The following is a 67969-nucleotide window of genomic DNA, read 5'->3' on the forward strand; positions in this document are numbered from 1 at the left end:
GAATTTTAAAGTCAGTTATGAAGGACTATTCAATTAGGGAGAAGTTTCAAACGCGCAGTAAAAGGTCAAGTAAGAAAACGTACGTACATTCTATACCTCTCATATCTTGTTTAATATTAGTTTGGATATGTATTTTGAATGTAATAAATTATGTTGCGTGAAGGTATACATTATTTTGCAAATCAAGAAACTGCGAGTTTTTAATGCGTGCATCAGGAATGTTTAGAATAAGAGAATTCAGACCTCAACATACATGCTCGGTGAAGGACAAGATCTATCCAAAGGTGCATGCAACTAGTATGTTGATAGCAGGTATGGTTAAACAGAAATTCAAAAATCACAAACGAAAATACAGTGCGACGGAAATAAAAAATGACATGAAGGAAGATTTTGTATGGATTTGACATACACTTTATGTTTGAGAGCTAAGGAAAGAGCGTTAGAAGAGTTCAGGAGTAAGCCATCAACATCTTATGGTAAACTGCCATCATACTTATATGTGCTGAATACTACCTATCTGGAGTCACATATAAGAATGAAGAAGACAGATGATAATGCGTTCTTGTATGTATTTATTGCTCTACATTCATTCATTAAAGGATTCGATCATTGTAGACTAGTCGTAGTTGTTGATGTTAGTTATCTGAGAGGAATGTATACTGGGGCATTTGTAACAGCATGTACAGGACGGAGCAAGTTAGTATCATTTACTTAGTATAACTGATTGTATTTTTTTTCTTTCTGCTGTTGACTTGAAAAATACATACATCCAGTTCATATATACATATGTGTATATAATTAGATATATGTTTAAAGTTTTCTGAATGAAACATGTAAAATTGATTATGTTTGATAGTGAGGTTCATTTAAATTTTATTATATGTAATTGATACCATTTCTGGTAGATAAAATATATATTTTAATTGGCCTATATTGTAATAAATTCATATCCAGTTCCTAACTGTATTTAAATCGGCCTGCGCAGATTTTTTTTATATGTGCAGGTTATATATTTTGTTTGACATATGGTGTGTTTGATTCTGAAAATGATGAATTATGTATATAGGTCATATATTTCCTTTGGCATATGGTGTGCTTGATTCTGAAAATGATGCATCCTGGACGTGGTTCTTCGAGAATCTAAAGGAAACGTACGGAGTAAGAGAAAACATGTGTGTTGTGTCTGATAGGAATCCAACATGTGTGTTGTGTCTGATAGGAATCCAAGCATCATAAAGGCTGTTGGTGATGTGTACGAAGATGTTCCACATTATGCATGTATGTGGCATCTATGGGAAAATGTAAAAAAACTTTACAGAAAGTCACACGATGCATTGTTGGAGATCTTTTATACAATGGCCAAATCATATTCAAAGTCAAAATTCCACATATTAATGGAAAAAGTTGAGGCAACTGATATTAGGGTGAAGATATATTTGGAATTGGCGGGTTACGAAAAATGGGCTAGGTCGTATGCAACAGTTCACCAAGGATGGACTTTGACTTCAAACATTGCGGAGTCAATAAATGGAGTGCTTGTATCAGCTAGAGAACTGCCAATTTATGACTTTCTTGAGGAAGTTCGATTATTGTTTGCAAAATGGAATTGTGCAAATAGGCAGGAGGCTTCATTTACCTTCACAACACTCATTAGAAAGTTTAATAACATACTCAGTGAGAATGAGGCTTTGTGTACCCATATGACGGTATGACCATTTAGATTTGTGGAAGTTATAATTATGAAAACATAAATATGAAAATACTTTCCATGCAGTTGTAAATAAATGAAAAGATATAAAACATAAAAAATATGAACATTTAAAATACATAATATGTATTTTGCAGATGTATTTTGTTGTATTGAAAGTTATTAACAACTGTATATGTATTTGGCTACTCTGTAAAACTGTACTCTGCATATGTATTTTTATTGCATAAGTATTTTTTTTAAAATGCTGGTGTGCTTACAACATATAATGGAATATTGAATTCATATTTTTGTATCACTGCATTTAATTTTTTTATTTTTATGTCAGGTTGTACCAGCCATAGAATATGTGTATACGGTACACGATAAACAAAAGCACTTCATTGTTTGCATCAAAGAAAAGAAGTGCTCATGTAATGCTTTTCAAATAGATGAGATACCATGTGCACATGCTTGTGCGGTGTTGGAGAAAAAGAATTTTGAGAAGAGGCCATACTGTTCTGATTTGTTTAAACCAAAAACTATTTTGAAGACATATGATGTTCCAATCTACCCGTTGCTGCACAACGATGACTGGATAATTTTAGAGAGCACACTTGGTGAAATAGTACTGCCTCCAAAATACAAAAGACCTCCAGGAGGACCTGCAAAGAAGGATCGTGAAAAATCAGGTCAGGATATATTTGGAAAGAAGAATATCAACTCATGCGGTGGTTGTGGGGTTAAGGGTCACAATAGGCGCTCTTGTAGGAAATATCGCAAATGATACATTTCTTCTTCTGTATTATTTCTTAATTTTTTTTTTTCATTTTTTATAATGATGAACTAATTCAGTTTAGTTAAGGAATTTATGAATCATTTGACAAATGAAGACAATAATATCTGAATAATGGAATTATATATGTTTCAAAATCTGTACATTACATATGTATTTTTAAGCAGCAGTTCATAAGTATTTTTGACATTGTAAATATATATTAGTTTAAAGGTGATAACTTTGATTAACCAAACAAGTATATGATTCGTAATTGTTCAAAGGTTTAAATAATATATATGACATATAAATATATGTTTAAATTGCATAATGTTATTACTGCATATGTATTTATACTGTAAAAAATACATTTGATGTATAATTCATATGTATTTTTTTAAAAAAATATAATCACTGCATATGTATTTTGTAACTATAATCAAACCTATAACTGCATAAAAAAAGTCAAATTTATCTTTAATTCAAATTCTCTTGTATAATGATTTTAAATGAACACATATCAAAATTAAATATTAGGTTTGATCAATATGTATTTTCCAAAAGCTTTATATTAACATGAAATATGTATTTTTTTGGAAAATATTTATAATGTATAATCCATATGTATTTTATAGCAAAATATCACCACTGCATATATATTTTGTAAATAACTGCATTAAAATGTCAAATTACATTTTAATTTAAATCCTAATTTATAAATATAGTTAATGAAAATATAGTAAAAATGCATATTAGTTATGTTGCAGTTGTATTTTTGAAATATTTGATTCTAACATTTCATATGTATTTTTTTTGCTGAAAAATAATTGATTTATATTACATATGTATTTTTAAGCAGAATATGAAAACTACATATGTATTTTTTAACTAAATATCTTTAAAGAACAACAATAACATACTAAAATACATATTAGGAATGGTCCATATGTATTTTTGCAATATTTAGTTTTAACACTGTATATGTATTTTTAGTCTAAATAAAATTGGTTTATACGATATATGAATTTTTAAAGATAATATAAAAACTATGCAAGTATTTTTTTAACAAAATCTCACAGTAAAAGGTAGAACTCCATGAAATATGAACAAATTCAAAACATAAAAATTAGTCCGTACAATCAAAACCTATATCCATACACTAGTTTCTAAAGTACAAAAAGTCTAAAATCAATCAACCATCATACATCAACAACTTCAGTGACACTAGTTATTCTACTTTGCCTTGCAAGGCTCACGGGTGCTTCAACATCACTAATGGCATTTGCTTCTTATTTTTGGATCCCATAATCCCACAAAAGTGCAGCATATCTTGTACGGAGTGCATTGGGGTCGAACTCAGTTGCAATAACTTTGTGACCATAAGAAAGGCATTCTGCATACATAACCATAAAGACACCACAATCCCTACAAAAAAAAAAAGAAAACAAATTTGATTAAATAGTGAAATATATTTTGTACAAAGATACAGTTTTGGTATATGTAATTTCAAAACTTACAAGTTTCTACTGTTGTTGAGGCAAGTCATCTTCAAATAAAATATCAAACATATCTGAGGATTCTTTGTCTTTGTATCTTGGATGGTTTTGAAGATCAATTCCTTTCTTAACATAGAAATCACAAGCTTGGAGACACAATGGAATAATTTTGCTATTTTCTCGATCTCAGCAAGAATAGCCACATAATGACCATTGGATTCATATGAATCATATAAGAATATACACCTCTTTAAAAATGATAAAACCACAAGAACCTAGTGATGTTTTTCCTTTATATTGACAGGAATAAAAATGTCTTTCACTGTATGCCATGGCACTGCAGCATGCATACGGAACCTATTGATGTATTCAATAAGATGGTGCTCCTGTACTCCATCTTTAAGATTTTGATGATCCATAGAATATACATCATTCAAAGATCTAATTACGTTCATTAAGTTGCAGTCTGTATAATTTGTTTGGCTTATTTTTGTACGAACTGTGCGGCCCATACTTCAACTTCTTCCTCAAGTAGTATAAGCAGACATCAATATGCTGCATTAGTGAATACGACAAACTTTAGAGCATTCAAAAAAATTGTATTCTAAATGTTGCAGTGTATGCAAGTAAAAAATACATATGCATTTTTTTATATTAATGTAGATGACTTGTGTATCAAAAATTGCATTCTTAAAGTTCAGTTATATGCAGACAATGTTATCTAACAGTATATGCAACAGTATTTGATGTATTATACTATATCATACTTTGAATTCTTAAAAATACATACATGTTAAACCATATGCATTTCAATGTAACCTAATATGTATTTTTAATTATTGTTACAGACGAAATGAAAAAAAATTCAAAATAATATACTAACCGAGTCTGTCCATGTCTGATCTGCAAATCCCATCGTATAGAACCAGTTTTTGTCTTCAACAGTCTTAACACCAAAATGCATCTTTGGAATTTCTGATTTTCCCCTCTTGTAATGATCCACTTTTTCTTTCCTATGTATTTTAAGGAATTGGTAAAACATTAAAATATTTATTGATATAAAAAAATAATTTGTCGCAATTTAAAAGAACTACCTCTTAGCAGTAGCTTTTAATAGGTCGGTAGAAATCCAGTCCTTGAAGTTCTTGACAATTTTTGTATCTATTATCTCATCAATCGGGTGATATAAAAATGGATGTTTCTAGGGGAATATGCGTATTAGCCCTGCTGATCTACCTATATAATTATAGAATATAAAAACTTAATAAAAACAAATGTATTTGCAAGACATATTACATAAAAAATAATATATATCTTATTGTAATTACCAGCAGATGAACCAAATTTTTTGGTGTATGGCGATTTCTTGAATTTTGATGGTAGCCTGATCCTTAATTTTGATCTGGGAGTGTTTACTTCACGATTAGCGGATGGATGAATGGTGATGCTTTTTTGATTGTACACATTCAAGCTAGGTAGAAACTCATCCAGGATTGTGTTTTGTGAATCAGGCCACAATTGTTCATCCCTCTGTTCATCATTGGTTACTTCATATGTATTACGAGGTGTGCTAACTTGCTCCTCGGTAGCAAGTTCTATGTCTGAATCAGTGATTCCTATGTTCATCTAACAAAAAGATTGAAAAAAGAATATTACATTTTTTCCATCAAATTGAACCTAAATAAACTCAAAATATATAATAGTTAATACATACTTGATCATGATCTTCAATAACAGTCTCAGAAGTTTTTGCATCCAAAATTTCATGATGAGATTCTTCTTGATGGTTTGCCGATGGATGTATGATGATGCTCTGTATTTGATATACATTTAGGCTAGGTAACATCTCATCAGGGATTATGAATTACGAATCAGACAAAATTATTTCATCAATTTTCTCATCGCTGGTCTGCAAAAAAATAAAATAAAAAATTTAATTTTCCTCTGAATTATTACATGACATGAAAAAGTTAACATCACTATACATACTTGACAATCATGTTGAACAATCTTCTCCGAATATAAGTAATCCAAATTTATACTTCAGAGAAGCTCATCAGGGATTACTTGTTGAGAATCAATTTCAACATTCATTTTTTCAGAATGCAAATCCGTGCACCTCTTGAAAACAAGTATAAAAATCAAAACAACAAACAAACATGTACTTGTATCTGTTTATATATGTAAATTCAAATGAATATATATATGAAACTTAATTATTTACCTTTTTACCAAGCAAATTTGCCTCTAATTTTCAATCAACCTCCGAACTTAATCGTTGTGGTGATCTTTCGGTACCAACATAATCCATATTCTGGAGGTCAGGATATTTATCTGCATGTTGTTGCTACAAATACATATACAAATTAAAATAACATATTAAAACTTGGGTCAAATTTAATATTTTTTTTATGAAACTGAATATACATATTTATATATAACATCAAACTCAAAAATACATATTATAGAACATAACAAAATAATCACCCAGTGTTAAAATACATATGCAGTGTTAAGAAATACATATGAATAAAACTAAAAATACATATGCAGTGTTAAAAATACATATGAATAAAATTAAAAATACATATGCAGTGTTTAAAAATATATATGAATAAAACTAAAATACATATGCAGTGTTAAAAAATACATATGAATAAAACTAAAAACATACTGTGTCGCATGTTATAATATTTTTAATGAACCAAATAATATTTACTGTTATTTGAGCATCCTCAAAAATATATATATATATACACTACATGTGATGTAAAAAATAATTGTATTTATTGAACAATGCATATATATTTAAGGAAAAAATACATAAAGTATCAACAGCACATAAACAAATTCTATTTCAAATTTGATAATTCTATTAACCTCAACTATATTTTGAATATAAAATTTAAAAAGACAAGTAAATATGTATTTGGAACTTTAATATTTACCTTTGTACCGTCAGAAATATTATTCAAAGATTGAACAACATCAGGACTGAAATGTTGTCCAGATTGCTCTAAGCCTCCCTCATCAACATTTAGTTTATCAGCTTCTATATCTACAACCTGCTCCTGAAAAATTTATGTCCAATAACATAACGAGTTATTTTACAAAATATGTTGTATTTGTATAAGGCAGTCCAATAAGTATATATATTCAAATCAACTAAGATTTTCAAAAAAAAAAATTTACCTTGCTTTGAGCGAATGCTTTCTTCAACTTTTTGATTTTTTTCTCATTAGTCCGTGAATTCCTTTAAACTCGTGACGAACTTGTTTTGATAAAAAATCTATATACAATTTTTTTTCCATGTAAAATAAATTATTTGCCCAAAAAAATTACCTCATCGCGGAATGCATCAAAATCTTTCTTAGAAATAAAGGCTTCTTTCTCAACATGACTCTCAGGCTTTGACACGGCTACTTCCTCTACATGAATATCTGGCTTTGAGTGTACCTGAGGAAAAATAAACCGAGCTGTTTGCTTTTCTTTCTTCATTTTTGAAGAAGATGCTTGTCGTGTTGGAATTGGCTTGAAAACTGATGTCTTCATTCCATCAGCCTTTGCAGCACGAGGAGCTGGTGTCCTCGTTTGGGTATGCTCATCAAAACTATCTACTTGCTTTTTCCTTAAAGGTTTCTTCGCTACTGGTGTTGAGGAATCAACCTTCTATTTCTTCTTTGAAAGTTCGTTGATCTTTCTTGGTGGTGGATCCTGAAAGTCGTCATCAGAATCAACAGAACGTTCATGTTGTATTGCATCCTTCTGTGGTATTTGCAATTTTGATAGCTCATGTTTCGTTGGCTTTATGTTCTTAAAGACAACCTAAAATAATAGGCAAATAATATATGTTAAAGAATCAGTTAAAAAATTGTAAACGAAAATATATATATGTATACTGTAAAATACATATTAATACATATGTATTTAGTAACAACAAACCTTGCCATTGTCATTGAACATAGCATTCATAAAAGACTCAAAGTGTGGACTAGGTGCAATCGTCTTCCAATTTAATAATTGGAGAATCCGATTATCAACCTTCGATGCAATCTTTGGTGGGACATTTGAACAACGCTCATAAAGCCACATTTGAATAGCCAGTGACATTCTCTGAATCAAATAAAATTGATCACCAGCTTTCAACCGGTTGTTCAAACTTCTGGCCAGATCTTCAAAAGATAAAGACACCCATGGAAAATCCTTATATCTTCCACTATCGATCAAATTGAAATGAAGACGGGGTATTACCACAGTTTCAACATTAGATAAGACAAATGAATGCAGGAAGTATAGGATTGCAAATTTCTCAGCATCCGCATCATTGTTCTCCCCCCATATTCTCTCCGTGAATGCTAGAAATAGTTGTCTTTTCTATATAATTTCTACCCCATTGAAATACTTCTCAACCATCCTATTTGGTACACCCTCATTAAAAATAAAGTCATACCTATTTGACACACAATTCAATTCAGTTATGATAGCAAATTCCCTGGGAATAAAATTAAGAAAGGTCCCATTAGCAAAAATCAGAATCCCAAAAGAAGAACTACTATTCACCTTAAGCGTCATAACGCATCTGCACAGCTGTGCTTGCACTACACATTACTGCTTCTTCATAAAATAACCAAAAATATTTTTGTCGCAAAAGTTTTTAAACTGTTCCTTGTTTAAAATTGCGCGTATGCTTCCATAAATATCTTTGTCACTGTAAGAACACATGTGTGGTGTAAATCTTGAAAGTTTTCTGACAATGAATATTTCATCTCGCATCACCTATACAAAGAATCATATAACATGCAACCAAAAAATCAAGCAGCCAATAAGAATAAAAAATATATAACAGACATATGTATTTTTATCATATCAAAACTGTAACCAACACTGAAAAATACATATCAAATATACTAAAAATACATATAGTCAATAGACTATTCTGGTATTTAAGCTAAAATTAACATGCACATGTATTTTTATCATATCAAAACTGCAACCAACACTGAAAAATACATATCAAATATACTAAAAATACATATAGTCAATAGACTATTCTGGTATTTAAGCTAAAATTAACATGCACATGTATTTTTATCATATCAAAAATGCAACCAACACTGAAAAATACATATCATATGTACTAAAAATACATATATCCAACAGACTGATGTAGTATTTCAAGTAAAATTAACATGCATATGTATTTCTTACCATATCAAAACTGCAACCAATACTAAAAAATACAAATCATTTATTCTAAAAATATATATAGCCAATATACTCTTCATGAGTAGTTAATACAACAATATATTTTCACAATTATACTATCATCTTCACAAATCAACATTCAATCACAAAATATCATCATAACACCAAAATACATATTAACTACATCAAAAAAACACATATAACTTACAACTTTAACATCTTTACTTGGGGCAAAATACATTTTAATCAAAAAATACATTTAGAACCAAAAAATACCTCTTCCTCGCTAATATCTTCAGAATCATCATCAAAAGAGATCTGAACATCCTCATCAACCTTAGTCAAATCTTCAATTTCTTTTGCTTTTCTTTTCTTCTCATTTTTTTAAATTTTTTTTCCTTCTGAGAAGGCTATTTCTTCAAAGATTTTTTTTTCAAAATTCTTTTCATCTTCAGTGGATCGTTGCGAAATTTTGACCTAATCTCCTCCGGTTTCTCAGATTTCTTTGACTGTAAAAAATTTGAAACAATTTTAACTACATCTTCTTGAGTTAACCCAAGACTAAAAGATGGTCCACAATCATAGACCAAATTTGAATTACTTATACCACTATTTGTTCGTGATTTTAGTGTTTGTTCATCCATTAAAATCAAAAACCTTAAATTCTGATTTTGAGATATATTAGAGTTTGCTAATTCTGAAATTTACCAAAAAAAAAATGCTAACATGCAATAGGTAAATTAAGAGTTACCTGAAATAGATGAAGATAATCTTTACTGATGATGCTAAAATCGTGCAAAGTGAAAAAAATGAGAGCGGGAAGATATACTTTAGCTCGAAAAAATGATAAAAAATCTTTCAAAATAATGAAAGAGAAAGCTAATGGCGTGAAAAGAGAAAAAACTTACAGTTACTTCTCCAAGTGGGTAAAAAATAGGGACCACATAAAATAATGCTATGGATATTACAAAATGTAATTTAATAAAATTGTTATTATTTTTTATAATTTCATGCTTAAGTTTGATACTTTATGTATTTTTTCCTTTTTAAAACATTTAATAAAATAAAAAAAAGAGATAATTATTGATACCAACAATAATACTTGCCATAATTATCAAAAGATTTAATGAAGAGTGATAAATGTTGAAGGCTATAAATAAGAATATAATGTGAATATTAAATATGACAAAAAATGATTTTCTAATAGTTTTAAAAAATATTTTTCTTTAAAGTTGCTATAACTTACAATTATTTCTTTAGTCTAGTAATTATTAAAAAGTGTTGCTATAACTTGTAATAAACAATCTAATAAGTCTATTTAGGATAATTTTCACGTCAAAGTTGGGTATCATTGTGAACCCATTTAGATTGATAATTTATGATGGCTTTATTTGGGCTGACCCAAATCAGCTCATATTTAAAATCACTCTAAGCCAACCCATCAGAACATGAACGAATTGGGTGAATCAAATGGGTTTGAGCTAGTTTTACCACCTCAAGTGCTACATAAATTGGAATAAAAAAAGTGACATATATTATTAAAAATTGACATAAAAATTACTATATTATACATTAATTAACAAAATAAAATATTTAAAAGTCGCAAAAAAATATTTAACTCTTCAAAATTTTTAGTACCACATAAATTGAGATAAAGAAAATAATATATATTACTTAAAATACATATTAAAAGTATTATAAATTATAATATTAATAATTTAAAATTTTTAAAATTATATAACAAATTTGATGGTCTCTCCTATGAGTGACACAAAATTATAGAGCATCAACCACATACGTCATGGATAATTATAATATAATTTGAGTTTGAGATGGTGGCGTTATCTTAGAGGAAAGAAAAAAACGTGTACATGTGAATATATAAATCCTTCAACGATGAATCTAGACGGGTCATGAAATGTTAATTTGTGTGGCGTCTTCTACGGTACTACACTTATCTAGAAAAAAACATAGTACGTGGGAAGTGTTTTAATTTTACCCCTCTTATCTATGTTGCAATGAAACAAAGCCCTCAATAATCATTTCATCATAAATAAACTCCTTACCTATTAACTATCTATATAAATCCAATAATTGAAGAATAGAAGTTGGAAGATGATTAACGCAATAAGATTAGCAAATAGAGCATAACTAGCACCATCTGTGTTGTCAAATCCTTTTCCATATCACATTGCTCAAAATTCTGTTGCTGCTGAGATTAGATTCAGACAAGTAGTAACCTCTGCTAGACAACCCGACCACAACATGGATCAAACTAAGAAACCTGCCGAGGATCAGCAACACAAAGCTACGTAAGTTAATTTCCTCATCTTTTTGCCTTTTTTCTTAATTAAACTGAACCATATGTACTGTCCTTAAGATGGAAGGAGTTTTGGGGTGTTGTTTGTGATTTTGGGTAGTATTATTTAATGCTAATTTGTTTCTGCTATTGTGTGTTTGTTTTGTTGTTATCTGTTGTTTTATTTCTGATACTATCTGTGATTTCGTTGTTACCTTTTATTTCTTATTTTTATATTGTGTCTTTTCTTATATTTTTTCTTATATTACGTCTTCTTCTATGTTGTTTTGTTTGATCTTGAGCTGAAGCCATTAGAAACAACCTCTTTACCTTAGTGATGTAAGGTAATGTAAATTGTGAAATATGAGGTAGTGGTAGGTACTAGGTAGTGATGTGAAATGCATACATTCTACCACACTGCTCCTAGACCCCAGACCCCAGAAGCCTACTTGGTTGTATTTTCCCTGCGAGTTATTCGCTATCTATTGATATAACATCACTTCTATTTATTCAAAGTGTGTTAAAATGAGGGAAAAAGCAATTTGTAATCGGCATCATAAGTGAGATTAGCATCCTATAAGTAATTAGGTGGATAATTGGCAAGCAATAATCCTACGTAATTTTGTTTACTAAAATTTTTAATTTCTTCGTCTGTACTATTAAAATTCTTTTAGTAATACTAGTCTTTTATTATGATTATATATAATATATTAAATAAGTTTTGAAAAATTATTTTGACAAGCTTTTTAATAGATCAATTATGGCTACGTAGCGGTTCAAATTTGATAAATTGGAATGGGCTGGACTGAAAGGCTGAGCTAATAAATGGATTCTCAAAGTTGGGCATGTTGAACAGATTATGAGCTAATTTTGCCACCCGTGGTGATTTGATAATTGATCAGATAATTGTGCCATGGTTTATATCCAACTCTTTTAAAATTCTAGATTGCTATTGGTATAGTCGAGTATTCGTTCTAATTCTAAGAATGAATTTTATTTTTTTGCATAGTAGTAGTAGAAACTATAATAATAATAATAATAACAATAATAATAATAACAGTGATGCGCATATATAATTGGGTTGAAGGGACACGATGTCGAGCAGCTATGGAGATGGATATGCAACAAGATCAGATGAGGAAGGTTTTGGAGGCATCTATGGCGGAAACAAAGAGGACGAGTAAAATATTAAACATGGCAAAGCCCCTGGTATAATTTTTACTTTAAAATATATAGTATGCTATATGTTTTATTTATCTCAAGTGTGCGTATAATAAATTTTTGCTGAATTAATTATTATTTATTATTGACAAAAATAGAGTATGATACTAAACAAGGAAGTGAAGTCGGCGAGAAGGAGAAGGCTCGTAACCAGCATCAAGTAGCATGAAGTGAAAATTGTCCTGCCTTGTGTTAAATATTTACTTTTTCTTGGTGACTTGATAGATGTGTACTAATAAGGTTTAGTATGTAACTAGTGGACACGTTCGCACTGTGATAAAAAACATATTTAGAATTATGAAACTCTCTTTTATGAAAATAAAGATACTTATAAATATCATACATTTTCATTCAAACATGAGAATTATGAAGAGCTCTCTACTAGAAAATATCATACATTTGAATTCATTAAATATGTGAATGTTAATAAAAAATTAAGAAATATTAAAGTGTCCGAGCTTCGTGCTGTCATAAAAAGTAAATACGTGAAATTTATAAATATTTCTAAAATGTAGACATCATGAAATATCTTTTTTTAATTAATAAAATGAATAAATGCTAAAAATGAAAATACTTCAGCTATAATTCAAGTCTGTTACAGCTACTAAAAACAATTACAATGAAAATGAGAGATCACCTAAATCCACTATCTTTTTTATGTTAGTCTCGTCCAACTGGATATTTTTTGTTCAATGAGAGCATTATATAAATGAAGCTAAGGACATTTTAAATACTCTTCACGGATTGATTATAAACCCATTGAGCAGCCAAAACTAAACTGCGTGGGAGATGAGTTAGCTTGAGTTATAATCTAACTTGACCTAAAAATAAAACATAATTGACCCAACTCAATAAAGTTTGAACGGGTTCAATTTGAAACCTCTAATTTTACCCATAATCAAGTATTATTTGAAAAAGGAACAATGATATATAATGAGGTTTCTAAGAACCAACAAAGAAAAAAGAAAACTCAACTCTAAGAAAACAAATAAAATGAAAAAAAATATTGAACTAATAGTTCACAACTATATATTGTCTATGTTATTGCCTCCGATTTTTGCCTCTATGAACTATGCTATTTTGAAATCATTTGCCTGAATCTTCAATCTTGTGAAGATCTACACTTACAATGTACTCTTCTCTGGTCTTGGATGCCTCATCTCTAAAGTGATCATCACCGACTCCTCAAAGAGAAGATTAAATATGAAATTCTTTGCTAAAACGCTTTGTAAAAAGATTTTATCATCTAAAAATATTTTACAAAATATAAGATCAATTCCGGAAATTGAAGCGCCCGCTACGCGCGAATACAAGGAAGGACCGAACCATAAGTACCTATTGTATACAATCTTATTCCATATTTATGCAAAAGGTTGTTTCCACGAATACCACAAAAATAAGTATCCCAAAAATGTTGGTACTAATAAGCATTCAAGAACTACCATCAAAAGCTCACAAAAACATGTCAAGTTATGGGATGAAATCACTTTCGAGTTTCAACGTTTAAAAAAAAATATTCAAAAATATTTCATAGAAAACTTTCTACTCTCCATCTTATCCAAAAAAGCTACGGGCCTCACCTTTTACTTATAGTTTAACTCTTGCTCGTTGAAAACTTAAAGATACAACATTACATGAAATCGTTTTCAAAAGAATACAAAATAAGAGAGGAACACCAGTTTTTGGTTTATTTTCTTAATCATCCATGTGGAGAGAGCCAAAGTGTTTATCTTATTACATAGAATGTAGAATGAAACTGATTTTTATAGACATTTAGCCATTTAGAAGCTTAATAAAATAGAAACAAAGAAAAAAAAGCAGCAAATCATAACTGAAAAATTTATTAATATTGAAGATGAAGGAAAAACATGAAGGAGGAGAAAATTATGATACCTCAATCTTTTTTATTTTTATGATAAAGTCTGATGAAATCTCTTTATATTTCTCGGCGACGCCAACTTCACATGTATCTAATTAATCGTCACTGAAGGAAACTCTTTAATTTATATATTTAGGACAAAGAGATTAGTTACAACCTCTTTAAACTAGAAGAGATTAGGAGATGTATCCACCATGGCATAGCCACATACAATGGAGATCGTACAAAAAATTATTCGAAGTATATGAATCACATATTACTTTTTGTGCATATATTCTTATTCTTGGACGCCCTTACCAGAGTTTATGATTTCGCCATATAGCGAATTTTATTACAATATAATTAAATAGAAATCAAAACAAATCTCTTTACGATTTATAGCCTACTATAATGATCTAGAGGAATAAGATAACAAACATGAAAATAAAGTGTAAACCATTTAAAGCTACAATAGAAGAAAATCTCACATGAGAAAAAATTAAATTTATCTAATTTTTTTTTTGAGAATTTACTATTACGATAACTTAATCAAGCTTCAATTGACATCCAGAAAATGTAAATAAATATGAGAAGCGTGGAAGAAAACTTGTAGAATAAAATTGACTGTAATAAAATAAAGTTTGGTGGTGTAGATATTTCGCTGCGAACCGTGAGGCAACGATCATTTAATATTATCTTCGTTCACTTCACTAACTTTCAAATTATTTTCAAATCCCCCTCTATCGTGATCATTTACCAACTCTAAAAGAAAAGAATTTGCATAGTAAAAATTCAATTATTAAAAGCTACACAAACAAAGTAAAAATTCAATTATTAAAAGCTACACAGACAAAATAAATTACAGTATGTAGAAGATTCACTATCAATCAATGTATAGTTGTAGAAAATGGTATGAGAGGGGAAAATAATAATTTAGCAGGACACGAGAATAAATTAGCAGTGCATTATTCAAAAAATAATTTTATACAATTGAAGATATTGTATTTACAATTGAGGAAGATGAAGAATTGATTAATGGCGGTGAAAGGTGAAATAAATGTAAAAAACTATCCTCTGAACTTGGAATGAAGAAGCTTAAGAATACGAACGACTGGAATTTGGAAAATTAAGATCATGTACGTGGACTAGACTGACTTTAATGAAAAGGTTTAAGACCTCAATATGAGTTTTAGGTGAACATTTATTTTGTATGACCTTTTAAAGTCATTTATAGATCACTATTAATTTTGATATTTTTAATTTTAATTCTAAGAAGATTTCAAAAAAAATGAAAAAATATGATTAAAATTTCTAGTCAAAGAGACATGCTACATCAGCTTTTTTCATATTCTCCTTTATATACATGTATTCATTACGTCGAAGTTGCTGTGTTTTTAGCTTGTAGTACATTATTATTTAGGAGCGAAGAAAATTGTCATGCCTGCTGACATCGACTTGGTGACTCGATATAAATATATATGTGATGTTCCGGCATTCGACGGAATACTTTATATTTTTGTCTTGAGAAAGTCGTATGTTTTCAAGTAACTAAGGTTGTGTTTAATGCTGAATTTTAATGTTTCAGGGCAAGGAGTGAGCTGAAGAGAAAGTCTCAGAAAAGTAGCAAGAAAACAATTCTGACGAGCAAAATGGTGGACCGTCAGTCGTACGACGGATCACCAACCTGACCGTTAAGCCTAAACAGAACCCAAGACTTCAGGTCCTACAGCGACAAACCAAATGATGGACTGTCAGTCTTACGATGGACCACCAAGTTGGCCATCGGCGTTATCCCGAACCAGGCTCCACGAAGGACTCAGCGACGGACCAAATGGTAGATCGTCATTCTTACGATGGACCACCAAATTAGCCGTCAAGTTCATCCAGAACCTGGATCCCTGAAGGGCTCAGAGATGGACCAAATGGTGGACCGTTAGACTATGATAGACCACCAAGTTGGCTATCAGTTTTATCTAGAAAGTGATCTTCCCAAATCAGCAGCGACAGGCCTAATAGTGGACCGTCAACCTTGCGACGGACCACCAATTCGGCCGTAACTTTGGATGTAAATTTTAGGATTTCGAATTTTAAATCCTTTTAGCGGGGAACATATCAATACCAAGTATTAGGGTTTAGTAGGGACTTTTGTTTTCAGTTTTATACTTTTGTCTTTAGTTTCATACTTTTGTCTTTAGTTTCATACTTATGTCTTCAGTTTCATACTTTAGTTTAGAAGGACTCAGCGATGGACCAAATAGTAGACCGTCATTCTTACGATGGACAACCAAGTTGGCCGTCAAGTTTATCCAGAACCTGGATCCCTGAAGGACTCAGAGACGGACCAAATGGTGGGCCGTCAGACTTACGACGAACCACCAAGTTGTCCGTCAGTCTTATCTAGAAAGTGACCTTTCCAAATCAGCAGCGACGAGCCTAATGGTGGATCGTTAACCTTGCGATGGACCACTAATTTGGCCGTCACTTTGGACACAAATTTTATGATTTTGAATTTTAAATCCTTTTAGTAGGGAACATATAAATACCAAGTATTAGGGTTTAGTAGGGAACATATAATTCACAACATTAATTATTTGAACATCTTGGTGACCATAACTCTAGTTAATTCATTCTCATTGGAATTATATCTATATTTACTCTCAGTAGCTGGAATTTTGTGTAACACAATACAAAAGAACTCTGTTAACATTCCCAAAATCCCTTTGTATTTCAGAGCCTTAGATCAATAGTTGGGATTCGAAACCCAACCCAGTTAGGTTTTATATTTGACAGCAACCACTTACTCTCTCATAAGAGATTTATAATTTGGGCCTATCAAATTTTGCCACCATTGCCGAGGATTATGATTGTTAATTAAGTTTGTGTTTGTTAATTGACCTTGGGTCAAGTTTCCTAAAATTTTACTTTCGTTTGTTGTTTTTGTTTGTGCAGGGGAATTGTAGTGTATACCAATTACATGGAGATCGGGTACACCATTATTACCAATATATCTGGAACTGTAACTTATTGGTAGAATGCTAGAACCCTAAGATGCTGAGAGACTAGCCGCATCAGCTAGAGCTTAACTAAATCAACAGAATGATAGCCAGCAGACACATCATCCTAACCCCAATGATGATGATTTAGGAGATGATGACTTGTTGGATCCTGCTAATCGAAGGCGTTTAGAGAATGTAGCTGCACCAATAACCAAAAATTTGAACAAAAACCATTCTTTCAGGACGAGACCTGATCGACAAGCTATTTAATTTGATATTAATAATGATGAAGATGGAATGGATGAAGCTGGTTCCACTGGAGCTATTATTCCTCCACCTTTAGCTCCAGGAGCAAAGTTCAATATTACCAGTACAATGATCCAACTCTTTTATCTGAAGGGGTTGTTTGGTAGACTCTCGGGAGATGATCCCAATATGTATTTAGTGAATTTTGTCACTATTTAAAAGTCCTTTGATAACCCGAGAGTGGGACAGAATGCCATTTGGTTGTATTTATTTTTGTTGTCTCTATCTTGGGAGGCAACATTATGGCTTAATGAGCTGACGCCCGCTTCTATAACCAACTAGAGGCGATTGAAAGAGGCTTTCCTAGAAAGGTTCTTTCTGCCTTCCAGAAGGGTACAGTTGAGGGACGAGATCAGCAACTTTAGGCAGCTCCCAACCAAGGCCCTTTATGAGATATGAGAGAGATTTAAAAAGAAGTTGAAATAGTATCCGAACCATAATATAACAAATATTTATCTGATGGAGACTCTTTATCGGGCTTTGAACTCTATTAAGAAGCTAGTTGTTGATAATGCTGTAGGGGGATTATTTTTGGATCTCACATTTTAGGAGGCCTTAGATATGCTTGACTGGATGAACAAACAAAGTAAATCTTAGCATACCAGGGATTCTATGGCAGCAAGCCCTGTTATGTCTATTGGCATAACTGCGGAGCAATGTAAGAAAGAGGAAGAATGTGATCAAGACATGGCATACTTAAAGACGCAGATGGATCTATTGACCAAATATCTATTACCTGCAAAGACTGAAAAGGTAAAGGCTGTTGCGGCTAAAGGTAGAGATGATTCCGATTCGGAAGAAGAGGTCAACTATTTTAATAATAGGGGGTTTTGGAAGCAATAGCCAGGGAAATCAAGGTTGGAACTACTACGATAAGGCTGGTTATAAGGATAGAGAACAAAGAAATTAGAAAGGTAAGAATGATAGAAGTGGGCTATATGTAACCTCCCAAAAGCAGAGATAGTGCTGTAACTAGATCTGACAAGATGTCTATGGAGGATATGATGGAGAAATTATTAAAGGGAGTTGAAGCTACCAACTCTGGAGTGACTACCATAAAGAGTGATTTATCTTCTATGAGTCAGTTGGTGAACTCGCACTCTACATCTATCAAGCCGTTGGAGCAATAAATGAGTTAGCTCTCGGTAGCGTTAAATCAGAGGAAGACTGGAACATTGCTAAGGGAAACCATTCAGAACCCACAAAATAATAGCTCTTGCATGGCTATCACTACTAGAAGTAGTAAGGTATTGGCAGGCCCTCTTGGGGGTAAGCCTGCGGTTGATATTATAGCAGATAAGGTTGAAGAAGTAGAGATTGATCATCTGGTAGAGTTTGGGAAATTGGATGAGGTTATGGATGACACACCACCCAACAGTCAGCAGGTAAATGAATCAAAGAAGAATAAAGAGAAGGAGGTTGAAGTTGTACTTACTACTCTTCCAATGCCACCTTCTTCATTTCCTTATTGGTTGAAAAAGAAAGCTGATGACACCAAGTTCAGCAAATTCATGGCTAGGCTGAAGTAGTTGATGATTAATCTACCACTGGTGGAGGCATTAGAGAAAATGCCTGGATACACAAAATTCATAAAATACCTTATCACAAAGAAGAGGTCGGTTAGTTTTGAGAAGATGGACAATTTGTATCATTGTGGTGCTATGTACACAAGGTCTCTGGTAAAGAAAAAGGTAGATCTGGGAGCATTTACTATCCCATGCTCTATTGGACCTCTTGACTTTGCAAGATCTCTATGAGACATGGGAGCTAGCATTAACCTTATGCCGCTAGCTGTTTACAAAAATTTAGGTTTGGGAGATCCCACACCAACTAATATGCGACTTATGATGGTGGATAGGTCGGTCAAACAACCTGTTGGTATTTTGTATGATTTATTGGTGAAGGTTGCTAGTTTTATATTTCCAGCGGATTTTGTTATTCCTGATTACGAGGTAGATTTTGAGGTGCCCATAATCTTGGGTCAACCTTTCCTCAAAACTGAAAGTGTGCTGATTGATTTTAAAGCTAATGAGCTCTTATTCAGGCTGAATGATGAGGTGGTGAGATTGGTTGTGTTCCAATTAATAAAGCAGCAGAAATAAATAAGTGTGTTTTCCATTATTGATGTCTATTAAGAGGAGGAGCAGAAAGTATCGATAGAAGAGAAATTTACTGTTGAAACCCTGGTTATAGTATTGATGAATTTTGATTAGGATGGTGTAGAAGATTATAAGGAGAGTGTTTGTCCCTTGACTAGAATGGGGTCTTACTCATATGCTCCCACGATATTGGACTTGGACTTAGAAAATTATCCCAGGCTACCTGCTAAGCCCTCTATAGAAGAACCACCTGTTCTGGAGCTGAAAGAGTTACCTAGTCATTTAAGGTATATGTTCCTGGGCAGTGGGAATGCACTACCTATTATTATTATGGCTGACCTGGGTGAGCAGCAGGTGGAAGCACTTGTTTCGGTGCTGCAAAGATACAAAAGAGAAATAGGCTAGACTATTGCTGATATTATTGGTATTCCTTCTGGCATCTGCACGCATAAGATAGAACTTCAGTAAGAATGTACTCCTACTATTAAGCATTAACATCGACTTATCCCACCAATGCAAGAGGTGGTGAAGATGGAAATTATTAATTTGCTAGATGCAGGAGTGGCTTATCCTATTTTCGATAGTAAATGGGTAAGCCCGATTCAATATATGCCCAAGAAAGGGGGCATGACTGTTGTTGCAAATGAAAAGAACAAGTTGATTCCTCTCAGGCCTATGACTGGTTGGAGAGTTTGCATGGACTACCGCAAACTAAACTCATGGATTTTAAAGGACCACTTCCCAATTCCCTTGATGGATCAAATGCTTGATCGGTTGGCAGGAAGGGGGTGGTATTGCTTTTTGGATGGATATTCAGGCTATAATCAGATTTGTATTGCTCCTGAACATTAGGAGAAGACAACGTTTACATGCCCATATGACACTTTTGCATTCAAGCGGATGCCGTTTGGGTTATGTAATGCACCCGCTACCTTCCAAAGGTGTATGATGTCTATTTTTTCAGATATGGCTGAGGACACTTTGGAGGTGTTCATGGATGATTTTTCTGTGGTTGGAGATTCATTTGAGCTGTGTCTGGAGAACTTGAGTAAGGCTTTACAGAGGTGTGTGGAATTTAATGTTGTGCTTAATTGGGGAAAATGCCACTTCATGTTAAGGAGGGTATTATTCTAGGGCACAAATTTCAGCAAAAAGGATAGAGGTCGATCAAACCAAGGTAGTGGTTATTGAGGAACTACCTCCTCCCATCTCAGTGAAATGGGTGCGTAGTTTTCTTGGACATGCTGACTTTTATCGGAGGTTTATAGGAGATTTCTCTAAAATTGCAAATCCACTTTGCAAACTTTTAGAGAAGAAAACTAAGTTCTTCTTTGACACTGATTGCGTTAAGGAATTTGAATGCCTCAAGAGAAAGCTGGTTGAAGCCCCTATCATTGTTACACTGGACTGGTCAAAACCATTTGAGATTATGTATGACGCAAGAGGTGTTGCCTTTGGAGCTGTGTTGGGGCAAAATAAAGACAAATTATTTCATCCAGTTTATTATGCCAGCAAGCACTGAATGGAGCTCAGAAGAACTACACCATCACAGAGCAGGAACTTCTAGCAGTGGTGAATGCTTTTGAGAAGTTTTGGGCATATTTGCTGGGTACCAAGATGGTGGTACACCCTAACCACGCTGCCTTGAGGTACCTAATGGCGAAGAAGGACGCTAAACCAAGGTTGATCTGGTGGGTATTACTACTTTAGGAATTTGACTTCGAGGTCAAGGACTGTAAGGGATGTGAGAATTAAGTGGCTGATCATTTATCCAGACTCGAAGGTGATCAAGTCATAAAATACGGGCTTGATATTGATGATTCCTTTCTTGATGAGAAAGTATTGGTTGCAGTTCTCAAAAAAGTACCTTGGTATGCTGACTTCACGAATTATGTGGTAAGTGAAGTGGTACCAGGAAATATTTCCTTTCATCAAAGGAAAAAGTTTCTTCAAGATGTGACCCATTACTTCTGGGATAATCCATATCTTTTTCGGAGATATGCATATGGTATTATTAGACGGTGCATCCCAAAAGTAGAAATGCTGAGCATTTTGGAAGCAAGCCATGCCTCCCCAGTTGGAGGTCACCACACAGGTGATCGGACTGCAAGGAAAGTGCTTTAGAGTGGCTACTATTAGCCCTCTTTGTTCAAGGATGCCTATGAGTTCGTGAAGGGATGTGACTGATGTCAAAGGCAAGGGTCCATCTCAAAGCACCATGAAATGCCAATGTCAAAATAGCTGGAGGTAGAATTATTTGATGTGTGGGGCATAGACTTCATGGGGACTTTTGTTAGGTCATTTGAAATGAAGTACATACTTGTTGCTGTTGACTACATGTTAAAATGGGTTGAGGCTCTAGCTCTGGCGGATAATGAAGAAAATTGGGTTGTTGTATTTTTAAAGAGAAATATCTTTTCTCGTTTTGGGGTACCATGAACCATTATAAGAGATGGAGAATTGCTCTTTTGTAATAAGATATTCTGAGCCGCATTGGCAAAATATGGGGTTAAACAAAATAAGGTAGCTATGCCATATCACCCACAAACAAGTGGGCAAGTGAAGATCTTCAATCGAGAAATCTAGGCTATCCTTGCCAACACGGTGAATGCTAGCAGGAAGGATTGGGCTAGGAAGCTAGACGATGCATTATGGGCATATCAAACAGCTTTTAACACACCTATTGGCATGTCGCCATTCCAATTGGTTCATGGTAAGGCATGCCATTTGCCGATTGATCTAGAGCATAAAGTGCTGTGGGCATTAAAACATCTTAATCTGAATAGGAATGAGGCAACAAATATGAGACTGGGGAAGCTTAATAAGATGGATGAGTTCTATCTCGGAGCCTGTGAGAGAGCCGACCTATACAAGGAACAAATAAAGAGATACCATGATCGCAGAATTGAAAAAAAAAAGTGTCAGAAAGGTGACTTGGTGCTTCTATTCAACTCCAGAATCAAATTGTTTCCAGGTAAGCTCAAATCCAAATGGTCTAGCCTATTTTAAGTGTGTCAAGCCTACACATCTGGAGTAGTTGAACTTGAAAATCAAGATGTAAGTATCTTCAAGGTAAATGGGCAACGTGTGAAACTAAATATCTATCCAAAGGACTCGATAGAGAATATTGCTACTGTCTATCTCGATGAAGTTTGAGTAATCGAGATAACTGAGTCGTGCTGCTACAATAAATCAGGAGCTAGTGGGAGGCAACCCACAATGTGTTATTGTAAAGAATTTATTAAATTTTGTTGTTATTAGTGCATTTTTGATATATGTGAAGTGTGTAGGACCAAAATTACAGCAAAAAAGAGGAGTGGTACAGTTGAAAATAGGGGTAAAAACATGAGCTACTGGAATAAAAGTGATGGTCGATTAGGTGGACCACCATCCCTATGACGGTTCACCATTTCCTTCATTGTAACCAACCAAAAAAATTCATTCACTGGATTAAGTTGACGGTTAAAGATGCTAATGTTGTCAGATGCAAGGATCCTCAAGTTTAGAAGGCGATTAGATTGCAGATAGAAGGAGCACGTGAGAAGTTCTATGATAGGTTAACACCCACTCCCAGAGGGATCAAAAGGTTATTCATGAAAGAGCATGATATTGTGACAAAGGACTTACTTGAATATTCTAAGTTGGAATGCCATTTCAATGAATATGGACTAGCATGGATGAGCCAACCATCGGGAGCCTATCAACCGAATTGGGTAAGAGAATTCTTTGCAAATTATCTTGCACTGGTAGAACAGGATTGCCCAAAGGGGACATCAATTACAAATTTGTCGAACAGAGAGTCTATACCTGTCCGAGGATTCACTGTAGATATTTCAGCCCAAACCATCAATAGGATGTTATTCGGACCAGAGTACGAGGCCCCACTTGTTGTGCCTGATCTTGAGTATAGATTAAGAAACCCTTTCGCTCAAAGGCAGTCAGTGGCTTCATCGTTGATTGAGGATGGTAACCCCTCTTGGTTAACCAACTCACGAGAGCATATTGCAAAATACTCCCTTATTTTTAAGGCTAAATTCTGGTGGGCTGTTGTTCATTTGAGGTTAATGCCAACAAAAAGGAATGGAAACTTGGATAAACATAGAGCCATATTGGTGGCAAGCTTGATCTTAGGGCTTCCAATTGACTATGACCAGATAATTGCAGATAAGATATTTGTGAGGCCCCATAAAATTTCTAGTGCATTGCCATTTTTGTGCTTAATCACAGCTTTATGTAGACAGGCTGGTGTGGCCTTGATTCGTGAAGTAGGCAATGAAATCTAGACTACACAAATAAGACCTTGAGTAGTTGAAGGATGAGTCGAAATTTGAGATGCATGGCACAAAGCCTCTAGCTTACCAGACTCAATTTGCACCAGTTTCTGATACTACAGAGATTCCCATAGATATGCCATTGCCCATTACCACCTATGTGCCACCTGAGTACGTACCACAAGGCATATCTGTAGGGTCAGGTTCTGCACAATCAGTAGGTGGAGCAGATTTTCCTGAATACAGGTTCACACTAAAAAACTTTGTTAAGTCAATAAAACATAAGAGGTTTCAGAGACAACTAGATAAGTGGGCTGCAAACTTCAAACCTTTTGTTGATGAAATTGTGGTTGATGCAATTCATCCATACCAAACCATTCAGACTAGGATGGACACCATGGAACTTTATATCAACAAAAGGTTTGATTCACTGTCCCTTTCCGACCTTGCCAAGCTGATGGCTAAGAGGAGAAAGAGTCACTGAAGAATAAAGAAAAAATGAGAAAGAGCGAAAAAGATGAAGCAGCAGGGGTGTCTATAAGTGTTGCCTCAGTATTGAAGGGTGAGGTTGTGAGCGCCCCTACCACCATAGTGGCCAACATTGCACCAGGTGAGGACGCATGAGCCTCGCCACACTTCACAAATGCCTCAGATGAATAAGAGGTAAAACAAGTAAAACCATTTCCTTGTACTTTAAATCAATACTTTGAGGACAATGCATCTATTTTTCTGTGGGGGTAGGTTTACTTGTACTTGTACCATGATGGGTTGTGTTGCCAATCTCTTTTCCATCCATGTGCTAGCTAGTAGAATTGGCATGTCTAGGGTGTTTTTATTTTCACATCTTTAATTTTCTGTCTAGGGTGTTTTTATTTTCGCATATCTAATTTCCTAAGCTTGTGAAGTAAATATCTGTGTTTAATGTTATTTATAAATTTTTTCCCTGTTTCAGTATCCCTTTGTAGATATGAATAATGAATGATGTTGGCATAAGACTATGACCATGAATGTGTAATTATTTACTCTAATCATGTAGCATGTGTGTATAACCTTCAGTGAGTCTGCATTTCGCATTAACATGAAAAAGGTGCATGAATTATGTGATGGAAATCCTAAGAGCAGCAGAACTAAGTTTAACTTAGTTGCCACTGTGTGTGTGAGGTTTTGTCTTGATTCTTGCATAGTGTAGTGCCTAAAACATGCTCGAGTCATTGATACTGTTCTCTAACTGATTCAATAGGATAGGATGATAGGCCCCCTTTGTATTTTTAGTCCACTTAGCCTAAATAATTAACCTCTCTAAGATTTTTCTCTCACTCAAACCTGTTTTGAGCTTTTTACTAGTTTTATTCATTTCCTATAACTATAATTAACTCTCCATTGGGAATTAGCATTCAAATCTAGCCCTGGCCCAATATTATACACTGTGTACCTCAACTTAGGCAAAAACCTAAGCTGAGGGTAGCTATTGTAAAAATGCAAGCACCCAGTGGAAAGTTGGTTTAGAAAATAGTTTAAAGGCATTTGGCCATGATCTGTCCAAAGATATTGTGCACCTCATCTTAAGTTGAGGGTGGCTGATGCTCTAATATATATATATATATATATATATATATATATATAGAATTGATTAACGGTGATTCTAAGCAAGTTGTTTAAAACAACAACTTGGGGGTTGAAAAGTTCCCAGGGCAAGGAGAGTTAAACCCCATTGAGTCACTTTACCCAAAAGAGTACCCTTTCCTAGCCCGAAGCCTCATTACAAGCCTAGAAAAAACCTGTTTGATCCTAACGAATTAGCTTGGAGGGTGTGTTAAATGGCAAGGGCAAGCCTATAGGTACCTAGACTATGCTTGTAACTTCTTTGAGGAGTGTGAGATTTTGATTGTGTCCATGCAATATAAAGAGTAGTGGACTTCATTGTTGTAAGGGCAACTGGAGTTTTGCTTAGTTCTGCTGTTAGCTGTGGGACATGACATCCATGTTTGTATGTGCCGAATTATAATCAATGCTGGGTGTAGAACATGCTGGTTAAAATTTATGTGAGTGAAATGATGAGTGAATGGTCACGTCAAAGTGATTTATTAGTTGGTTGCTTGTCATGATATGGTTTATGTATGCAATTGGATGCTGAGTTGCTTGAGGGAAAGCAACAATCTTAAGTTGATGGTGTTAATGTTTTGACTTTTGATGGAATATTTTACATCTTTGTCTTGATAAAGTTGTATGTTTTCAAGCAACTAAGGTTGTGTTTAATGCTGGTTTATAATGTTTCAGGCCAAGAAGTGAGCTGAAGAGAAAGTCTCTGAAAAGTGGCAAGAAAATAGTTTTGACGATCAAAATGGTGGACCATCATTCGAGTGATGGATCACCAACCTGACCATCAAGCTTAAACATAACCCCAAGACTTCAGGTCCTGCAGTGACGGACCAAATGACAGACCGTCAGTCTTATGACAGATCACTAAGTTAGCCGTCAGCGTTATCTAGGACCAGGCTCTACAAAGGATTCAGTGATGGACCAAATGGTGGACCGTAATTCTTACGATGGACCATCAAGTTGTCCATCAAGTTCATCAGAAACCTGGATCCTTGAAGGACTCAGAGATGGACCAAATGGTAGACCGTCACACTTACGATGGACTACTAAGTTGGCCACAGTCTTATCCAGAAAGTGACCTTCCCAGATCAGCAGCGACGGGCCTAATGGTAGACTGTCAACCATGCGACGGACCACCTAATGGTGGATGTGAATTTTATGATTTTGAATTTTAAATCCTTTTAGCGGGGAACATATAAATACCAAATATTAGGGTTTAGTAGGGACTTTTGTCTTCAGTTTCATACTTTTGTCTTAAGTTTTATACTTTTGTCTTCAGTTTTATACTTTTGTCTCTATTAAGAGTTTTACATTATTTTTCATTGAGATTTGAATCCAGAGAGGGAGTCTTGATTATCAGTTTTCATTTTTTCCATCAATGATTGAGGAGAACAATATTGTGACTTTTCTAAGTACTCTTTTGAAGTTATTTATGAACCCCAATATAACCTTGATTTCTGACATAGAGATGAGTAGCTAAACTCCCAAAACTAGGGTTATGGGAGCCTTGATGTAGAGAACTATTTTGGGGTTGTAAATGTGTTTTCTTTCTAACATCTATCAAAATTTCATGAATCTTTCTTCATTTCAATGACATCTCTTAGTTCCAAACTTGAGAAGTAAGCCCATAAATTCCAATTGTCTGAAAAGAAAGTGGATGTAGGGAAAAAAGGTGATTCACATGAACTCTATAGTTTACCCTTTGGGTTAATGGGTTGATGCTTTAACATGATCAACCCTCATGAAAGTGTTATTGAATAATGCATGAATCTTTTAAGTTTGAGAGAAGTAAAGAGTAAAATACCTATTAGGTTGAGAAATATGTGGGTAATCTTTAGAATTCAATAATTCTTGTAATTGGATGCATAAGTTAGAATTCGAACCCAAATTCATATCCTTAATTGTTTGAACATCTTGGTGAGCATAACTCTAGTTTATTCATTCTCATTGGAATTACATCTATATTTCAGTAGCTGGAATTTTGTGTAACACAAATACAAAAGAACTTTGTTAAAATTCCCAAAATTCCTTTGTGTTTCGGAGCCTTAGATCAATAGTCTAATAACAGTCACAATACTTAGTGAACACGATATTCCCTGTGGGATTTGACACCCAACCCAGTTGGGTTCTGTATTTGACAACGACTGCTTACTCTCTTGTAAGAGAGTTGTAATTTGGGCGTATCAATATGCTTCTTTTTCCTAGTATATATATACTAAGGTTTAGTCTGCAATTAATAACATCATAATTTCTATGTTTTAATCTTGTAATATATAAAGGACCATTTAATATTTCATTGATATGTTTTTTCTCCCCAAGGAAGTAAGTTAAAAAGCATCACTACAAAAAGTTTTCGGTTTTATGCCTGCTACCCACTGCCCTTCCGCGCTGCTTTTCTTCCCCTCTCTCTTATTTTTGGTGTCTGATCTACTTCTCTTTCTTTTATTTTTTTAGAATTTCATTTCACATTCGTTTCTTCAGCATGAATTGTGAAAAGTTAGATTTATGTATAGATTTGGGTAAGTAATTTGAGATTAATGGTAAAATTGGATAAAGATCTATAAAAATGATGGATTTTGAAGGCAAGAGATTTGAAATTGAAAAATAAATTGAACTGTTGATTTGATTGAAAAAGAGATGAAAAGAGAATTGAAAAAGAACGTTTGATTTTCATTTTATATTGTGTTATTTATATATCTGTATATGAATTTTGATTGCTTACTTGTATTTGAATAGATAAAATCAAGTATGTTTGATATGAATATTTTTTGTTTTGTCTTCTTTGGTATTTTATTTATATTTGTTGGTAGGAATTGTATTTCTTAATATAAATTAAATTATATAAATACAAATGATTTATATTACATCGAACGATATATATTTATATAACTTGAATCATATAAATACAAATGATACAAATTGTTCATTGATAAAAAATATATTTGTTGATACAAATGGATTTTGAAGGCAAGAGATTTGAAATTGAAAAAAAAATTAAACCGTTGATTTGATTGAAAAAAAGATGAAAAGAAAATTGAAAAAGAACGTTTGATTCTTATTTTATATTGTTTTATTTATATTTTGTATTTTATTTTTCTGGAAAATTTTAATTTTTATTTATCCATAAAGAACTGTACAAGAGGAGGGCATAAACCTGACCTCAGATTGTGTAGCAACATATAAGAGTGAAACAAACATTTTACAATTTATGTTTCATCCTAACTACTGTCTTGTACTATGGTGGATCTCGTATCTTGTTCACCTTCCTTCTCTTGAAGCTTAGCATTTCCATTTTATCAAGCTGATAATAGCTTGCTACAACTGATGGTAGTTGACAACTATGGAAATAATGTTGTGGCTGGTCAAACTGATGGCTCACTTTTGACAGTGCATTTGCTACAAAGTTAGCTTCTCTATATACATGTCTGCAAATACAAAACTAAAACTTTTCTATGATCTTTAGTAAGGAATCCACAAGAGGGTGTAAATTCTAGGGTATTGTCATTTGGTTCCTTATCCATTTGATCAATAATTGAGAACCCACTTGCAGGATCAGCTGCTGAATATCATTACTCAAACACCAAGAATGTCCCCATATAACAGCTTCCACTTCAAATTGATTATTGGTCCTTGTCCCGAAGGAGCAACATATGCATAAATGAAATTACCATTATGATCTCTAATAACCCCCTGCACCAATCCTTTTAGGGTTAGATAGAGCACTACCATCCGAGTTTAATTTAACCATTGGAGCTGGTGGTTTAGTCCAATATACAGTGGTAACTTTGGTCCTCTGTCTATAATTCTCCATATAAGCTGGCAGGTTGGACCATCTAGAAGGCTAGGGAATGTAAGGGAATACATTGTATAGTATGAGGGAGATGTCTTTGTATATAAGAAACATAACCCTAGCTAATAGGGTTTTTTTACACCATATTTAACAACACATCTATTTTTCCATAGATTCCAGCAAATGAAAATCGGAAGAGCTTGAAGCACCAGCTAATGAGCTCTATTAACTCTTCTCATTTTCCGAAATTTTAGGAGAAGGGTCTTGATTGATGCAGGGGCATGTGGAATTCACATAGTTGATGAGAAATATCTCCATATATGGTTTGCAAATGGGCCCTCAACAAAGGTGTGAGGAATATTATCCCATCCAAAATTAGAACAACACCCACACTTGACAGGGGATATACCAAAAAGGCAGAGCCTTTTATTGGTAGGCAGTTTCATTCTTAGGGTTCTCCCTATTAGAAAGTAGCATTTGAATGGAATCATGATGTTCCAGAAATGACTATGAAACATTGTCATCTCTCTATGTTCTCTAATCAGCTCCCAGGCAGTTGAGCAGTTGAACTCACCACTTGGACTTAGAGTCCAAATTGGGAAGTCCTGAATCCCGTCCTAATACTGGATTAGATTTCTGAGGATACATTGCACTACCTAAAGAGAAAGAATAGTGGAAAACATCTGAAGATTCCGCTCACCATCAACTATGAAATTTTACACTTTAGCAATACTTGAATTTACACCAGCAAGTCTGTAGTTGTTTAGTGCTCCCAAACCAAACCAGCTGTCTCACCAAAAGTGACAAGTACCTGACCTAATTCTCCATAGAATATGGTGTTCAACATCTCCCTTGTTCATCATCATAGTTCTCCACATCAGAGATTATCTAGTGGACCTTTTCCTAGCTACAACATGCATTCTCTTGCAGTATTTGGATAGTAAAATTTTTCCCCAAAGGGTGTTTTTGCTTTTGAATATCCACCATTGTTTCAATTGCAATACCTTACATATATCAGTAATGTGTCTAACACCAATACCACCTTCAAAATATGGGTAACATAAATCATTCCATGAAGCCCAATGGTACATCTTCTTGTTATCCTTCCAACCCCAGAAGAATTCCACAAACAAACATATGAGCTATTTTATAATAGACTTTGGAGATATGTAGGCAGAAAGAATGTGGATAGGTATAGATTGTAGAACATGTTTAATTAGCACAAATCTACCACCATAACTTAGCAGTTTAGAATTCCATCCTGCTATTCTTGAGGCCACACTACTAACCAGGCCAGCATAGTGACTGATTTTCTGTCTGCCAATGTAAATGGGACAGTTAAGGTATGTACTGGGGCTGTGTTTTTGCTTAAACCCTATTTCATCTTTAATCCTAAAGTCAGTAGAAGGAAAATCTTGGTTTGGTAACATGAATTGACTCTTATTTTTTTTGATCATTTAGCCAAATACAATTTCATAAGAAGCCAATGTCTTCATAATCAGTCTAAGAGTGTTTCTTCTGCCAGTAGTGATGATGATGATATCATCTGCAAATCTGAGATGGTTAATTTGGGTTCCTTTCAAATCCATATAAAAACCCTGATATTGAGGTTGGTGGATCATTAGGCCATGCTTTCACGGTTCGTATTCATACTGGAAATCAAAATCAAATGAGCTTTTACCCTTCTGTTCCACACAATTTTTCTGTTCTCGTTGAGCTCATCTTAGGATACCTACATTATCTTTTAAAAGATATGCCGTCCCAGCTAAACTCCCCACCGAACAATGTCTTCCACCTCGATCAGTCCGCAGAGTGAGCCTTGGGTCAAAAATGAGGGGCAGTACCCTACTTTTGATTCACGAAATAAGTAAAATAATGTTAAAGTAGTGGTGTTTCACTTTCGTCGTTTGGCTCCCACTTATACTACATCTCTCAAGTCATTTCACAAAGTCAGACTAGAGTCAAGCTCAACAGGGTTTTCTTTCCCTGCTGATTCTGCCAAGCCCGTTCCCTTGGATGTGGTTTCGCTGGATAGTAGACACGGACAGTAGGAATCTCGTTAATCCATTCATATGTGTCACTAATTTGATGATGAGGAATTTGGCTACCTTAAGAAAGTCATAGTTACTCCCACCGTTTACCCGTACTTGGTTGAATTTCTTCACTTTAACATTCATAGCATTAGGCAGAAATCACATTGCGTGAACATCCGTTGGGACCATGACAATGCTTTGTTTTAATTAAATAGTAGGATTCCCTTTGTCCATACCAGTTCTGAGGTTGCTGTTCGACCAGTGGAATGCCCCCGAAGGAACCGTTCCTAATCCATCCCCTATTCGGCACACGGTGACCCGCTCTCGCTATGGAAGCAGCTCGAGCAGTCCACCGATAGCCGAAGGGTTTGGGACTGGGACCCCCATGCCCATACCTCAGAGCCAATCCTTTTCTTGAAGTTATGGATCTATTTTGCCGACTTCTCTTACCTACATTGTTCCATCGACCATAGGCTGTTCACCTTGTAGACCTGATGCAGTTATAAGTATGACTGGGCGTAGATGGAATTCAATTTTCTAGATTTTCAAGGGCCTCCGAGAGCACACCGAAAACCACACAATGTGCGTTGCACTTCTAGCCGCTGGACCCTACCTTTGGCTGAGCTGATTCCAGGGTGGGAAGGCTGTTAAACAAAAAAGATAACTTTTACTGACCGTCATCTTCGAACTTTCTAACATTGCTGTCGACTGCCACATCCCGGTTCAGGGATTTTAACCCAATTCCATTTCAGAGTATGCATAAAACATGCTATTTATCGGGTTTAGCTCGACCCTTAGGATCAATAAACCCATGTGCAAGTGCCATTCACATGGAACCTTTCCCCTCTTAATCCTTCAAAGTTCTCATTTGAATATTTGCTACTACCACTAAGATTTGCACCGAAGGCAGCTTTACATGAGCTAGCACCCAACGTTTTACAGCGATCACCATTCCCTCCTACTCATCGGGGCCTGGCACTTGCCCCGACAGCCGAGTGTAGGTTGCGCACTTAAGCACCATTTATTTTTGGGGCTAGTTGATTCAACAGGAGAGTTTTTTTACAATTCTTAGTGGATTTCAATTCCCATGACCACCGTCCCGCTGTCTTAATTGACTAACACCCTTTGTGGGATCTGGGTTAGCACACAGTTTAGCACTATAGCCTGGCTTCTGGTTCATCCCGCATCACCTGTTCTGCTTTCCAGAAAAGGCCCACTTGGAGCTCTTGATTCTGTGGTGCGTCTTAACAAAGTAGCCACTCCATTCTACCTATTTTAAGTTTATGAATAGGTCAAGGGCGTTGTGCCCCCGAGGCCTCTAATAATTGGGTTTACCCTATAGAACTCGCATGTGAGCTCCAGCTATCCTGAGGGAAAATTCAGAGGGAAGAAGAACTAGAAAGTTCGATTAGTCTTTCACCCCTATACCCAAGTCAGATGAAAAATTTGCACGTTAGTATCGCTGCGGGCCTCCACCAGAGTTTCCTCTGGCTTCTCCCCGCTTAGGCATAGTTCACTATTTTTCGAGTCCCTAAAGGTATGCTCACACTTGAACCCTTCTCAGAAGATCAAGGTTGATCGGTGGGGTACCCTTCAATGGGATACCAACAATTAGCTTCCTTACACCTTACGATTTTGATCGCCCGTTGACTCGCATAAATGTCAGAATCCTTGGTCTGTATTTCAAGACGGCTCAAATGAGGAGCCCGCAGGCCAGCATCCGTAGCGCACAGATGCCGAAGCACGCCAGAGGTGCACGCTGTCTGCTATAATTGAGGAAACGACATTCAAAGAGTGTATCAAGAGCTCGGGCTTTGGCCGCCCCCAATCCACGCTGGTCCATACCACGAGTCTATCGGCAGACCATCTTATCACCATTTTATATCCGACCGGGGTGCATCACCGGCCCCCATCTGCTTTTCTCCTAATAATTTAAAGCACTTTTTGAATTTCTTTTCAAAGTACTTTTCATCATTCCCTTATGGTACTCGTTCGCTATCGATCTCTTGCCTGTATTTAGCCTTGGACGGAATTCACCACCTGATTTGGGCTGCATTCCCAAACAATCCAACTCGTAGATAGCACCTTATGGTGCGACAAGGTTCGGGAACAACAAGGATCTCACCCTGTCTTGCGCCTCCTTCCAGGTTTATTGGGATTGGTCCACTGCTGAGGACGCTTCTCTAGACTAAAATTTGGATGACGGAGCCGCCTAATTCTAAGGCTGGGATATTCCCAATTCTCTCGCCATTATTTAGGGAATCCTTATAAGTTTTTTTTCCTCCGCTTATTGATATGCTTAAACTCCGCAGGTAATCCCACCTGACATGGGGTTGTGGTTGGAATGGCTAAGTGTGATAGGGTTATGGAGTCCGAACGCACGATAGGCTATAGCCGCAACAACAAAGAGAGTCGAGTTACAACCACCACTTGCCATGATGTTTATCGACGTGGAATCACATTTAGTCTAGTTATGAGATCGACGCGCAAGGAAGGATAGTATCCACATTGTGATGACAACACGCCCCATGATTAAGGTGTGATGCAAGGGGTCGATGCGATGCATGACGCCCAGGCCAACGTGCACTCGGCCTAATGGCTTCGGGCGTAACTTACGTTCAAAGACTCGATGGTTCATGAGATTCTGCAATTCACACCAAGTATCACATTACGCTATATTCTTCATCGATGCAAGAGCTGAGATATCCATTACCGAGAGTCATTTTTATTTAAAAAAGAAGCACAGGTCCCCTCGGTGCACACCGCAGATGGGGTGCGTGGGTTAGGATATCAATTGAAGTATTCTTTGGTACTTTCCGCACATGGGTTTGTTAGTCGCCCGACGTACACGCTTGGGGCACGCGTCAGGGACGAGGGAAAGGCGCTTGTGTGGAGGGTCGGAGCACCCCTCCTGTACGGACTCCCTAGCTGTTAAACACATCCGTGGGTCATTCTACTGTGTAGGTTTTGACAATGATCCTTCCGCAGGTTCATGTACAAAAACCTTATTACGACTTCTCTTTTTTTCTAAATGATAAGGTTTAATGGACTACTAGCGACATCGTGGGCAGCGAACCACCCATGTCACCATTATCCAAACATTTTATCATATCATTTACTCGGTAGGAGTGACAGGCGGTGTGTGCATAGGGAAGGGATGTAGTTAACGCGAGCTGATGAGTCGCGCTTACTAGACCTGTTATTGCCTCAAACTTCCACGGCCTAAAAGACTGTAGTCCCTCTAAGAAGCTGGCCGCGAAGGGATAACTCCGCATAGCTAGTTAACAGGCTGAGGTCTTGTTCGTTAATGAAATTAACCAAACAAATTGCTCTACCAACTAAGAACGGCTATGCACCACCACCCATAGAATCAAGAAACAGCTCTCAGTTTGTCAGTCCTTACTATGTCTAGACCTGGTATATTTCCCGTGTTAAGTCAAATTAAGCTGCAGGCTCTACTCCTATAGGTGCCCTTCTATCAATTTCTTTATGTTTTAGCCTTGTGATCATACTCCCTCTGGAACCCAAAAACTTTGATTCCTCATAAGGTGCCGGCGGATTCCTAAAAGCAACATCCGCTGATCCCTGGTCGACATCATTTATGGTTGAGACTAAGATGGTATCTGATCATCTTCGAGCCCCTAATTTTCATTCTTGATTAATGAAAACATCCTTGGAAAATGCTTTCGCAATTGTTTATGTTTCATAAACAAATAAATTCACCTCTGACTATGAAATATAAATGCCCCTGATTGTTCATTTTAATCATTACTCCAATCCCGAATGCCAACGTAATAGGACCAAAATCCTATAATGTTGTTATCCCATGCTAATGTATACAGAGCGTAGGCTTGCTTTGAGAACTATAATTTCTTCAAAGTAACAACACCGGAGGCACGACCCAACCAGTTAAGGACAGGAGTGCATCAAGGATAGAAGGGATGAGACGACTGGTGCAAACCATAGGCGGACCGACCGGCCCATCCCAAAGTCCAACTATGAACTTTTTAACTGTAATAACTTAAATATACACTATTGGAGCTGGAATTACCGTGGGTTCTGGCACCAGACTTGCCCTCCAATGGATACTCGTTTAGGGATTTAGATTGTACTCATTCCAATTATAAAACTCATTGAGCCCAGTATTGTTATTTATTATCACTACCTCCCTGTGTCAGGATTGGATAATTTGTGCGCCTGCTGCCTTCCTTTGATGTGGTAGCTGTTTCTCTGGTTCCTTCTTCGAAATTGAACCCTAATTCTCTGTCACTCGTCACCACCATAGTAGGCTAATATCCTACTATCACAAGTTGATAGGGCAGAGATTTGAATGTTGTGTCGCCGGCACGATGGACGTACAATCCATCGACTTATCATAAATCATCGTAGCAATGGGCAGAGCCTGAGTCAACCTTTTATCTAATAAATGCATCCCTTTTAGAAGTCAAGGTTCGTTGAACGTATTAGCTCTAGAATTACTACGGTTATCCGAGTAGTAAATACCATCAAACAAACTATAACCGATTTAATGAGCCTTTCACAGTTTCACAGTTTGAATTTGTTCATACTTACACATACATGTCTTAATCTTTAAGACAAACATATGACTATTGGAATAATCAACCAGGTAGCATTCCTCATCGACGCCGGTACCGCATGTGCCTGGCCTGCCCGAAAAGGCAGAGATGGGTTCAAGGCGAGCGTGACCGTTGTTTATAAGGAGCATCGTATAGGGTTGATAGGAGCCGATGAAGACCCCAAGCCCACTGCATCTACCGCATCTGAGAATCCCGACTGCCACTCATGGACCACGACATCACATGATAAAGCGAGGAAGGCATGGGGCATGGGGGCAGTCTTTCGGTTCACCCCATGCACGAAATATAAGGGGCGAAAGGTGATCGATAAAACTTAGTAATGCCTGGGAATTAGGTTTGCAACACAGGAAACTGACTTTGAGCAAGCCTAAATTGTGCTTGCCCTATAACTGAGATGGCAGGCAGGTCAGGACGTCGCTTCTCTAGCAAGGATCCAACCTAACCGTATATGCCGAACACAACTCACGCGCTGTGCATCCATATGCTCTATCGATGTGCGCCCAATACCGATCTCAATGCTCAACAATAGATGCCGTACGCTGCTGCCTATGCAGATATTGCAAGGCTAGAATAAGTCCCGCTTGACATGATTGACCACTCTTGGGGGGAGTAGAGGAGATAAAGGCACGCCGAGGTTAGTGCACGAGTGCCACCCATATCGGCTGCCGACTCTCTATGCGGATTCACTTGGCCCCATGAATGCAACGCCTGGAGCTTGGCCGCATGCATAAATACACCGACTAATCCAAAATCAAGCACCAACAGCCCTGTCGTAGATGATGCCACTGATAGCAGACACGACTGCACAATGACGCATGGTCGATCTTTTTTTGCGGGCACTGGCGGCTCTCACAGACTAGCCATGCATACTGCCATGTTCCCACAGTGCACGCCAACATGCCCAATGAGCGCCTATGCCCACTAGCGAAAGTCGCCTTGAAGAGACTTCAACACCTCTACCTACCTTATATATGCTTAAAAAAATCTCAAGTGACAAGACTAGACATGATTTTGCCAGAGAATCATACTAGACATGGACGGTCCATAACGACATGTTTGGACGTAAGACTGAGCCAATGCACTCACAAAAGAGTCACATAATTTGTAAATGATAATTTTCATTAAGAAAATATTTTTTTTCAAATATTATTTATGAAAATTCAAAAAATAAATAAAAAATATGAAAATATTTTTAAAATATAAAAACATTAGAAAAATATTCCCAATGCATGAAGTAACCCTAAACCAATAATTCAATACATATTTGTACTTATAATGTAATGATATAAAGTATCAAAATTTAAGGATATTAAATAAATTTTTTTAAAAAATTTAAAAATAACCTGGGGGCATTAGTAAAATCACCCAGAATGCAACAAATAAGTAACAACATCCAAAGATGCATATTAGAATGAAGTAATCTTAAACCAATAATTGAGTGCATATGTATACGTATAACGTAATGATATAAAATATCAAAATTTAAGGATATTCAATAAAAAATTAAAAATATAAAAATAACGTGGGGGACATTAGTAAAACTGTCTAGAATGGAATAGATAAGTAACAACCCCAAAACATGCATGTTAAAATAATCTTAAACCAATAATTGAGTGCATATTTGATATTTAAATTTAAATATTTAAGGATTAAATAAGAAATTTAAAAAAACTTGGGGACATTACGAAAACTGCCCCAACATATGAGGTAATATTGAAATATCGATAAAATATTCTTAGAGCGTGTATTTAACGAAAGGAGATATAACAGTGAGGATAATGATGGATGAACATTATGAATATATTCGGATGATCGAGCCTAGGTTTTCGCTCTTTTGATTTTTGCACGGTGCCTTCACCTTACCCATGGTGTCATGGTGCCTTGATGTGCCCATGGCGAATGCACGGACGCGCGGGTTACAACCACACAGTTCATAACTTAGGATATGCACGGAGCCATGGTGCCTTGATACCATGTTGCGCGTTTCCTTGGTGCTATAGTGCACGGTGCCATAGTGCGTGGTACCTTGGTGTCATGGTGCGCGGTGCCATGGTACCATGGTGTGCGCTGCCTTTGTTCTATGGTGGCATGGTGTGCGGAGCCCTGGTTCCTTGGCTCCATTATGACATGGTGCGTAGTGCTATTATGCCTTGGTTCCATGGCGCCATGGTGCACGGTGCCGTGGTGCCTTGGTGCAACCAATTTGACAAAGACACTAGCATGGTAGGCCACTATAAGTTCTTCAGCATTATTCATCACGACACTTGACGACACTTATTTTTCATGCTATCCATTTTGCCAGATATTGAAGCCCGGGTTATTGGACATGTCTTTGGGATTGCACTTGATGGTCACTTAAACCTCTAATTGCGACATCCCTTCACACACCAACGTTGTCCTTGCGACGCATTGATGGGCTCTTGAGATGCACTCAAAATCACGAAAAACCTATAATTGTGATGCCGTATTTTTGCATGAAAGTCCATTTGATATCATACTTACCCGTTTGAAATGAAACGCCCGCGATATTTTAAAAACAAGTGGTGAACTCGAGTGAGGCTATACCACGGCATACTTGAGGGTAAGGTGAACTCACAACACTTAGTGGGATTTTCCAAGTACGGATACACAAACCTCCTTTAGAGATGGACAGAAAAATGATTAGATTGGAGGGGGATGGACGAACCAGAGCAACATAGGGATGAATCTCAGTGGATCATGGCTGCAAGGCAACTCTTCCACTTACAATACCCTGTTGCTTTTTTTAGTCGTCTGTAAAGGATTCTACTCACCACTTGATGGAAATTGTACTTCAAGGTGGCCATAGCGACCCTTCTATCGTGATGGCTTAGCCAACGACACGTACCTTTAGGGGCCGAGGCCCCATACTGCGGGTCGGCAAGTGGATGGCTAGCGCATGCATCGCTTTTAGCCTGGATTCTGACTTAGAGGCATTCAGTCATAATCCAGCACACGGTAGCTTCATACCACTGGATTTTCAACCAAGAGCGATGACCTATTGTGTGAATCAAGGATTTCTCTCATACAAGGTTGAATTACTTTTGCGACACTGTCATCAGTAGGGTAAAACTTACCTATATCATAACGGTCTAAACCCAGATATCATTTCCTATTGGTGGGTAAACACTCCAACACTTGGTGAATTCTGCTTCTCAATGATAGGAATAGTCAACATCAAAGGATAAAAAAGCAACGTCGCTATGAACACTTGTCTATCACAAGCTAGTTATCCCTGTGGTAACTTTTCTGACACCTCTAGCTTCAAATTTCAAAGGTCTAAAGGATTGTTAGGCCACGCTTTCATGGTTCGTATTCGTATTGGAAATTAGAATCAAATAAGCTTTTACTATTCTATTCCATATGAGATTTCTGTTTTCGTTGAGGTCATCTTTAGACACCTATGTTATCTTTTAACAGATGTGCTGCCCCAGCCAAACTCCCCACCAGACAATGTCTTCTGCCTAAATCGTGCCGTAGAGCGAACCTTGGGTTCAAAAAAAGGGGTAATGCCCCACTTCCGATTTACTGAATAAGTAAAACAATATTAAAAGTAGTGTTATTTCACTTTCGCCTTTCGGCTCCCACTTATACCACACCTCTCAAGTAATTTGACAAATTCTAACTTGAGTCAGGCTCAATAGGGTCTTCTTTTCCTGCTGATTCTGTCAAGCCTGTTCCCTTGGCTGTGGTTTCTCTGGATAGTAAATAGGGATAGTGGGAATCTCATTAATCCATTCATGTGCGTCACTAATTAGATGACGAGGCATTTGGCTACCTTAAGAGAGTCATAGTTGCTCCTACTTTTTACCCACGCTTGGTTAAATTTCTTTACTTTGACATTCAGAGCACTGGGCAGAAATCACCTTGCGTGAACATCCGTTGGGACCATCGCAATGCTTTGTTTTAATTAAACAGTCAGATTTCTCTTATCCGTACCAGTTCTAAGTTGATAGTTTTACGAGTGGGGAAGTCCCCTTAATGAACCATTCCCAGTTCATCCCCCGGACGGCCTGCAGCGACCCGCTCTAGCTTTAGGAGCAGCTCGAGCAGTCCACCGACAATCAACGAGTTAGGGACTGGCACTGCCATGCCCATCCCTCAGAGCTAATTCTTTTTTCGAAGTTACGAATCTATTTTGCCGACTTTCCTTACCTACATTGTTCCATCGACCAGAGGCTGTTAACCTTAGAGAACTGATGCGGTTATGAGTACGATCATACGTGTATGGCATTCGGTCCTCTGGATTTTCATAGGTAGCTAGTAGCACACCGGACACCATACGACGTGTGGTGCTCTTCCTGCCATAGGACCATACCTCCGGCTGAGTTGATTCCTGGGTGGATAGGCTGTTAAACAGAAAAAATAACTCTTCCTGAGGCTCCCGTCGATGTCTCCAAACTTCCTAATGTTGCTGTCAACTGCCACGTCCCAGTTCCGGAATTTTAAAATGATTTCCTTTTGGAGTAAGCGTGAATTGTGCTATTTGTCGGGGTTCCCCTGACCCTTAGGATCGACTAACCCATATACAAGTGCCGTTCACTTAGAACCTTTTCCCTCCTCGGCCTTCAAAGTTCTCCTTTGAATATTTGCTACTACCACTAAGATCTGCATCGATGGCTACTCCGCTAGAGCTTGCGCCCAAGGTTTTGCAGCGACCACCGCACACTCCTACTCATTGGGGCCTGGCACTTGCCTCAATGGACGGGTGTAGGTCGCGCGCTTAAGTGCCATCCATTTTTAGGGCTAGTTGATTCAGCAGGTGAGTCGTTATACACTCCTTAATAGATTTTGACTTTCTTTACCACCATCCTGCTGTCTTAATCGACCAATGCCCTTTGTGGGATCTAGGTTAGTGTATAGTTTGGCATCATAACTTGGCTTTTGGTTCATCCCACATCGCCAGTTCTGCTTATGAAAAATGGCCTACTTGGAGCTCTTGATTCTGTGAATCAGCTCAACAACACAGCCGCCCCAACCTACATATTTTAAGTTTAAGAATAGGTCGAGGGCATTGTGCTCCCGAGACCTCTAATAATTGGCTTTACACAATAGAACTCGCATGCGAGCTCCAGCTATCCTGAGGGAAACTTTAGAGGGAACCAGCTACTAGATGGTTTGATTAGTCTTTCTCCCCTATACTCAAGTCAGATGAATGATTTTCATGTTAGTATAGCTGCAGGCCTCCACTATAGTTTCCTCTGGTTTTGTACCGCTCAGGCATAGTTCACCATCTTTCGAGTCCCAATAGTTATGCTTACACTCGAACCCTTCTCAAAAGATCAAGGTCGGTCGGCGGTGCACCCTTCAGGGGGATCCTACCAATTAGCTTCCTTATGCTTTACGGGTTTACTCACCCGTCGACTTACACACATGTCAGACTCCTTGGTCCGTGTTTCAAGACAGGTCGAATTGAGAGCCCACAGGACAGCGTCTGGAATGTGTAGATGCCAAAGCACGCTAGAGGCGCGTGCTGCCTTCCACAATCGAGGAGACAATATTCCATGAGAAAAGTAAGGTCAATGAATGACCCACCCGCAACATTATCTACCACTGGTTTAGTCACCAAATTCAAAGCCCTATATAATATCTCCATCAAGTGGACATTGGTCATCTGATTATTTGGGCATGCATCAGCTTGTTCTTGAACCTCTCCCAAGTCTCGTGGAGAGCTTCAGGTGGAAGCTATCTAAAATTGCTTATCTCATCTCTCAATTATGCTTTCTTGGATGATGGAAAGAATCTTTCTAAGAAAGTGTCTTTCAGTTGCCTCCAATTGGTAATAGAGTCGGGAGTTATCCCATTTAACCATAGAGTTGCCTCTCCAGATCGAGACAATGGAAATAAACGCAGTCTAATCGCATTCTGTCCAACCCCTGGATTGTCAAATGATTTGCATATTGAGATAAAATTAATCAGATGCATAATCAGATCATTGCCTGTAATTCCACCAAATAACCCTTTGAGTTGCAGTAGCTGGATCATTGTGCTAGTAATATTGAACTTAGCTCTGGGTGCCAAGGGCAGAGGAATAATAGCCCCTGTGGCACCAGCCCTATCCAAGTCATCATCACCATTCTCAAAAGCAACTTGCACAACTGGGCGTTCGGGTCTCATCTTAGCTTGATGATGTCTATTGACATTCCTGTTCACTGGTGCAGCCACATCATCTGTACGCCTTAGATTTAATAAATCATCATCACCCAGGTTCTCATTATCAAGATTTAGTACCCGACTTGGGTTATCAGCATTCTGTTGATTTACTCGCACAGCTACCAATGCAGCTAATCTAGCCTGCTCCTGCTGAGCAGCTATTCTTTTAGGGTCTCGTTGCGCATCCATTCTACCAATGAGATGTGGTTTAGGATTTATAGGTAATAATGGGTGGCCCGATCTCCACATATTTGGCATGCAATACACTCAACCTGATCAAAATAAAAACAACAAACAAAAAGTAAAATTTTGGAAATCTTTGACCAAAAGGTCGACTAACAAACACAACTTAGTCGACAACCATATTCCCCGGCAACAACGCCAAAATTTGATAAGCCCAAATTACACCTCTCTTACGAGAGAGTAAGCGATCGCTGTCAAATATAGAACCCAACCAGGTTGGGTGTCGTATCCCACAGGGAATACTATGTTACTAAGTATTTTAATTGTTACTGGACTGTTGGTCAGAGGTTCCTGAATGGGGGGTTTTGGTTTAAATTTGAAATGATAGTTACAATATAACAATGAAGCAATATGTGTATTAATATTTAATCACAGAGAATGACAAGTTAGGGTTATGTCCACCTTGTAGCTTTTACTTCTCTATTAACTATGAGTAATAAGGATTTATACATGCATGCACTTATAGAGAGATGTATTCTAATTCTAAATCTAAGTGTTTCTCAACCATCAAGGATTTATTCACCTTAGTTCTCTCGAAACCAATCATACGAATTCTCCAAGTAGTTAATCCTGCTAAGGCATTAACGTGTAAAATAGAGGTTGGAAACCCTATTTTCTTGTCACTACTCTCTTTTCCAAACAGTAAATTTTCTATCGAACAAGTTATTGCTATAATGACACATTCCCTATGTTTGCAACCACAAGAATTCAATATAAGTGAATTAACACATCGTAAATTCAAAAACCCATAGCAATAGAGAGTATACTACAAGGTTTTCATAACCCTAACAAATAAACTTAGCTACTCATGAATAAAATGGAAATCACAATAGAAATATTCATCATACTAAAACTTAGAACGATCTTGGTTGAGAAGATGAATAGCGAAAATAAGAGAGAAAAATGTTTCTCTCTCTTTCTCCTCAAGCTAAGCCGCTTTCTCTTGTTTTCCAAATAATATAGAATGTTCAATAATCCCTAAAAATTCAGCCATAAGACTTTTAATAACATCCTTCTCTAATAAATTGCTACTGCATCCTTAACTATTTAAAAATATTGAGTTTGCCCGAGAAACAGTTCTCATATATCACATTCAGTCCAAAAGCTGCTTTACTTTTATGTGAAGTTTCCTTTGCTATCCACAGGTCCCCAAGTGTCGTAATCTTCCTCATTAGTACCTGAAAAGCATGCGAATAACATAGGTCAGCTCACTTAACTAAAAATAGACAAAGTGCAAGAATTATGTATTTTATCCTCAAAACTTGGCTAAAACATGGGTAAGTTATGGTGCTTAGATGTATAAATACGCCCAACATCACCACCCCACACTTAAAGCTTTGTTCGTCCTCAAAATACATATCTATTTATGCATACTACACAAGCCTTAGCACCCATAAAGGAAGAAAAGATGATCAAATAGGCTCACACAAAAATTATGAACAAGAAGTAGCTTCAGAAATCATTCCTAGATACAACCTACCCTCAAGAATAGACTCATTAAGTTGGGAATTTCATGCATATCGTTCAAGAAAAAAAATCATATAAATTACCCAAACTTCATCAACCATGTGCCCTCACAACAAGAGAGTTACCCATAATCACTCACAATCATGCAATTTCTAACAAAATGGTTACAAGAATCAAGTTGTGCTCACTCTCACAAAGAATTCTCAAATTACAACTGATGATAGTTGGATGTTTCCAAAAAAAAGGGTTTTTTTAGTTTAACAAGTAATTGTTGGTTACTTTAGATTCAGTGTTCGTAATCAAGAGTTTATAAAAAGAAACTAGAATTATGTTCACTTGGGCTTTTGGTACTTGATAGATGCTACTAGTGGTTCAATATTCTCAAGGTAGGTAGGTTAACAAGTTATCTTTATCGAAGTTATGTTTAAATGTCTCTCGACCTACCTAAGAATTTAATTACCTAATCTTCTCAGACTTAGGGAATTTATATTTACTGTCTAGATTTTACCTCAGGTGAACCAACCTTGTTACAATGCTGATTATTAAATGGAGTATTTTCAAGTCTCTGTTGATAATTAACTTCCTACTATATTTGATTTATTTCTCAAGAAAATAAAAAAAGGTGGTATCTATTGTTTGCAACCAACAGACAATAATTAGAACATCAGAATCATCAATCTTGAACAGTTAACACCTTATCAAGGTGTAACCCTAGATCCCATAATTCAGGTTAAAGGAATTTAGCCACTCATGACGTAATAATAAAAACACCTAGATGAATTCATGCTTTGAAAGATAAACTTACCACGGGGTGAATAGAAACTAGAAATTCTAAGATTAACTCACAAAGAAAATCCTAAAATAATGAATATAATCTCTTCAAAGTAATTGCTTTCTCAAGCCAAGAAGTTAAAGAGAGAAAAAAATCAAAGTATATTGCTCAAAACTCAAGGCTTTAAATAGTTCACCCTAATTATGGAAACAAAATAATAAAATTCAAAAATTCTTCAGATTAGGTGACACTATTTGTGATAGCCTATCAGGAGGCTGACGACTTATCACAAATGTCGTCAGCTTCCTTTAGGCTTTTAGTGCTTGCTTTCTACCGCTAACGACAAAAAGTGATGCCCTATCAGTTTCTTGATGACCTATCACAAAATGTTGTCAAGTCTCTTCTTTAGTTCTCATGTGCTGCCTTAGGTTGATGGCATTATTGACGCTTATCAGATCCTTGATGACCTATCACAAAATGTCGTCACAACTTTTAATCTTAGGCAAATTCTCTATCTATGGCTGACGATGAATCTGATAGCTTATCACAAGGCAGACGACTTATCAGAAATCTTGTTAGCCACACTTTTGCCTCTATCTACTTTGGATTTCAACTCTTTTTCTTCCATTCTTGTTGGTTCTCTATCATATTAGATTCTACTGTAAAATCAAACATAAACCAATCAAAAATGACAAAAGTTTCTTAATACTTTGCAATTATTCTTAGTTAAAAGCCTTAAATGTGTTAGCATTAGCTCACACATCAGTATCCGCCCCGCGATTACAGCGCGCCACATGATTGGGGAATGATACAATGGGGGAAACACAATATGTGATGCCAAAAAGATGTGCCCTCGTCCTAATGGCTTTCTAAAAAACCTTCATTCAAAGACTCGATGGTTTATGGGATTCTGCAATTCACACCAAGTATCGCACTTCACAATGTTCTTCATTGATGCGAGAGCCGAGATATCCATTGTCGAGAGTCAATTTTGTTTACAAAAGAAGCACAGGTTCCCCTAACACACACTGCAGATGGGGAGCGAGTGGCAGACTATCAATTTTATTATTTCTTGGTGCTTTTTGCATCAGGGTTCGTTAGTTGCCTGATGCGCACATTGGGCACACGCACCGGGGATAAGGGGAAGGAACTCGTGCGGAGGGCTGAAACACCCCTCCCATACAGATTCACCAGTTATTAAACACTTTTACGGGTTGTTCTACTATGAAGGTTTTGACAATAATCCTTCCATAGGTTCACCTACAAAACCTTTTTTACGACTTCTCTTTTCTCTAAATGATAAGGTGCAATTGACTTCTTGCGACGTCGTGGTTAGCGAACCGCTAACGTCACCGTGGTCCAAATATTTCACCGTATCATTCAATTGGTAGGAGCACCAGGTGGTGTATGCAAAGGTCAGGGACGTATTCAATGCGAGATAATGAGACACGCTTACTAGGAATTCCTTATTGAAGACCAACAATGTATCCCATCATGATGAAATTTCAAAGATTATCCGAGCCTATCAACCAAGGCTATAAAATCAATAATACATCAAAATAGGACGCGTGTGGCCCATAACATCTATGGGAATCACAGACCTTTTATCACGTCAAACTTCCATGGCCTAAAAGGCCGTAGTCCCTCTAAGATGCTGGCTGCAAAGAGATAGCTCTGCATTGATAGTTAGCAGGCTGAGGTGTGATTCGTTAATGGAATTAACCTGATAAATTGCTTCTCCAACTAAGACCGACCATGCACCACCACCCATAGAATCAAGAAAGAGCTCTCAGTCTGTCAATCCTTAGTATGTTTATACCTGGTAAGTTTCCCCAGGATGAGTCAAATTAAGCTATAGGCTCCACTCCTAGTGGTGCCCTTCCATCAATTCCTTTAAGTTTCCTCCTTGTGAACATACTTCCCCCGGAACCCAAGAGCTTTTATTTCTTACAAGGTATCAGCGGAGTCCTAAAAGCAAAATCCGCCGCTCCCTGGTCAACATTATTTATGGTTGAGACTAGGATGGTATCTGATTTTCTTCGAGCCCCCAAATTTCATTCTTGATTAATGAAAACATCCTTGGAAAATACTAAAGGATCATTAGGCCATGCTTTTCTAACACCTCTAGCATCAAATTTCAAAGGTCTAAAGGATCGTTAGGCCATGCTTTCTTGGTTTATATTCGTACTGGAAATCAGAATTAAATGAGCTTTTACCATTCTATTCCACAAGAGAATTTTGTTCTCGTTGAGCTCGTCTTCATTCACCTGTATTATCTTTTAATAGATGTGCCACCCCAGCCAAACTCCCCACCTGACAATGTCTTCTGCCTGAATCAGTTCGCAGTACGAGCCTTGGGTTCTAAAAAAGGGGCAGTGCCCCATTTTTGATTTACGAAATAAGTAAAATAACATTAAAAGTAGTGTTATTTCACTTTCTCCTTTTTGCTTCCACTTATACTACACCTCTCAAGTTATTTTACAAAGTCTAACTAGAGTTAAGCTCAATAGGGTCTTCTTTTCCTGTTGATTCTGCCAAGCCCGTTCCCTTGGCTGTGGTTTTGCAGGATAGTAAATAGGGATGGTGGAAATCTCGTTAATCTATTCATATGTGTCACTAATTAGATAACGAGGGATTTGGCTACCTTAAGGAGTCATAGTTACTCTCGCCGTTTACCCGTGCTTGGTTGAATTTCTTTACTTTGACATTCAGAGCACTAGGAATAAATCACCTTGCGTGAACATCCATTGGGACCATTGCAATGCTTTGTTTTAATTAAACAGTCAGATTCCTCTTGTTCGTACCAGTTCTGAGTTGGTTGTTCGATGAGCAGGGAAGTTCCCTGAATGAACTATTCCGAGTCTGTTCTCTGGCTAGCCTGCGGTGACCTGATCTCACTGCAGGTGCAGCTCAAGCAGTCCACCGACAGCCAACGAGTTAGGGACTGGGACCCCCATGCCCATCCCTCAGAGCCAATCCATTTCCCAAAGTTACGGATCTATTTTTCCAACTTTTTTTGCCTACATTATTCCATCGACCAAAGGCTGTTCACCTTAGAGACCTGATGTGGTTATGAGTATGACCGGACATGGACGATATTCGGTCCTCTAGATTGTCATAGGCCGCGGGGAGCACACTGGACACCACGTGACGTGTGGTGCTCTTCCAGCTGTGGGACCCTATCTCCGACTGAGTGATTCCAGGGTGGGCAGGCTGTTAAACAGAAAAGATAACTCTTACCGATGCTCCCACCGATGTCTCTGGACTTTCTAATGTTGTTTTTGAACACCACGTCTGAATTTAGGAATTTTAAACTGATTCCCTTTCAAAGTATGCATGAAACGTGCTATCTTTCAGGGTTCCCCTGACCTTTTGGATCGACTAACCCATGTGCAAGTGCCATTCACATAGAACCTTTCCCCTCCTCGTCCTTCAAAGTTCTCATTTGAATATTTGCTGTTACCACTAAGATCTGCACCGATGGCTACTCCGCTCGAGCTTGCGCCCAAGGTTTTGCAATGACCACCGCACCCTCCTACTCATCGGGGCCTGGAACTTGCCTCGACGGCCGGGTGTAAGTCGCCCGATTAAGTGCCATCCATTTTTTAGGCTAGTTGATTTGTCAGGTAAGTCATTATACACTCCTTAATGGATTTTGACTTCCGTGACCACCGTACTACTGTATTAATCGACTAACGCCCTTTGTGGGATCTAGGTTAGTGCATAGTTTGGCACCATAACCTGACTTTTGATTCATCCCGCATCGCCAGTTTTGCTTACTAAAAATGGCCCACTTGGATCTCTTGATTCTATGAAGCGGATCAACAAAGCAGCCATGCCGACCTACATATTTTAAGTTTAAGAATAGGTTGAGGGAGTTGTGCCCCCAAGACCTCTAATCGTTGACTTTACACGATAGAACTCGCATGCAAGCTCTAGCTATCCTGAGGGAAACTTTGGAGGGAACCAGCTACTAGACGATTTGATTAGTCTTTCTCCCCTATACCCAAGTCAGACGAATGATTTGCACGTCAGTATCACTGCGGGCCTCCACTAGAGTTTCCTCCGGTTTAGCACCGCTCAGTCATAGTTCACCATTTTTCAGGTCCTGACAGGTATGCTCACTCTCGAACACTTCTCAGAATATCAAGGTCGGTCAGTGGTGCACCCATCAGAGGGATCCTACCAATTAGCTTCCTTATGTCTTATGGTTTTACTCACCCATTGACTTGCACACATTTCAGGCTCCTTGATCCATGTATCAAGACGGGTCAAATGGAGAGCCCACAGGCTAGCTTCTGGAGTACGTAGATACTGAAGCAAGCCAGAGGTGCGCGCTATCTTCAAAAATCAAGAAGACGTTATTCCACAAGCATATTGAGAGCCTGGACGTTGGCCGTCCCCCAATCCATGCTGGTCCATGCCCCAAGTCGATCGGTAGATCGCCTCATCACTATTCCACATCTGACTTAGGTCCATCATGGGCCTCCATCAACTTCTCTCCTGACAATTTCAAGCACTCTTTCGCTCTTTTTTTAAAGTCCTTTTTATATTTTCCTTGTGGTACTTGTTTGCTATTGGTCTCTCGCCTGTATTTAACCTTGGACGGAATTCACTGCTTGATTTGGACTGCATTCCCAAACAACCCAAATCTAGATAGCACCTTGTGGTGTGATAGGGTTTAGGTACAACGGGGCTCTCACCTCTCTGGCGCTCCCTTCCAGGGGACTTAAGCTTGGTCCGCCGCTGAAGACGCTTCTCCAGTCTACAATTTGGATGATGGAGCCACCCTATACTAAGGATGGGATATTCCCAGTTCTCTCTCTGTTTCTAAGGGAATCCTTATAAGTTTCTTTTTCTCTGCTTACTGATATACTTAAACTCATCCTGGAGTCCAGATGCACAATGGGCTACAGTCGCGACAACAAAGAGAGTTGAGTTACTACTACCTCTTGTCGTGACGTTTGTTGATGTGGATTCATATTTAGTACAACTGCAATCTCGACACACACGGGAGTCTAGTATCTGCCCCATGATGATAGCCCACTCTGTGATTGAGGTATGATGCAATGCGTGATGCCTAGGCAGATGTGCCCTCAGCCTAATGGCTTCGAGCACAACTTGCATTCAAAGACTCGATGGTTCACGGGATTCTGCAATTCACACCAAGTATCGAATTTTGCTATGTTCTTCATCAATGCGAGAGATGAGATATCCGTTGCCGAGAGTCGTTTACGTTTATAAGAGAAGCACAAATCCCCTCGATGCACGCCATGGATGGGGCAAGCTATCAATTTAAGTATTCCTTAGCACTTACCGCGTTGGTGTTTATTAGTCACCATATGCGAATGCTGGGCGCGTGTGTCGGGGATAAGGGCAAGGCACTCATGCAGAGGGCCAAAGCACCCCGGCCGCGTGGACTCTCCAGTTGTTAAAGATATTCGCGGGTCATTCTGCTGTACTTGTTTCGACAATGATCCTTTTGCAGGTTCACCTACAAAAACCTTGTTATGAATTCTCCTTCCTCTAGATGATAAGGTTCAATGGACTTCTTGCGACGTCGTGGGCAGCGAGCCGCCCACATCACCGTGATCTAAATATTTCACCATATCATTCAATTGGTAGGAGCGATGAGCGGTGTGTGCAAAGGGCAGAGACGTAGTCAACGCGAGCTGATGAGTTGTGATTATTAGGAATTGCTCATTGAAGAACAAAAATTGCAATGATCTATCCCTATCACGATGAAATTTCAAAGATTACCTGGGCCTGTCGGCCAAGGCTATAAACTCATTGAATACATCAGTGTAGTGCGCATGCGGCCCAGAACATCTACGGGCATCCCAAACCTATTATTTCCACAAACTTCCGTGGCCTAAAAGACCGCAGTTCCTCTAAGAAGCTGGCCGCGAAGGGATACCTCCACATAGCTAGTTAGTAGGCTGATATCTCATTTGTTAATGGAATTAACTAGACAAATCGCTCCTCTAACTAAGAACAGCCATGCACCACCACCATAGAATAAAAAAAGAGCTCTCAGTTTGTCAATCCTTACTATGTCTGGAACTGGTAAGTAACCCCGTGTTGAATCAAATTAAGCCGATGGCTCCACTCCTAGTGGTTCCCTTCCATCAATTCCTTTAAGTTTCAGCCTTGCGACCATACTCCCCCTGAAACCCAAAAACTTTGATTTCTCATAAGGTGTCCGAAGAGTCCTAAAAGCAACATCCATCGATCCCTGGTCGGCATCGTTTATGGTTGAGACTAGGATGGTATATGATCGTCTTCGAGACCCCAACTTTCTTTCTTGAAACATCCTTAGAAAATTCTTTCACAGTTGTTCATCTTTCTTAAATCCAAGAATTTCACCTCTGACTATGAAATACAAATGCCCCTGACTGTCCCTATTAATCATTACTCCGATCCTGAAGGCCAACGTAATAGGACTAAAATCCTATAATGTTATCCCATGCTAATGTATACATAGCATAGGATTACTTTGAGCACTCTAATTTCTTAAAAGTAACAGCGCCAGAGGCATGACCCAGCCAGTTAAAGCCAGGAGTGCATCACCAACAGAAAGGACAAGATGACCGGTGCATACCATAGGCGGACCGGTCGGCCTATCCTAAAGTCCAACTATAAGATTTTTAACTGCAACAACTTAAATACACGTTATTGGAGTTGGAATAACCACGACTGTTGGCACCAGACTTTCTCTCCAATGGATCCTCGTTAAGGGATTTAGATTGTACTAATTCGAATTACCAGACTCATTAAGCCCGGTATTATTATTTATTATCACTACCTCCCCGTGTCAGGATTGGGTAATTTACGCGCCTGCTACCTTCCTTGGATGTGGTAGCCATATATCAGGCTCCCTCTCATGAATCAAACCCTAATTCTCCATCACCTGCCACCACCATGGTAGGCTACTATCTTACCATCGAAAGTTGATAGGACCAAAATTTGAATGATGCGTCGCCGGCACGATAGCCGTGCAATCCATCAAGTTATCATGAATTATCACAACAACAGGCAGAGACCGCGTCGACCTTTTATCTAATAAATGCATCCCTTCTAGAAGTAAGGGTTTGCTGCATGTATTAGCTTTAGAATTACTATGGTTATCCGAGTAGTAGATACCATCAAATAAACTATAACTGATTTAATAAGCCATTCGTAGTTTCACAGTCTGAATTTGTTCATACTTGCACATAAATGGATTAATCATTAAGACAAGCATATGACTACTGGAAGGATCAAACAGGTAGCATTCCTCATCGATGCCGGCATTTTATAAGCCCAGCTTGCCTAAAAGGGCTTGGACGGGCTGAAGGCAAGCGTGACCATCGTTTGCAAGGAGCATCATATAGGACAGATAGGAGCCGATGAATACCCCATGCCCATTGCATCTATCGTATTTGAGAATCCCAACCACCACTCATGGACCACGACATCGCACGACGAAGTGAGAAAGGCATGGGACACGGGGGCAACCTTTCGGTTCACTTCTCGCGCAGAATGTGAGGGGCAAAAGGCGATAGAGAAAACTTGATAATGCCTGGGCATTAGGTATGAAACATAAGAAACCGACTTAAGCTACGACTGAGATAAAAGGCAGGTCAGGACGTCGCTGCTTTAGTAGGGATCCAACCTAACCGCACATATCGAACACAACTTATGCGCCGTGCATCCAAATGCTCCATTGATATACACCCAGCACCATCTCCAATACCTAGTAATAGATATAGTGAGCTGGTGCCCATGCGGATGTTGCAAGGCTAAAGCAAGTCCCTCTTGACATGATTGCCCACCCTTAGGGGGAGTAGAAGAGATAAAGACACGTCGATGCTAGTGCACGAGCGCCTCCCACGTCGACGCTCTATACGCATTCAGCTTGGCCCCATGCGTGCAGCGCCTGGAGCTTACCCCGAGAGCAGCATCTAGAACTCGCTGCACACAATAAAGTACCCGTCTTGGATGATGCCACCTATAGCAGACACGAGCGCACAATGAAGCACCATCGACGTTGTTTCGTGAGCATCGATGGTTGGCAAGGACTAGTTATTCATGCTGCCATGTGCCCACACTGCATGCCGATATGCCCAATAAGCGCCTATGCCAACTAGCGACAGTCGCCTTGAAGTTCCTTCAACACCTCTACCCACCTTATATATGCTTCAAAAAACTCAAGTGAAAGGAGTAGACATGATTTTACCAGAGAATCATACTAGACATGTACGGACTAAAACTGCACGTTTCGACATAAGACTGAGCCAATGCACTCACAAAAGAGTCACGTAATTTGTAAATGATTATTTTCATTAAGAATTTTTTTTCTCAAATATTATTTGTTAAAATTCAAAAAATAAATAAAAAATATGAAAATATTTTTTAAATATGAAAACATTAGGAAAATATTCCCAGTGCATGAAGTTAACTTAAACCAATAATTGAGTGCATATTTGTACTTATAACGTAATGATATAAGATATCAAAATTTAAGGATATTAAATAAAAAATTAAAAAAATACAAAAATAATGTGGGGGCATTAGTAAAATGGCCTAGAGTGCAACAAATTAGTAACAACCCCAAAACATGCATATTCGAATGAAGTAACCTTAAACCAATAATTGAGTACATATGTATACGTATAACGTAATGATATAAAATATTAAAATTTAAGGATATTCAATACAAAATTTTAAAAAATATAAAAATAATGTGGGGGACATTTGGAAAACTGCCTAGAATGAAATAGATAAGTAACAACCCCAATGTATGCATATTAGAATGACCTTAAACCAATAATTGAGTGCATATTCGATATTTAAATTTAAATATTTAAAGGTTAAATAAAAAATTAAAAAGAAAAACTTGGGGACTCTATGAAAACTTCCCCAGCATATGAGGTAATATTAAAATATCGTTAAAAATACTTTGAGCATGTATTTAATGTAAGGAGTATGCAACGGTGGGGATGATGATGAATGAACGTTATGAATATATTCGGATGATTGAACCTAGGTTTACGCTCTTTTGATTTTTGCACGGTGCCTTCACCATTCCCATGGTGTCATTGTGCCTTGATGTGTTCGCGGCGGGTACACGGGGGCGCGGGTTCTAAGCACACAGTTGCTAGCTAAGGATGCATGGGTGCCATGGTGCGCGATGCAATAAGGCCTTGGTACCATAGTGCATGGTGCCTTGTTGCCATAGTGTGTGGTGCCTTGGTGCCATGGTGCGCAGTGCCTTGGACCTATAGTACCATGGTGCGCGCTGCCATGGTGTCTTGGCGCCATAGTTCCTTGGTGCACAGCGCCGTGGTTGCATGGTGCCTTGGTGCCTTGGCGCCATGGTTCCTTGGTTCCATGGTACCATGGTGCTAGGTTCCATGGTGCCTTGGTGCAACCAACTCAACAAAGACACCACCATGGTAGGCAACTATAGGTCCTTTGGCATTTTTCATCATGGCACTTGACTATACTTGTTTTTCACGCTGTTGATTTCACCGAACATCGAAATTCGGGTCATTAGACATGTCTCTAGGATTTCACTTGACGGTTACCTAAACCTCTAATTGTGACATGCCTCCACGCACCGACGTTGGCCTCACAATGTATCACTGGGATCTTGAGCCGCACTCAACATTGTGGAAAACATCTAATTGCAACATAGTAGTTTTACACGTAAGGCCACTTGATATAATACCTAACCATTTGGAATGAAACGCATGTGACACTTGAAAACAAACACGAACTCGGGTGAGGATATGCCACGGCATGCTTGAAGGTAAGCTGAACTAACAAAACTTACTGGGATTTTCCAAGAATGAAAGCAGAAACGTCCTTTGAAGATGGACGGAAAAATGATTTGATTGGAGGGGCAGGGACGAACAAGAGCGACAAAGGGTTGAATCTAATTTGATTGTGGCAGTAAGGCCTCTCTGCCGCTTACAATACCCCATCACGTATTTAAGTCATCTGCAAAGGATTCTACCCACCCCTCGATGGAAATTGTACTTCAAGGAGGCTACCGAGAACCTTCCGTTGTGATGGCTTAGCCAATGACACGTGCCCTTAGGGGATGAGGCCCCTACTATGGGTCAGCAAGCGAACGACGGGCACATGCATCACTTTTAGCCCAGATTCTAACTTAGAGGCATTCATTCATAATCCATCATACGATATCTTCGCACCGTTGACTTTTCAACCAAGCGCGATGACCAATTGTGTGAATCAACAGTTCCTCTCGTACTAGGTTGATATTCTATTGCGACACTGCCATTAGTAGGGTAAAATTAACCTGTCTCACGATGGTCTAAACCCAGCTCACGTTCCTTATTGGTGGATGTAACACCCCGAATCTGATACCTAAAATGCTACACGGTACCTATGATCTCGAAGGACCATAAGATAACCCATGAATAATATCTGTAGTTGTACACTAAAAAATATACATATAAAAATGCAGAAAGAAAGGCTGATAGGCCAAAAGGTTCAATGATAAACATAACTGACAAAAACATATTATTTGGATGGGGTATGAAATACCCAAAACAACTGAAATAACCATCTGAACATGATAGTCTGAAAAGCCTCTTACTGTCTTAATAATGAGTTGATGGGATATGTCCCCAACTAACTCCATTTACTGAAAGCTAAAATTGAATTAATGAAATAACTCAAAATATCATCCTCAAATGATGAGGACTCACTGCTAAACCTGGCTAATACTGATGCTTTGGAGCTCATGCTTCTGAACCTACGGTATAAAAACACCATAGCACAAGTACGTCAGTACGATTGAATGTACTGGTATATATGTGAGGTAGGATAAATGGAAAAGGTTCACATACATGAACTATACTAACTAGCTGGATAACATGAACGTGAGAATGCATGCATAAATACATAATAACTGTAATTGAGATTATGACGACATGATTACTGAGCCTGAGTGTTGATAACAAGAGATATTAATAACTGAAATAACTTATATTGAGTGACTGTATCTGACAGTCTAGTTTCTGATAAAACTAGCTGAGTTCTGTACTATTCTAAGTTGACTGTATCTAACAATCCTAAATTCTAAAGAACTATTTGAGTTCTTTTATTGAAAATGGATGACTGTATCTGATAGTCCTGATCATGTAACTGAAATTGTGGGAATTTGTTATCTAACTGATATGCCCCAAATAAACTCAATATAGCTGAGTTGGGGTCCAATATGTAACCCCAATTGGAAGGGTGTCAATACCGTGCCACTGGTAAGGACAATCTGTGTGTAACCCTCATATAACAGGTAACTCTAGTGAGAATGGTAGGAACCCTCATATAACAGTTTAAGCCACCTTATCTACCCTCATATAACAGGCTATGATATCTCAACCTACGTAGGCTACGTAGTTCAGGAACACAAGGATTGCATCTAAGAATCACACCCTTATACAACAGGTGAGTTCCCATCCTTGGTTTAGCTCGGTGCTAATTCCTACTCCCATCTGAATAGACACTGAACATAATTAACCGAACTGCACTAGACTGATTTCATGGAGTTCCGTTGATTGGCAGAATACTACTGAGATTTCTTAATTCACTAAGATTTCTTGAGTCACATGACTGACTGAGTTCCAGGAATCATGGCTAGACTGAGGAAATCGTGAAACATGACACTAGCTCTAGGCACACTACTATATTTTTTGGGTACAAGTACCCCCAAGACTCGATAGAAGGAAAACTGACAAAGCATTACTTTATCGAATACATGGACAACATCAACAATTTATACTATGACAGTAGGGGATATTTCATGAAGCACATGGTTATCAAAATCATGTATATAGCTTAGAATGCACATGATCATGTCTTAACTTCATCATTTTAATATCATATTTGTATTACACAACAATCATCTTGGAAATCATTTTAAACATAGGGGAAGACATATATTCATAACTTGGGTCACAGTTTAACTATCAAGCATAATTTTTATTCTCTTAGGCATTTTATCAAACACTTAGATTGCATGATTTAAGGCTTTGGCATGAGCATGAATTTAATACAACCTTACTTCGTAATTCCACCCAATTTCATGATTTCAGTCCACATATTAGTGTAATTTCATAATGACATAATAAAGGTTCCATCTTGGAATTCATACAACAACAACACATGAACATAATTCAGTTCACAGAATGAATATTACAATTCGTAATTTAAAATTTGATTCTTGGGCTTCATGGACGAAAGAAGTCGATGAATGAACACTATGCATACATTAGATGGAAGATTATTATTGATTCATAGAGAAATTTGCTTGGACTTGGATCCCCAATTGAAAACCCTAATGTGTTCTTGAGAGGATCCTGAGGGAAGTGGCTATATTTTGGTGTAAATAGGACTTAATCCCGTGTTTTTAACGTATATATGGGTGGGAGAATTACCCTTTTGCCCTTAAAAATGCAGACATTTAATGACTAAATAACTGGGCACCGATGGTATACCCTATGCGGCGCATTGTAAAAGCAATGAGCCTCAGTTGTTTTGGCTCTGGTAGTCTGCACAACTCGTGACCAACGTGATTGGCGACACGACACACTAAGATCGCATTAGTCCACTGTTTTAGACTTCCAAACTTTCTTGTTCCAAGAAATTCAAAACTTATCGGGGAACATCTATTGACCTTCTTGATCATGAATTAACAAGAATTTTGACCATTAATGGACGTTAAGGTGGCGAAATGAATTTTTCAACTTTTGAAGGCCAAAATTAAGCTAAGTCTGGGCACTTAGCTAGAATTTTCTAAGTCTGTGACCCCCTTTACAAGCTTAAAGGACTGAATTAAGCTTAAGTATTTTACAGGGTCTTATAATATCTCCCCCTTGAGAATATTCGTCCTCGAATAAGACCAACTAAGAGGGGAGAAATGATATACTGAAACACATACTAAGCATGAATGACTGGAACATGATTTCATGATTGACATTACTGATAATTGAATATATCATACTTAGCATGTATATCTGATGCATGTGTAACTAATTCGTGAATGAATTACTAAGTGTTTTGATGAACTGGGTTTCTTACAATAAGGATGCATGTTTGATGCAGGACTATATAACTGAATTGATACATGAATGTATGAGTGAATGTGCAGTGGTATTTAATATCAAGTTTATAATGGAATTATGAGCATGAAATGAGTAACAAGATTATAACTAAAGTTTGAACATGAAACTGAAAATCTTAAGGAGAATTGTTACCTTGAGCTTGACCTGAGTTGGCAGGAAAGAGGTAAGGATACTTGGCTCACATATTTGCTTCTGCTTTCTAAGTAGCTCCCTTAACGAATTGATTTTTCTAAAGAAATTTGCCAAGAGGAACTTCTTTATTCCCCAGTCTACGAGTCTGATAGTCTAGGATTTTGATTGGAATCTCTTCATAAGAGAGGATGTTCTGAACGTCTACACTCTGAATAGGGACTATAACTTCTGGGTTACCTATACACTTCTTGATCAAAGAGACATGGAAAACAGGATGAACCGAGGATAGATTTGAAGGCAACTCAAGCTCGTAAGCTACCTTGCCGAAATGACTGAGTATCTTGAAGTGACCGACATATTGGGGACTGAGCTTTCTTTTCTTGCTGAATCTCTTCACTCCCTTCATGGTAGAGATATTTAGATAGACATAATTACTGATCTCGAACCCTAGATCCTTTCTACGCACATCTGCATAAGACTTCTGTCGGCTCTGAGCAGCCCAGAGTCTTTCTCTGACCAACTGGACTTTTTCTAAGGCATCAAATACTAAGTTAAGCCCTATAACTGAAGCCTCACTAACTATGAACCAACCAACTGGAGATCTGCATCTTCTACCATAGAGATCTTCGAACTGAGCCATCTTAATACTAGAATGATAGTTATTGTTGTATGCAAACTCGATCAAAGGCAAGTGATCATCCCAACTACCATTGAAATCAATCACACACGCCCTTAGTATATCTTTTAGAGTCTGAATTGTCCTTTCTGCTTGACCATCTGTCTAAGGATAAAAGGCTGTACTGAGATAAACTTGGGTACCAAGACCTCTTTGGAACACTTTCCAGAACTTAGAGGTGAACTGGGTACCTCTGTTTGACATAATGGATAATGGAACACCGTGCAATCTGAACAACTCTCTGATTTAGAGTTTGCCATAATCCTTGGCTGAATAAGAGGTATGGACTAGAAGGAAATAAGCTGACTTGGTCATTCTATCTATAATGACCCAAACTGAATAATGCTGATAACGAGTATGAGGCAAACCCGTTACGAAGTTCATGTTCACTTCTTCCCACTTCCAAGTAGGAATACTGAACTCCTGTATGAACCCACTAGGCTTCTGATTCTTTATCTTTACGTACTAATATATAGAGCACTTAGCCACAAACTCTGCAACATCTTTCTTCATACCACTACACTAATAGATTTCCTACAAGTCGCAGTACATCTTTATGTCCCCTAGATGAATAAAGTAGCACGCACCATGTACTTTTGTAAGAATTTGCTGCCTTAAGTTATCTACACCTGGAACACACATACGACCCTGACAACATAGAACACCATCTTCCCCTTGGGATAAAACCTCTACCTTTTTATCCTTAACTTATTCTTTCAACTTAACTAGACTAGGATCTCTATCTTGTTTTTCTTTCATCTTTGAAACTACAGATGATTCTAAACTACTCTGAACCCATATGTCACCGTCCTTTATATCGACTAAGCGAATGCCTAGCCTGGCAAGCTGATGGACCTTCTGAGCTAACTTCTTCCTACTGTCCTTAACATAAGCAATACTACCAATAGACAGTCTACTGAGAGTGTCGGCTACTACGTTGGCCTTGCCTGAATGATAAAGGACGCTCATGTCATAATCTTTCAAGAGGTCTAACCACCTTATCTGATGAAGATTGAGATCTTTCTGAGAGAATCCATACTGAAGGCTTTTATGATCTATGAATACATCTACATAAACTCCGTATAGATAATGCCTCCAAATCTTTAAGGCAAATGCTGTGGTTGCTAACTCATGATCATGAGTAGGATAATTCTTTTCATGGGTTTAAGCTGTCTGGAGACGTAGGCTATGACCTTACCATGCTGCATGAGGACACAACCCAAACCTACTTTGGATGCATCACAATACACTACAAACCCATCTGAACCATCTAGAAGAGCTAAGACTAGAGCTGAGGTGAGTCGAGTCTTTACCTCCTGAAAACTTTTCTCACAAGGATCTAATCACTGAAACTTGACTTTCGTTTGAGTCAGGTGTAGAAATAGGGGACGCAATAGAAGAAAATCCCTCAATAAACCATCTGTAATAGCCAACCAAATTAAGAAACTTCTAATATCTGATGGAGATACAAGGCGAGGCCAGTTTCTTACTACTTTAGTCTTTTAAGGATCAATTCTAATGCCATCACTTGAAATGATATGACCATGAATGTACTAACCTTAGCCAAAATTTGGACTAACTAAATTTGGTGAATAACTGATGATCTAAGAGTCTAAAGCACAATTCTGAGATGGTCTGCATGATCTCGCTCACAACGGGAATAGAGAAGAATGTCATCGATGAAGACTATGATGATCATATCCAAGTACTAGTTGAGCACCCGGTTTATCAAGTCAATGAAAAAGGCTGGGGCATTGGTAAGACTAAAGGACATAACTAAGAATTTTTGGAATGTCACATTCTCTGACTCTGAGCTGATGATAGCCAGATCTGAGGTCTATCTTAGAGAAATAGCTGGCACCCTGAAGTTGATCAAATAAATCATCAATTCTGGGAAGAGGATACTTATTCTTGACCATGACTTTATTGAGATAATGTTAATCAATGCACATTTTGAGAGAACCGTCTTTCTTGCGAACGAATAAGACTGGTGCACCCTATGGGGATATGCTAGATCTAATGAATACCTTATCCAAGAGATCCTTCAACTGCTCTTTCAATTCCTTGAGTTTGGCTGGTGCCATTCTGCATGGCAGAATAGATATAGGCTGGGTATCAGGAAGAAGATCTATATCGAAGTCTATTTCCCTTTTGGGAGAAATTCCTAGAAGATCTTCGGGAAAGACATCTAAATATTTATTCATGATTGGTACTAATGCAAGACTGGGAGTTTCGGATCTAGAGTCCTTAACATAAACAAGATGATAGACACATCCTTCAGTTATTATTTTCCCTGTGCGAAGGTAGGAAACAAGCTAACCTCTGAAAGCTGAAGTACTACCCCACCATTCTAGGATAGATTCATTTGGAAATTGGAACTGGAATATTCTGTTTATGCAGTCGACTGTGGCTTTGCAGGAATAAAGCCAATTCATGCCGAGAATGACATCAAAATCAATGATCTCTAATTTGACTTAGTCTGCTGAAGTGACTTTTTGAAATATCATAATTGGGATATTTCTGTACACCTGCTGGGATATGATGGTTTTAGCCACTGGGGTAGAGATTGAAAAGCATTCTACTAGAATTTTGGGACTGATTCTGAAATCAACTGCTATATAGGGAGTAACAAAAGGCAAGAAAGCACCTGGATCTAGCAAAGCATAAACATGCACATGAAAGATCTATAAAGTACCAGTAACCATATCAGTAGAAGTTTCCTGATTTTGCCGGGATTGGAAAGCATAAATTCGATTTGGGTGATGCCCACTACTAGTACTGGAGGTGGCACCCTTCTAGTTTGGGCAACCAGAATGAGCTGAGAATGGTTCCACTGACCCTAAGGGACTGCCTGAGGACAGTCTCTGACTCGGTGTCCTGGCTTGCCATATCCAAAACAAATACCACTTCCAGCTCTACAAAGACCCCGGTGGTGCATGCCACAAGTCTGGCAAAGAGGATAGGTGCGGGCACTGCTAACACTGCCCTTAAAGTTAGAACTTGGCACTCTATTAATGCTACCATCTCTAAATCTAGGAGCTGGAGCAGTAGCTGAAAAAGAAGCTGGAACTAATGACTTAGGACGAAACTTAGAATGGTTTCCTTCTTCTGATTTGGGCTGAGCAAAGTTGAAACTACCTGTCTTTGCTCTCTTATAATGCTCCTCCCTTATCTTAATATTTTTCTCTTCTATCTGTTGGGCATGAGTCATATGCCTAGCTAAAGTCATGTCACTATTCAATATTGCAGACCTACACTCATTGACCACACTATTATTCACTCCCAAAACAAACTAACTCATCTTGGCCCTACTGTCTGCAAACACATGAGGGGCATATCTGGCTAATTGAGAAAACTTAAAAGAATACTCCTTCACCATTATGTTACCCTTCCTGAGGTTGATAAAATCTAACACCTTAGCCTCTCTTTGCTCTTGGGGAAAGAATCTATCTTAGAATGCAGTAACAAACTTCTTCCACTTAATAGGCCCTACATCATCTGGCCTTTCTGACTTCCACTATTTAAACTAAGTATGAGCAATATCCTGCAACTGATATACAGCTAGCTCAGCGCTCTAACTAGAAGTAATCCCCATGATGTTTGTAATCTTTTGAACTTGATTAATGAATTACCGAGCATCCTTATCTGACTTAGACCCAAGAAAGGATAGAGGATTCATTCAGGTGAAGTCCCAAATCCTGGCTGCAACAAACTGTCCACTGGGGTAGCCAGAACAATAGCTGGTCATTCATTCTGAGCACCGACTAACTAAGAAAGAGTAGTGAATGCATCTTTGAACTTTGCATGAGAAACATGTTCGCCCAAAGGATCTTCGTGCTGAGGCACTGATTGATTCCTGTTTCTTCTTTTGGGAGGCATGTTCTATAGAAGAAAGGGAGAAATAGATAAGACTGAGATATTAACTTGAGATTATGCTCACTGGCATAACATGAATAATGAAAGAAGTGAAACTGTTTCTAAAACATCATATAGCCTCCTGCACATAAATGTGGCACGCAATACACCCATGTACAAGACTCTACTAGATGTGGCTTTCAGACTTCCTAGGACTCTATTGAATCTGGCTCTGATACCAAGTTTATAACACCCCGAATTCTATATTTGAAATGCTACACGGTGTCCATAACCCCGAAGGACCACAAGCTAACCCATAACTGATATCTGTACTTGTACACTACATAATATACGTATAAAAATATGGAAATAAAGGCTAATAGGCCTTCAGGTTCAATGATGAACATGACTGATAAAAACATAACATCTGGATAGGGTTATGAAATACCCAAAACAACTAAAATAATCATCTAAATATGACAGTCTGAAAAGCCTCAAACTATCTGAATAAGGAGTTGATGGGAAATGTCCCCAACTAACTCCATCTACTGAAAGATAAAACTAAATTAATAAAATAACTCATAATATCATCCTTAAATGATGAAGACTCACTGCTAAACTTGGCTGCTACTAATGCTCTGGAGCTCGTGCTTCTGAACCTATGGTATAAAAACACCATAGAGCAAATGCATCAGTATGATTGAATGTAATGGTATATATGTGAGGTAGGCTAAATACAAAGGTTTCATATGGATGTACTATACTAACTGGATAGATAACATGAACATGAGAATGCATGCATGAACTGAGATCGTGAAGACATGATTACTGAGCCTGAGTGCTGATAACATGAGATACTGATAGCTGTATAACTGAAATAACTTATATTTAGCGACTGTATCTGATAGTCTAGTTTCTGATGAAACTAGCTCAGTTCTGTACTATTCTAAGTTGACTGTATCTGACAGTCCTGAATTTTAAAGAACTATTTGAGTTCTTTTACTAAAACTGTATGACTGTATCTGATAGTCCTATTCGTGTAATTAAAATTGTAGGAAGTCATTATCTAACCGATATGCCCAAAATTATTGCAATATAGCTGAGTTGGGGTCCAATCTGTAACCCCAATTGGAAGGGTGTCAATATCGCGCCACTGGTAAGGACAATCTGTGAGTAACCCTCATATAATAGGTAATTCTAGTAAGAATGGTCGGAACCCTCATATAACAGGTTAAGCCACCTCATCTACCCTCATATAACAGGCTATGATATCTCAACCTACGTTGTCCACGTAGTTCAGGAACACAAGGATTGCTTTTAAGAATCACACTCTTATATAACTGGTGAGTTCCCATTCTTGGGTTAGCTCGGTGCTAATTCCTACTCTAATCTGAATAGACACTAAACATAATTAACTGAACTGGACTAGACAGATTTCATGGAGTTCCGTTGATTGGCAGAATTCTACTGAGATTTTTGAATTTAGTGAGATTTCCTGAGTCACATGATTGACTGAGTTCTATTGATCTTGGCTTGACTGAGGATATCGTGAAACATAACACTGTCTCTAGGCATACAACTATATTTTTGGGTACAAGTACCCCCAGGACTTGATAGAAGGAAAACTAACAAAGCATGACTTTCTTGAATACATGGCCAACATCAACAATTCATACTACGACAGTAGGGGATATTTTATGAAGCACATGGTTATCATAATATTGTATATACCTTAGAATGCACATGATCATGTCTTAACTTAATCATTTTAATATCATAATTATATCATCACGCAATTGTATTACACAACAATCCTCATGGAAATTATTTTCAACATAGGGGAACACGTACATTCATTACTTGGGTCACAGTTTAACTATCAAGCATAATTTCTATTCTCCTAGAAATTTTATCAAACACTTATATTGCATGATTTAAGGCTTAGGCATGATCACGAATTTAATACAACCTAACTAAGCAATTCCACCCAATTTCATAATTTCAGTCCATATATTAGCATAATTTCATAAAGACATAATGAATGTTCCATCTTAGAATTCATACAACAACAACACATGAACATAATTCAAGTCATAAAATGAATATCACAATTTATAATTTAAAACTTAATTCTTAGGCTTCATGGCCAAAAGGAGTCCTTGAATGAACATTATTCATACCTTAGATGGAAGATTATTGATGATTCACAGAGAAATTTGCTTGGAATTAGATCCCCAATTGAAAACCCTAATGTGTTTTTGAAAGGATCTTGAGGGAAGTGGCTATATTTTGGTGTAAATGGGGCTTAATACCATGTTTTTGACTTATATAAGGGTGGGAGAATTACCCCTTTTCCCTTATAAATGAAGTCATTTAATATCTAAATAACTGGGCACCGTTGCTATGGGCGACGTAGTGCGTCGAGGGTTTTGATGCTATACCTAATGTGGGATATCGTAAACGCATTGAGGCTCAATTATTTTTTCTCTAAAAGTCTGCACATTTGTTCACCAACGCAATTGGTGATGCAGTGCACCAAGATCGCATTGGTCCACTATTTTGGACTTCCAAACTTGCTTGAAACGAGTTCCAAAAAATTTAAAACTTGTTCGGGAACATCTATTGACCTTCCTGATCATGAATTAACAATAATATAGACCATGAATGGACGTTAAGGTGGAGAAATGAATTTTCCAAATTTTGAAGGCCAAAATTAAGCTAAGTCTGGGAACCTAGCTAGAATTTTCCAAGTTTGTGACCCCCTTGACTTAAAGGACTGAATTAAGCTTAAGTATTTTATGGGGTCTTATAGTGGGTAAACAATCCAACACTTGGTGAATTCTGCTTCACAATGATAGGAATAGCCAACATCGAATGATCAAAAAGCAACGTCACTATGAACGCTTGGCTGCCACAAGCCAGTTATCCCTGTGGTAACTTTTCTAAAACCTCTAGCTTCGAATTTTGAAGGTCTAAAGGATTATTAGGGCATGCTTCATGGTTTGTATTTGTACTGGAATCAGAATCAAATAAGATTTTTCCCTTCTGTTTCATATGAGATTTCTGTTCTTGTTGAGTTCATATTAGGACACTTGCGTTATCTTTTAACATATATACCACCACAACCAAACTTCCCACCTGCAAATGTCTTTTGCCCAGATCGACCCGCAGAGCGAGCCTTGGGTAAAAAAAGAAGGGTAGTGCCCCGCTTCCAATTCATGAAATTAGAAAAATAATGTTAAAAGTAGTGGTATTTCACTTTACCTTTCGGCTTCCACTTATACTCACCTCTCAAGTCATTTCAGAAAGTCAGACTAGAGTCAAGCTCAACAGGGTCTTTTTTCCCCGCTGATTCTGCCAAGCCCGTTCCCTTGGCTGTGGTTTCACTGGATAATAGAAAGTGACAGTGGGAATCTTGGTAATCCATTCTTGCACTTTAATAATTAGATAATGAGGCATTTGGCTACATTAAGAGACTCATAGTTACTCCCGCCGTTTACCCGTTCATCGTTAAATTTCTTCACTTTGACATTCAGACCATCGGGCAGAAATCACATTGCGTGAACATCCATAGGGACCATCGCAATGATTTATTTTAAATAAATAGTCAGATTCCACTTATTCGTACCAGTTTTGAATTGACTGTTTGACGCGCGGGGAAGGCCCCCAAAGGAACCATTCCCAGTTTGTCCCCCGGTCGTGTAATACCCCAAAATATCTAACTCAATATTAGCTCAATATTTCAAGCTCATGTATAGTGCATCATGGTTCCTTGGTAGTTTCATGATCAAGGTTGATGTGAATTAAGGTCTCAAATATGTCCTAGCTATTGTGCAAATCAAAACATTCCTTACCGATTGAAATCTTGAGAAGGATATTGGTATCGTCAACTTCAAACAAGAATATCTCTAATTATACTATGAATTTTTGATTCCATAACCTACCAACAAATATATAATTTAATAAGATTTTTGTCGATTCCAAATTCTCCTAAAATGGACACTCGATGAAGAAGTTATGGCTATTTTAAGTTTCTACTGTAAGACGAATGCCATTTTAGTGCATGGCACATCACGCCAGAGGAAAAAATGGCACTCATCAATTTCCAGAAAGCCTCTGCAACAGACCTGCTTCATGCTAAGCTTCAAGGTTGCAATAATTGGTATTTTACCAAGCTCCACATTGCGCCGGGGCCCTAAATCGGGATAAATTTTGTGTAGTTTTCAGTTTTCATTTTAAATTCCTCAGGGTAATATGGTAACATCCCAAAACCCTATATATACTCTTTAAACAAAGGATTGAAGCCCTAAAGAAGCCCTTTACATTAATTTTATCAAAATTCACCCAAGAACAGTCAAGAACAAGTCCATGGTTTCCATTGGGGTTTCATGCTTCAAGTCAATTCAATCATAGATTCCACAAATTCTTAATCTAAGTTATGCACAGTGTTCATCTATGGATACAATCCGTTCATAGAGCTCAAGAACCATGTTTTTAAATGTTATTTTGTAAACTTTTTGTGGTGATATAATCATGTACATGTTGATGATTGTTGTTTAAGTTTCAAAATGATATATAAAGATGTTTTCATGAAATATATGTGGTTGTTAGTTGAAAAACATGAACTTTAGGTGGTTTGATGTGATGCAAGTATGAAATCCACCTATGCTTTAAAGAATGCATGCAAGGTGTTTGATATAATGCCTAGGATGCTAGAAACTCATAATTACATGATTCCATGATATCTAAATGACAAGTCCATATTAGTTATATACTTCCATATGAGTTTCCATGCTATTTATGTATTGTTGTTGTTGTGGCATGAAGCATGTCTGACAATGGAAATATGAATTATATACACGAAATGTATCCATGCTCTCCCTACCATGTTGAGATATCAATAAATACATGAAGTATACTATCCCCTACTTATAATATTATGAATTGTGGACTCTAATCTTGTGATCAAGTCATGTCAAGTGTGCCAGTTTCCTTTTATCGAGTCCTGAGGATATTCGTACCAGAAAAATATAGCTGTGTGCCTAGAGCCATTTCATGTGCCATGATAAATCTCAGTCAAGCTAACTCTATACAACTTAGTCAGTTATGTGACTCAGGAAACATCAGACATCTCATGATCTCAGTTAACTCTCAGATAACTGTACTACTTCATTAGTCAATGGATATCAGTTATTCAGTCCATGTACAGCCAGTTGAATCATGTTCAGTCCCTTCAGATTGGAGTAGAAATTAGCACCGAGTGAACCCAAAGATGGGAACTCACCTG

General features: G+C 37.5%; 1 long non-coding RNA gene, 2 other non-coding genes and 4 pseudogenes across 3 annotated transcripts; 1 reads left to right on the plus strand and 6 right to left on the minus strand.

Moving 5' to 3' along the window:
- The first annotated feature begins 12220 nt into the window (after positions 1-12220).
- Positions 12221-12981, plus strand: LOC107860910. Its single transcript, XR_007051920.1, has 3 exons — positions 12221-12378; positions 12523-12671; positions 12782-12981. It is a non-coding gene; the product is annotated as an uncharacterized LOC107860910 (long non-coding RNA).
- An 18098-nt stretch (positions 12982-31079) lies between these two features.
- On the minus strand, positions 31080-33971 carry LOC124896485 (annotated as a pseudogene).
- Positions 33972-34200: 229 nt separating this feature from the next.
- Positions 34201-34356, minus strand: LOC124896374. Its single transcript, XR_007052737.1, has one exon. It is a non-coding gene; the product is annotated as a 5.8S ribosomal RNA (ribosomal RNA).
- Positions 34357-38913: 4557 nt separating this feature from the next.
- LOC124896478 lies at positions 38914-42069 on the minus strand (annotated as a pseudogene).
- Positions 42070-45748: 3679 nt separating this feature from the next.
- LOC124896495 lies at positions 45749-45873 on the minus strand (annotated as a pseudogene).
- Positions 45874-46952: 1079 nt separating this feature from the next.
- Positions 46953-49799, minus strand: LOC124896484 (annotated as a pseudogene).
- A 161-nt stretch (positions 49800-49960) lies between these two features.
- Positions 49961-50116, minus strand: LOC124896385. Its single transcript, XR_007052747.1, has one exon. It is a non-coding gene; the product is annotated as a 5.8S ribosomal RNA (ribosomal RNA).
- Positions 50117-67969: the final 17853 nt, after the last annotated feature.

Source organism: Capsicum annuum, chromosome 2 (assembly GCF_002878395.1).
Source record: "Capsicum annuum cultivar UCD-10X-F1 chromosome 2, UCD10Xv1.1, whole genome shotgun sequence".
Taxonomy (NCBI): Eukaryota; Viridiplantae; Streptophyta; class Magnoliopsida; order Solanales; family Solanaceae; genus Capsicum; species Capsicum annuum.